The following is a 71,907-nucleotide window of genomic DNA, read 5'->3' as shown; positions in this document are numbered from 1 at the left end:
GTCGCGGATCCGAGGTAACGTAATCGGTAACCGAGGCTAGAGAGGTAAGAAAATAGCGATAGAAATTGGGATTGAGATAGAGAGAAGAGAAATAGAAGTAGAGAGATAGACAGATGAGGATCGAGAGGTGAGGGTTAGGGAAAAGAGTTGGGATAGAGATAAGGGATAGAGAAGAAGAAGGGTTTGGAGAAGAACCTTTGGGGGAGAAATAGACTATTTCATTTTCATTGATGATTCTGTTTGCCATACAATCTCGTACTTATACTTCTCAGGATTAATACTGGAATGGAAATTACATAATCTCTTAGGACTAAACAGCAAAGTGACCAAAAATGAGATGCTGATTGGTTGGGCTGCCATTCGGGGTTGTTGGGCCACCTCTCTGGGCCTTCCGGTCCGGTAGTGCTAGTAAGTGGGTAAACGGGTGCCGGACTCCTCCTTCTCCGCATCATCCGCGACCCTGCGGGTTTTGGGCTCGCCTTTTTCCTCCGCTCCGAAGGCTTGAGGCTCCGACCCGCCTGCTGTCTTCTTCGCCCCAAAAACCAAGGTCTGTCGGACTTCTCCTCCAACCTCGGTCCTTCTTCTGCTCTCTCTCCGCTCCGAGGACACCCAAGCTCCTTCGCCCCGCCAAGGCTCCGCCCGGGCCACCCTTCGCCAGCCTGTTCAAGCTCGCCGGTCTGCTCCATCAAGCGCGCTTTTCCTCACTTGCTGCGGCCATTATTTCTGCTCTTACTATTGTAAAGTTAGACATTTTTACTTCCTTCCCCTGCTAGCTATTAGACTACTTAATACTTCAGGTCATTACAGCCGGAGCCGTTCCCGTTCCCCCTCAGCCGCTCCTCCACCTCTTCGGCCCTTCCGTCACACCTCACCTCTAAACCCTAACCCTAACCCTAGCCTTAAACCCGACCACGTCCTCTTCCTCCTCCTCTGTCACCCCTTTTCTCCTCCTGTCCTCGTTCGATCCCAGCCCTGTCCCTAACCCTAACCCTAAACCCTAACCCTAAACCCTAGACCCCCCTCCTTCTCCTCTGGTTGCTTGGGAGCGGAATGGAGGTGCCGAAGGATCAGATGAGCACCCTTCTCGACAACGGCCTCTTCGACTCCGCTCAAATGCTGGTATCCCTCTCCTTCTTCTTAACCTCGCAATCATCAAAAATGCGTTTCAATTATTTCTTTATAACTTAAAAGAAGAAGCCACCTCCTGTGATGATAATGCCTCGAGTGTAGTCTAGAGTCTCAGATTAAAAGAGAAAGTAAAGGAGAGAAAGGAAGAGAAATAGAAAAGAATTGGGCCATTTTATGAAAGGTCTTTTTTTTTTAAAAAAAAAATTTCCTCTTTTTTTTTTTTTTTTCCTTTTCCTTTTTCTTTCTCTTCTCTAATTTGATTCAAATTAGAGAAACTGATTTGCTTTCCTTACTTTCTATTTTTTCACTCCTTTTATTTTTTTTCCGAAAAAACAAATGACTTTCATAAGTTTAAGGCTTTGTTTGGGATTGCAGGGATATTATGTTACGTGCGGCGAGAAAGTACGATGGAAAAATATTTTATTTGTTTTCCTATGTTATATTTCGTTTTGTATATCGTAATGAGTCAGCTATAATATATTTTCTGCGGTCCTATTGGAAAACCCAAAAGTATATCCTTATATGTTTTTGCGCCAACTTTATTATGCCTATTGACGTTAGATGGACCTCAATACCAAACCCCTAAGTTGTTTCAAAGCGGTGTTTTAATATTTTAACCTCGAGCTACTTGATAGGCCCAAGACATAGCCGTAAATTAAATAAGACTAGGAGTCTGCAAGGACTTGAACTCAGGATCTTCTGCTTTGATACTATGAGGAGGCAATGAATTGCATCCTGTGGGATGCTAGACATTGTCTCTGCATCTCAACTTTGACATTTTAAGATTGTTTTGTGGCTAGTAGGGCAATGATTCAGTGGCTCGAATCGTATATGTTTTGCTTTAGTGGCTTGTGTAGTGATATGAACTCTTTATTTTCCTTATGATATTTTTAGATTTTGATAATTCTTGGAAGCATCATTGCTCGTATTTTTTTTTAGGGGCAATTGCTTATATACCCCCGAAAAGTTCCCGATTTTCCGATTTACCCCTCTTAGAAGGCTAATATTGAAAATACCCTCTTTACGTTCCAACCTATTTCTAATATACTCCTAGAGTTAAAATCTGTTAATTAACTCTCTTAACTCTGTAAAATTACTATTTTGCCCTTTCAAATATACCCTTCCACCATCACTGTCTTTCTTATTTGCTCTTAGAGTCAGGGGCACAAAAAGTATTTTCACTTTTGATCTTTTCCAATTACCCCTCTACCGTCACCAACATTTCTTATTTGCCCTTAAGTTAAGGGCAAAATTGGCATTTTAATTTTTTTTTAACTGTGGTAGATGTTTAACTCACGTTTAACCCAAGTTAACTTAATAGGAGATAACTGTGGGGGTATTTTGCAATAACGGTGGAACATATGAGGGGTATTTTAGAAAGAAAAAAAAGGGGTAAATCGGATATTTTCAAACGTATGAGGGGTATATAGGCAATTATCCCTTTTTTTTAACTCCCTATATATTAGATTGTTGCATCCAAAACCCATGAATTTTAGTTTTTAAAACTATATTAAACACTAACCGGAACATGTTACCAATTTAGATGCTCTAGCATCAAGAATTGGAGTCTAGATCCTCTTGACTGTAGCTCCACTTGTGTGTGTGTGTGTGTGTGTGTGTGTGTGTGTGTGCGCGTGTTTTTGGGGGTTGGCGGGTTTGGGTGGGTGGGTGTGGGTGTGTGTTTGTATTTTAAATATTTTAGGTTACACAAATGTGACTGTAGATTTCTGTGTGGCATACTGGCATGTGTGCATATGTATGCGTGTTCACACATGTGTGTGAAGTTTTGCATGTATGTTTAAATATTGATTGTTGCACACGTGCGATTATATGTAATTCCAGTTATGACCGAGCGAGCGAAGTTATTCTTAGTGTTGGCTTGACATTCGTTTTGAGCCTCTTTGCAATGCTCATGCTCAGCTCCTTTGAAATTTCATATGAGCTGATAGCTTGACCTACATTAAGGAAAAAGTGATCCAAGGTCAAGCTGCTCATGCTGGCTTGATTGAATTGCCGGTTCTGTGGCAAAGTATTTTATTTGAATGTTTTTTGCTACAGAGAATATTGAAGTACCTATGAAACCACTTACATAGTTGGTAAACCTTGTTCTGCATAGTGCTTTATATCATTTAGCGTGTTGTCTGTTATTCTTGTAGTTATTCTTGATTTTTTTTATTCCTCAACCTCCTATTTTCAAGACCCATAGCTTTAGTTGATTCGCTACTACTTTCACACTTGACCAACCACCTAACCTCATCACACTCTTTATTCTGGTTGAATGCACCAAACTGGCTTTATTAGTTTCTCTTGCAAAAACTTTAAGAGTGAAATAAAAATCAAGACGTTCTCCATGGAGGAAATACAATCATTTTCTTAGGCATTATATGACACAACTAGTAGCTCATTTTATACTCATGCTGACTGTGACAACCTATCAATTTACTTTTTTTCATTAATATTAAATATGCTTGTGAAAACTATTCTCAATGAGAAATGATGATTGAACTTTGACAGGGTTGCTTTCTTGTATCTTCAGCTGGTGCAAATATTGAAGCAAGTCCTTCTCTTAAAGCTGAGTATCTGGTAAGTTTCAATGGTCAGATGACAAATTTTTAGCATATGTGGGCTAAATTATTAAGTTTCCTGATCCCTTTTAGTTTCACTTTTTCTCAGCATTGACTGTTTGTAAATAAGATGACTATAAACTCTTGTCTAATTATTTGACAGTTCGCTACATCGAAAATATGCTACAATATTGTTGAATACCTTCTTTCCTTGTAGATATGATTTGAATTTTCGTTATTCTTTTTCCAATTCTCCTTGAACTTAAATGGCAATTGATAGGGCCCTCTATATTATTTTCTTATTGAATCAATCTCTAAATTTGAGCTACAGATGCTGTCAAATGACGATTGAGATTGACCTCTCTCTCTCTAAAACAGAGGGAATTTTCCGAACTATTGTTACTATCTATCTTCTCTTCTATAGTTGTGTAGATAGATTTTGTGCACAGATCAGGTGAAGCTTAACACACCTTTTCTGCTTTATGCCCAAATACCTTTTTTTTAATACTAAATGGCTTATATGTAGATTTTGTTTGGTCTACTTAGCCATAGGTGTCTAACGGAAGATAGTTTCATTTAGTTGTAGTTTCATTAGTTGACTTTATAATATGTATGTCCAGTGCCCTCTACAAAACTAATTTTTTTTTGATACGTTCTTACTTCATACTCATGATAATCTAATGGTTGATTGTAGGAAAAATGCAATAGGTATCTACTCGTATAGATTTCTTTTCCTTTCACTTTTGTACATCGTCAGTAATGGACAAGATTTCTTTTGTTGTCTAAATTGGAATAAACAACTTTGGTCTATAGAGGTTGCTCTTTTCTTTATCATATTCTGTAATGACAATTTATTGTGTAGGGTACAAAGTTGATAGTTTGTAGATAAAGAAAAAAAAAATGCAAGTAACAGAGAGATGATATTAATTGGTCAGTAAGCTAAGGTTTAAAGAAGCCAACTGAAGAAAAATTAGATTATCTTGTTGCTTTATAAAATACTATAGAACATTTTACATATACTCATGCGTGACAGGTACTGAACCTGTATTATTTGGGAAATTTCAACTTTATATTTGTTATGTGTTATGATGGCAAATTTGTCGTTAACAGGTTTTTTATGGATATATATGGTGATGATTATGTTTTCAATTAGAGTATAAGCATATCAAATTCTATCATAAAGATGCGACTAATTTCATTTTACATAATAGTCACATTATAGTTTCTTACTCATAATAGTCACATTTTTCTTCTTTCTGCCCCTTATCTATTTCAAAATTCTGTGGCAGGTGCTTCAAGGTGATGCTTTATTTGGAGAAAAGGAATTTCGTAGGGCACTGGTAAATACTAATATCTTGCAGTAACATTGATGAAGATTCTTCTTTTTCTTTGCTTTATGACTTATGATAAATATAGATCGATTGCCTATGTAACAGGCAACCAGCAGACTATCTCTGCCTTTTAGAATGCTGTACAAAAAGCAACCATATGCAGTTACTATAATTTTATAATCTTATATAGTTATTAATGGAGATAGCAAGCCGATAAAGTAGACCAATGTGACATTCCAATAGTCCCACATCGGATAATGTGGGAGAGCATGAGGGGTTTATATGTCACGGGCACGCTAGAACTAATAACTAGCTTTAAGCATTTTGGGGTGGTGGCTTAGGCTTAACGAGTTGTTAGTGTTAATGAGCCGGGTCATTACAATTGGTATGAAAGCTGGTTCACCGGCCGGAAGTGTGGGGTGGGCTTCACATCGCCTGGTGATCTTGGGCTATGTGTGTGATTGGGTTGACGAAAATGTCAAAGCCTAAATTGCGGGGTGTGTGTGACATCCCAATATTCCCACATCGGATTATGTGGGAAAGCATAAGGAGCTTATATGTGATGAGCACAGTAGAACTAATAACTGGGCTTAAATATTTTTGGCTGGTAATTTGGGCCCATCCAGTTATTAGTGCTAGTGGGTTGGGTCGTTACAACCAATCTAAACTTCATATTTGAATTCCACATTTCCACTCCATACTATTTCTTGTCTTATTACTTTGCTTATGTTTCATATTTCTTATAATCTGATCATGTTGTTCATGTCTCATATGTTTTGTGAGACACTAATAATCCTCCAGTGGATAGAGTAGGTGCTGTGTGTTAGGAATGTAAGGATTAGCCCTCTAGTATGAGCAACTTGGGCTTAAACATTTTGAGCTGCTAGTTTAGGCCCAACAAGTTGCTAATATTAGCGGCCTAATCAAACTGTTGCATATGATACCGAAGCTGCTCCGTTGCGTACTAGCATGTGGGCCCAACTGATTGTGCATTGAAAGTGTTACCTTAGGTCTGGCGAGAGGGCACCATAGACAATGGCAACAGTTTAGTGGGCTATTTTATTTGGGTGATTGGGCCTAGCGAGGACATCATAGCCTACTATAGGGAGTTTATCAGTCCTGGTAGTCCTACATTGGATAGAGAAAGAACTGAGTTACATTAGGATTTGTACCCTAGTATGAGTAACCTAAGCATTTTGGGCTAATGGTTCAAGGCTAGCAAGATGCTAGTGCCAGCAGCCTTGTCCTGCCGTTGCATGTTTGACTTCACTAAACATGCGGGACTAGAGCTCTCCAACTTGCCCTTTTATGCAAGCATTTGAATATTATTTTCTTCATATATCTGTTGCCTCACCTACATTAGCTAGCTCTAGTAGTCATCTTTATGGGTATTTTTCAAGTAGCTAAGCACGAAATCTGTATGCTTTTCTTCAAACACTCCCTGATGTTAGTTGATCTCATCTTCTATTTTGTATTGATGTTATATATTCTAATATGTGTAGAATATTATTTTGCTCATTGTGGAACTCTCTTTTCCTTGCTTTTGCTGACAGAATATGTACAAACAAGCATTGCAACATTGCAAAAGCATCCCGAGACAAGCAACAAGTAATTCTAGAAACTCATTATCCACATCAAGTCGATCTTCGTCCCCGAACTCGTTGAGTGTTTCGACCATTAACGACAATGAGGTATGTTACCTTTTATGAAAAAGTATTCCATCGAATGGTTCAAATTACTTTGCTTGAAATTTCTTCTAAATTATTTTTACCTTTTTATTTGCAAAGATGGAAGAGTGAGGATGTTTACTATTTCTGTTTGTTTTTATATGGCAGGTGAAATTCAAGATTACTCTTTGCCATTGCTCACTAAATGAGCACCGAGCTGCCCTTGTAGAGGTTTTGCTTGAATTCTTTTTTATCATATACTCTTAAATTGCACATTCTCAAATTGTAGTACGCAGCTGCGCACTGTTTTACTCGTACGAAGGTTCAAACCAGAAGTATCTATATTTAATAATTATTTATAGGTAAAATTTATGGGTCTATCAACTTAATTACTGTACTTTTCTAAACATTTTAATCCTTGAACTCTTATATATAGGAAGTGCATTCCTGGTTACTAGAAATGAAAAGAAATCTGACAACATACAACCTTTCCCTATAAAATGATCTTTCAATCCTGCTTTAGGTACGTTAACTAAGGAAATCATTTTTCAGAAGAGATGAAGAGATCAATTTATAGAAATCCGTGATTTTCTTCCGGCGAAGAATGGAGTTGAAATATTGAGGGTTCAGGGATCAAAGCATTTAAGTGAAATTCATGGACTGAGTAGAAAGATGAGGATATCACAATCCTTACATTATATGTTGGTGGGCTTTTTGCTTAGTAGTTAATAAGGCTCTAACAGCACGGTAGAGATTCATCTTGTTCACGCTGTAAGTATGTGATTCTTTGACTGCAACACTCATGATAAAATCACTCACTCTTTTTTCTTGTTAGACCATTTTCTTGCAACATAAATAAATGTTCTAGTCAGATTGTGAGTAACAATAAGAGTTCTACTGGCTGAGTTACTTTATTAACTTTTTAAACATGGAAACAAACATGCTGTACATATTTTTTGCAGATGGAAGGAATTCCGCTGAAAGCAAGAACTCTACGAATGAATCTGACATTGGGGAAGCTTTATCGTGTATCTAGAAACAACCGTGCTTCCATCGCTTGTTATAAAGATTGTTTAAGGTGAGATAAATCAAATGCTTAGACATACTACCGAGTCTTCCTATCTATAGAGAATTATATGACTTCTCATTCCTTTTGTAACTGCAACTGGTGAAATCATCTGTTCTTATACACACACACACATATACATATATGTATACGTACATGTGCACACGCGCACGCGGTATGTGTGTGTATTTTGTGTTGGCATCAATTTGGGCTGGTTGAGTGATTTAGCTTTGAACGATTTTCAATATGATTGTACTTTCAGCTTCATTTGTCCTTTTTCAAATTGGAAAATGTTAACTAAGTAAATAGAACAAGAATGATACAGACATATACTTTGTCTTTAGTTCAAGTCTTAGTTCTTTAGTTGCATTTAAAACCACAAACTAAATGCTTTATAATGAATTATTCAGGAAAACTGTACTTTTTGTGAATTAGGTTGCTTAGTTAGCTATGCTCATTTTATTTATAGGCTAGCTGGTTAGAAAATGACATACAGAACATCAAAAGAAGGTATTGCTGATCATTTTGTGAATAAGTTAGCTAGCCAATTTGAAGATAAGCCTAGAGAGCATAATTAAGGCGACTAATCTCATATGTGTGTGATTTCAAAATCTGTTGGTTTAGTTTGTGATAAAGCAGAGAAAAGTGCTGAAATTCTGTAAGTTTGTGCTTGCCGAAGAAAATGTGCACCCCGGTGCATCATAAATTAGAACATTAATTGTGAAAGTAAACAAGCATGATCTCATCATAAAGTGCATGAAATTGGGATTACATTTACGTGCGTTATGCATAATCCTAGAAGTTGCAACATTGGATGTTGAAGTTAGTCCTTATAAGTAGTTTTTGGTAAATCCTTCGTAGTGTTATTCATTTGAACTCCTCATGAGTTAAGAAATTTTTCTTTAGTGCATTTAATGATGACTCTTTGTTTGTGAACAGTTTAAAGGAACTCTTTCCATATACCATACTACCCCTAGCCAAGAAACTCTTTGTTTGACTTTATTTATGAACTCCTCAGTAATGATGGTTTCCGTGGCTTTGATCTTCTTTCTTCTCTCTCTCTCTATTTTCCCTCCGTCACTCCATTTTTCCTCGGCTCCACAGCAACCGTTGCAACTTTGTTGATAGGAAAGAACAAAGCTAATAACAGGCTTAAGTACTATGGAGTGCTATTATTTATTTTTATTTTTTTACCTTCTTCTTATGCTTCTATCAGGCACTGCCCTTATATTTTGGAGGCTGTTACAGCTTTGGCTGAATTAGGCGTTTCTTCGAAGGAAATTTTATTGCTATTTTCCCAGGTGAGTGTAAATTTAATATGCTTCCTCACCAATCTTAAGAAGTTGCTTTCTATGTAACCTTGCATGTGTACCAAAACTAGTTTTACTCCTTTAGTTGGACATTTCTGCAATTACAATGAGTTTTATCTTAGTTTACTTGTTTCAATTGTTTGTTTTGCCTGAATTATTTTTTTAATATGATGCCTTGAGACTTTAGCTGAAGATGACTATAACATTGAACTCATTCCTGGTCGTGTTTCCTTGGCTTTATCTATTTCTGCTGAATCTACCTTGATTTAGTGCCTGTTTGGGACAGCTGGAGCTTCTACAAAAGGTGCTTCTTGAGCTGTTCGAAGCAGTAATGACTTTGTTAAAATCATTAAGCAATTTCCCACAGTAGCTGAAGGTTCAAAATGGAACTTTTGTTTCCAGGGCCAAGAAGCTCATTTTACCTTTCGCCAGACCGTATGCTCTAGATTTCTTGTGCTAAAATCCCTACTAATACTTCTAAGTAAAGAAGCTATTTTGAAAGCTAAACTGAATATTCACTCATGCAATTCTGCTTATTGGTGCAAAATAATCTTTCATAGTGGTTTCAAGTTTTATACGTCTACCATCATACGCTAATTTTAACACATTGTTGAGTAGGGATGCAAACTGTATGAATCTAGGTGCCAACCAAAACTCCGCGCCTAACTACTGCCTTGAATTCATGATGGGTAATGAAAAAGAATACCATTATCTGCCCCACCTTAAAACCTGCCTTCTATCGGTGCCTTGACTCTGCCCTACCATCTAGTTCTCCTTTTTCCAAGTTATAGCACTACCAACATTTTGTAAACTTTGAATAACTAATTTCCATGTAATAGTGAATGATATCATCTACAAATATAAAATGTATATATTGTTTACAATATCAACCGCAAAAGTGAAAAGTATCGACTACAATAAATTTGAAACTTTAGAATACATACACATCCATAAAAAAAAAGCAAATTATCTCAAGAATTATAACAACAACATTGAAAAAATGGACTAGACCATTCAATGAAAAAAAGGAAATTGGTCAAATTATGAAAAATTTACTAGAATTACAAAAACAACCGTAAACAGTGCTCTAAGAAGCATCAATTTACAATAGCCAAATCCATCGAAGCCATCACAAGAACATTACATAATCTTAATCCATCACATTTGCGGTAACAAGATTGCAAAGTCTAAGTAGCAGATAACTGGTTCATTAACAAATACGAGTTTGCAAGTCGATAGAATTCTTGGTAATAGGAAAAAGAAAACTCCATGCTTTTGCAAGTTTCAATGAGATGAAAGCACATCATCTTGCTGCACTTTCCCAATGCACAAACCAAAAAAAAAACATTAAGAAACTTGTCCTATTTGAAGTGGATGGTTACAAAAAAAAGGCAAATCAAGTAAAATTGTATAGCACAATATACCAAAATTTGAAGATGCTAAAAAACAATTGATTTACCTTGCAATTCAGCCCACAACCAATTTCTTGCACACACTAAAGACTCGAAAGAAAGGATTGTAGTGCTAATGGCACAGCCATGCCATTGTGCAAGCGGCACGATACGTCAACGATATGGGGCGTACGGTCTGGCAATATCGACACTCCCTCATGTTCTAGTGGCACATCACTGCCACATTCATGCATTGGCACTGAAATGAGTTAGATTTACTCACCTCACGTCTACTTTGACTTTGGTACTCTTGAAGCAAACTATGGGGTAACTCATGAATTCTTTGCACTTCATCACCTACATTTTTAGAAGTTCTTGTATTTAATGCACGCACAACTCTATAATTAGATGAATCCCTGACAATATATGTTGAATTTTGCTAACATTTGCTCTTGCTAGATACTTGGAAACGGAGAGTCGGTCTACTCATGCAAATTTGATTGGATACTATAAATGTGAGGAAAATAGTGATACGTAGTCCCTGAAAAAGTGATGTGACACTATAAAAGGCCTCCAATTTACACCAAATTTTTTTTGGCTTTATTCCAATCTTCCTTTGTCAATATGCAATTGTAGTTACAATCACATTGCTTTAATCAAGGGAAGACCTCTTATATATTAAAACTATCTCTAACATGACATAAGTAGAATTTCATCTAGTTTTACAATCAAGAGCCAACTTTTTACCACCTAGAAATCCTTCTTTCTTTGTTAGCTCCTTAAATAATTTTATGTTTTTCGGCATTGTTGTTCAAAAATCTACACTTTCTCGAATTTTATCGATGCCATCATCAATAGTCACTAATCCATCTTTGATGATGTGATTAAGAACACGAGCACAACACCTCATATGAAAGAATTTTCGTTGCAGCACTAAAAGACTAGAAAGCAAAGAGTCTATGAAGTCCCGACGTGGAAGCTAATCGGACACGCTACAGATCTGCTGCACGGGCAAAGTCTCCCAATTATATGCAAGGCATCATATTACAAGCAATTTGTATATCAAATTTTTTATTTGCATTATACAAAGAAAACCTTATCTAGTAGGTCTCGCTAGTTCAACCGCAACTTAATTGCATAAAGTAGCACAAATATTCTTATTTATATCAAGATGAATAACAATGAATTACAACAAATCAAGAGGCACTACACCTTTACTAACAATACAAAATTTGTAACTTGGAAATGTAAAGAACTAGGCACATTCTATGCGTCTAGTGTTGTAATACAACAAACATTCTCATTATTGTGCAATCTTCTTGGTCTGCCATTAATACCAGCCTTAAGCTTGCTATTTGGCCATGCGGGTCCATATAACCATTTAACTTCTGTGGAAAGCACTATACTTAGGGTTGCGGTTCTTGTCTAACTATATTGAGGGTTGCAAGCTTTGTGCGTAAGAACACACCACTCAGGCTGAAGTAGTCAGGGTTGTGAACCTTGATAAGGCTCCAATACCACAAGCTTTGATCGGATGCACATGTTCAAGATTTTTTCTGCGCAACAATCATTGTTTTCAACTATTTCTCAAATAGAACAATAAATGTGTAATAAGGAGCTAACAATAACTTTAGCATAACAAAATACATATTAACAACTAGCATGCTAATTTTAGGAAACAAGAACAACATGCGGTAGAAATAAATAGCACTTAAGATCACAACCTAACAATGTATGCATGTTTTTAGGAAAAATGAATAAGAAACATAGTGCCAAAATAAAAGTATCAGAATAAGAAACTAGAGTATGGATTAGGTGTCACGCCCGGGTATCAGCGGAAGCATACCCGATACATGCACAAACCCGCTATATACCTGCAGTATACAAGGCGTCTACTAAAACCATGCTAGAAAATAACAATTAACAGAAGAGTCTAACATAGTATCAGAGCATGTAACATACAACAAGTACTAACAGCTAGAGAATAAACTATACAAACTCAACTAAGGTCAAAACGAAGTAAAACATAAAACTGTAAAGTACAACTCTCCAACATCAAATAACTACATCACAAGGTCACCCAAAACAACTATAGCTACAAATGGTAGTCTCTCTATACACGGGTACACGTCACCCTCGTCGGCAACTCAAAGAAACAGCGAGGGGATCACTTAGCGGGACTCCAAGCGATGTCTAGCTAGACGCGACTCTCTTGCCACGATCCCTAGCCTCTCCCGCAGTGGATGGCTCTGAAATAAAACAACAACAAGAGGGCGTGAGAACTATTAAACAATAGTTCCTAGTGGGTAAGTTGCTAACCTCTGCGAATTACACCACTAGGTTCATGATGTATAAAAGAAAGCATGTATATCTATTACATGGTAGAAATAACAATGCTAATAACAACTAGTAAACACTAAAATCACTAGATTTTTATGACACCATTATAATATGCAAGTAAAAGCTATACTACATAAGTAAGCTTGCTATGTAGTCTCATGAATGCACACTATTGAGTAGTGCTTATTAACAACACAATTTATTATTTTGTTCAATTCATAAGGATCTACACAAGGTAGTCCAACTTGCGCTACGCCTAATGGCCCCGTGGTAGTATACACTCCCCACGGCAATCCACTTCGGCACCCAATCCCGCACGGGCGAGCAATCTGTCGTGTAGGCCAACTCCGGAGTGCCGGCTTGTGGGGAGTGACCCTTACAAGCATGTGCAAATGAACACAATGGCAAGCAAGCGTGATCCATAGTACAAGGTCCTCAATCGTCATGTCTCAAACATGGAATGCCCTCTACCGACCTATAGGTCGGTATCTAAATATAATAACCAATGCTAGTTATCAACTAAAGCATAACTAATAACATGGAGTACATGTTAGTTTTATCCATAGAATGGCAAATTTAACTTGTTTACCCAAGTATAATAATCACATTCTAATGCAGATTTCATATGTTCTATACATATGTGACAATGAATAGGATAAAGAACCACATGTCATTCTTGCTAATTTAAGCATAGTACATCTACTCGTAACTTGTCTGCGCAAGTATAGGTGTTATCATGCAAGAACTTTAACATTTATAGCTCACTCTACTTAATAGAGTATAATCAGCCATATGATATATATATACTGCTAGTACATTCAACAACTCATTTATGACACCGTTAGCGACACATATACATCATTTTAGTTTTATGCTAAAAGATAAGAACATAGAGGGAATTCACCCATTTCGGTGAGGTCAGACCCACCAATCAGTCGACGAGTCTTAACGATCACGTTAGCGAAGGTTTCGCTGATTTCCACGCGCCCTAGTAAGCATTTTAAAGTTAGCAAAGAACTCAATCCAATACCCCACATCATTACTCAAATAAACATCTCAATTAGGTCGAATTATACCTAATATGAAATCCAATCTCGAACTCCACTTGAAATCAGGTTAGAATACATCATTTCTAACCTCTCAAAGATTACAAACTTCAACTTAAAGTAATCAAACTCCCTGCAGTGAACCTGCTGCTAGTAAGCATAAAAACTGCATTAAAGCTACTACTAGAACATCCAATTTCGGCAAGATTCTCACCTAGGTTCAGACTGGAGTTAAACCTCCACTCCCACGTAGGTTGGTGCACCCCAAATTAGCTCTTAATCGCCATTATATTCAGTTCAAAGTGACAATCCAAGCTGCTGTAAACAAATTCCAGAAACAGCATCATTTCATCACCAAAAACCTAGTATAGCATCAACATAAGGCAATTAACTAGCTAATTACCTTCTCCAAGTTTCGATCCAACTTCCCCTGGATTAAAGATTGAAGAATCACAGCAAACAACTACCCTAAAACTGCTGAAACCTCCCCCCCAAACCTGCTGGCAGCAAAGGGACCAAAACTAGCTCAAATGTACTACTAGTATCAAACTAGAGAGAGAAATGATGTCAAACACCTTCACAAGATGCAACTCAGTTGTTTACTGAGTTTAGGCTGCAAGAACACTTCCTAATCTATCCCTCCAACAGCATACAACAGCCTCCAAACCTTCCAAAACAGCTAGTTATAAGAGAGGGAAAGAAAATGAGCCTAAATCACCATTTCCTACTTCTCTCAAGCTCCAAACCCTGGAGAGAGAAAAGAAAGGCTTCAAACCTGGTGTGCTAAGCCCCCACACCCCTTAACCAGCTGCAGGAGTCGTGCTGGGGTGATAGAGATAACGATTGAATGCCAAAAGATCAAAAGAGCCTTGCTGCCATGCAGCAGTTTGTATTGGGTACCGGTACCCAATCTGGTACCGGTACTCAATGCAGAATTCGAATTTCAGCATTTTGCAATGCACTTTCGATCTTCCGGCTGTTCGATCACTCTTTTAACTTATCAAAAACCTCACTACAACTCTTTAAAAGATGTGGGTTAGCTCCACTTACCAATCCTACTCTCGAACTTCGCAATTTGCCAAGTTCAGAGTACTACATTAGGCTCAAAAGATAATAATTAGACATGATGAGAGATCAAATTAGCTTTTTGACTTTAACATTCAAATATAAGTTGTGTTGTTGCTTAGCTTAGCTGCCAGTTATCTATGAATAGGAAGTTTTACGAGAATCTGTACAACCGAGTTTCTTCGGATTACATTACTCTCCACGGTAAATATAAGTGCTTAAAAAGCGACTACGGCCTCTTGAAAGGCTACTATAATAGTCTGCTTACTGAGAAAGAGCGCTTCGTTTCTTAGCGGAAGGAGATGGCTGGCAATTTAGAAAAATGTTTTTCGTTGCTCAAACAACCCGAAACTGGTGCTGATTGTCCGAGTAATAGTGAGGGCCTTTCTGACGAAGACCCTGCGGCACCATCAGGGTATTATGGGAAATGATGAAAAGCTTTGAACTAGACTCCCTTTTTTGGTCTTTGCTTTTGTTCTTTACCCCCTTTCTGTGTTCTTTTGGTCATTTTTTTTAAAAGGCCCCTACTTGTATGGATTTAGGTATGTCTATGCTGTTTCTTTCGATTTTTTTGGGGGTCTTTCTCCTTTACCAGTTTTTGCATTGTATCTTGGGGAGAGCTTTTTGTTGCAAATCGGGAGAGTTTATGTGTAGGTTTGCACTTGCCCTGGCTGGTGGGGTGCCAGCGGGTGTTTTTGGTTGTGCTTAATATTAAATACATTTATAACTTATGGTTTTTTATCCTAGTTTTTTGGGTTGTTGGTATTTATAAACTTATGAATTGGGAACCAAAAATGCCTCTATGCATCCCACGGCAAAGTGGGTCCCACCCGTCAGCCTCCTTTCTTGCCCACCTACATAGGAAAAAAGGCGGGGCTCATGCCTTTTTGCATGTGGTCCATGGGGTGGGCTTCACCTCATGGACCGCTTGAGATGGAGAGAGAGCAGTGGACCTCTCTCTCTCCCTCTTTGATATATATATATATATAGAGAGAGAGAGAGAGAGAGTCCGGCTACTATGCTATTAATAGCACGAAGCACTTGGTGCTACCAAGTTTTCCGTCGTTAGATCATACCAGTGTTTGAAAAGTCGCGCCTGAGGCGCGCGCCTCAGCGCCTAGGCGCGAGGCGCGGGCCTCCGCGCCTCAGCAATAGCGAGGCGAGGCGCTATTGCTGAGGCGCGCGCCTAGGCCCTGAGGCGGGCGCCTCGGCATATTTAATATTTTTTGGATTTTGGATTAAAGTTTTCGGGTTATTGGGTTTCGGATATAAATTTTATGTTTTAGCCCGATAAGATTAGTAAAAGAATCTAAAAGAAACCTAAAAAAACCCTAATGAAATCCATCTACCGCCCTCTCCTCCTACCACTCTCTCCTTTTACCGCCCTCTTCTCCTTCTTGAGGCCAAATGAAAATATTGGCACCACAATCACTTTTAAGTTGAAAGTCGAAATATATTTTTTTTTAACTTGAGAACTTATATGCATGTGTTTTCTTTACTTTTTTATAGTTATTTTAGTTTTGTATAGTTATTTGGAGTTTTTTTAATGTAGAATATCAAATTAAATTATTGTGCGCCTCGCCTTCTTGAGGCGCGGGCCTCGCAGTGCGCCTCGCGCCTAGGCTCCAGGAGAGTCTTGCGCCTTTTTGCGCCTCGCGCCTTTTCAAACACTGGATCATACTATTCAACCAACCACCCACTCAACTCTAGAGGGCCACATCATCCTAACCGCATTTCTCTTAATCCAATGGCCAAAAATTTGGTAGCACCAATGACTTGGTGCTATTAATAGTATATTAGCCTAGTTCTATATATATATATATATATATATATATATATTTTATTATATATTATATTACATATGTATTATATAATATATTTTAAATATATTTTGTTTATAAATATAAATTATAATAACTAAATATATTATGATAATTATTATATATTAATAATATATATAATAATTCTCTTATTTTGGGGGTTGTGGGGCTCACATACACTTTTTTAAGAATTAATTACACATTGGTTCTCAACCTTTCCACTATTTTTATTTTGATCCCTAATCTTTTTTTTTTTTTTTTACAATTAAATTTTCAAATCTCTTGATCGAATAACTATTAACATTATTCGAAATCATGCAAATGTCTTCTTTATCCTAGTTTTACATTTTCACTTCAAACGCCTTTCATAGTGGTCATGCAAATGTCTTCTTTTTTTTTTTTTTCCTTATTGTCTATGGCTGTTTATTAATCTTCAGACTCCAGTAAAGAGTGGGAGGCTCCTCAGTGATAACTTGGATACGCAGCGTTGGTTGAATGTAAGTGCATTCTCTTGTAAGTTCTTAGGCTCAAATAGCAGAACTTGCCTTCCTTAGATATAGAAACCTACGTTTGACACCCTCGGTATTTTGATTCTCAGCATTTAACCTTTTTTTGCCCAATTTTCATTAAAAATTTGTTAGTTATTCCTAAATATAAGCTTTTGCATGATAAAAGCAGTATAACGGGTATTTCATATCATCTTTCAAGACATTCTACCGCAACCATCCACCGCCCTCCGGATGCCTTCCAACCTATGTCATAGTTTCAGTCTGACCGTATAACACACTTTAAAGAAAATAGCTTTATTAAGAAAAGGCTGCAACCCACTTTGTCTGGATTGAAAATGGGATGGACGCTATTGTGGGTAGGTGGTGCACGGCTGATGTGGTGCAACGAGTGCAGGTAATGATTGACAGCTTTCTCACAACCTGGATACATACCAGCTTTAGTGCTAGTTTCTTTTGCATGGTAATGTGAAGAAAGGACCACTAGTAGCAGCAATTTCAATTGACATAGTCACTGTGTTCTTGATGGTACTTTCAATTCTGAATGGAGCAGAAGTATTTGATAGATTATGGCCTCCCAATTCGGACTTGCTCCAGTCTGGGCTTGTTATGGACTCCGGTTTGTTGGATAGAATTTAGAATCTTCAACTTTGATACACTATCCTTACTACCAGTTTTGCTTGTAGAGATGATTTTACTTTACATACTCTCAGCCACCTCAATGTATATTTTGTTGCAGAGATATGTTGAGGCTCAGTGTTGCATTGCTTCGAATGATTATAAAGGTACACAATTGAGTTTTACCATGCAAAAGGTTTGACATTTTGTGGGAACAATTTACCAAATGGTGCAAGGCTTTGTTAGCATTTTAGTATATTCTGGAAACACTCTGCAAATTGGAAATTCAGACTGTTGTTACATAGTCGTTAGTTTCTATAGCAAGTATACAAACCTATTTCGTGACAGATGAATATATCTTTTGAAAATAATACTAATCATACTTTTAAGGTTGTTCGAAAAATATTACTTTGAAGGAAATGGAAGAATCGATGTGGAACTAACTTTTAGAGGCTATTTTATTTAATCTTTTAAAGGTTTAAGATAAGAAACATTAGAAATTTCTATGGGGGATTTGCAATGGTGATTTTTTTTTTTGGTGGGTCAAATTGCTTATTGAATTGTGATGAATTTTGGTATAATTAACATTTGCCATATTAATTTCCTTTGGAAACATTGTCTAGCACTGTAAGTAGGGTATGTCTATAGAATGCTAATATTTATTTCGAGAAAGTTGTTTAAAGCAATTGTTTTACAAGCTTTTCACTTTATATAATGAATCTTATAGTTTTGACAGCACTTTGGTCTATATTTTGTAGGTGGCCTTGACATATTTTCAGAACTATTGCAACGCTTTCCTAATAATGTGCACATCTTACTAGAAACTGCGAAGGTTGGAGTTGACTCTCTAGGCATATCATTTATGCATTTTGCTTTGAGTTTTTAATTTGGCATGCCTTGAAATAAGTAAGCTTGTTTACCCAACTTGCTATAATAGTTTGCTGGCATAGGCCGTGGCCAAATGAATTAGATTAAGATAAAGGACATTTTAGTGATTTCATGTGGGAAAAATGGCAAAGCTATGCAAGTTTTAGTGCTATACGACAGAAGTGCCAGTACCTGTTACGTACTAAACATCATTTATTTATGATGTGGGAGTTATAGTGTTATGTAAACACTCTCAAAGTGCGCTATTGAACAATTACATAAACCAGTTGAGACCCAAACACATGGATGCAGAGTTCTGATTCCTATCATATTCAAGCATTTTTTTCCCACTTTTATAGATTGCTTCATGTCACTATAAAGGTGCTTTGGTCAAATTAATCCCTCTTTCATTTATCTCTTGCGTCTCAAGATTATTCATGTGTGTGTCTTTTGCTTTTTCTGAGCTTATTGGCTAAATTCTAAGTTTCTGTACAACCTAAGATAAAGTAGCTATTCAACTGGGGCTAATATCTGTAGCCTATCTGTTCCTTGTATATGAGATGCCAAAGTGATTTGAATATACCAGTATGTTATTCTTTCTCCAGGATTATTTATGTTGGTTAATTTCATCATCAGTCTACAGATATATGAAATTTCTTTCTTTTGTTGATAGACTCGTCACATTACCTTTGCTGACCATGGTTCTGTTATATATATATATATATATAGGTTGAAGCCATTATCGGAAGAAATGATGAGGCAATCATGAATTTTGAGAAGGTACACAGGAATATAATATAACATAATTATAATATAATATGATATAATAAAATGTAATATGATATAATATAATATAATAAATGTAAAGGTAGAGACAAAGTTGTCCACATGCTAGCTTAATGCTTATTCGTTGCAGGTTCGATTTGTTGATCCATATGTCCTAACCTACATGGATGAGTATGCAATGCTTCTAAAATCAAAATCCGACCCCTCAAAGCTAAACAAATTGGTGCATGATATGCTGCATATTGATTCTGGAAGACCAGAAATATTTGTCGCCCTCTCTGCATTATGGGAAAGAAAAGATGAACGGAGAGCTTTGTCATTTGCTGAGAAGGTTCGTATAACTTGTAAATACCGTCTAATAGTTTTATAGCTTTTTCAATTCATCTCATGCACTACTTTTCTTTTTAGCAGAGCCTCCGAACTGATGATAGACACATAGCAGGCTATATTATGAAGGTAAGTGGCTTGATCCTATATTCCTATCATTTGACTTCAGATGGCTAATTGATTACCTACTTGATGAAAGGAAACCAACTATCATAGTAGGGGCTTTTATGTATGTATTCCTGCACAACCATCTATTTACACGCATAACAATGTAAAATCAGAATTTTCATATATGGCCTTAGAAGTGCAGTTTCTTATTAATATACCTTTATCTTGATTTAGTTCTCCCTCTGCCAGTTTTTCAAAGAGGGCATTTTGTAAGTACAAGGCTATATAAGTAAGAAATTATGTTTTTGCAGGAGATGTGAAAATTCATATTTTGCAGGGATATTTATGAAAAAAAAACTGCAGTATTTCTTTGTATTTTATTTTCAACGTCTTCCTATATTTAATTATTTGTTAGTGATTTGCTTGACCAGGGTAATCTCTGTATGTCATTAAACCGGCCAGACACTGCTGTGACAGCTTTCAGGGGCGCTCAGGAGCTACGGGCCGATCTTCGTTCATACCAAGGTCTAACTGCAGTATTACCATCTTGGGTTGATGTATCCATAGACTTACTTGGAAATAAATAGCTTATCCCAATATATTTTTCAGGCTTAGTACGTGCATATCTGGCACTTTCTAAATCCAAAGAAGCATTGTTTACTGCTCGAGAAGCAATGAAGGTTATGCACCAGTCAGCAAAAGCTCTCAAATTAGTTGGTGACGTGCACGCTAGTAATTCTAGTGGGAGAGAGAAGGTGAAGTTTCTATTCATCAGCTCTACAGTATATTACTGTTTCATGCGATAGTGTGCCGTCTAAACAATTTATTTCTCTTAGTTTTTTGATCCATGATCGATTAGAGTCCTCTCTAAGTATCTTAGGGACTGTTTGGTTGCACATAGTTACAACTGCACTGGAACTATAACTGCGTGCAGATCCAAATCCAGTGTTTGGGTTGGTGCATTTGAATTCAACTTGTGTAGTTGGAACTATCAAGGAGGCTTAACTGCAATAGTTGGAAATACGCCCAAATTGGCTGCAATTCCAACTGTGGCAATTGGAGAGAGTAGTTTTAAACAAACACCAAGCTTACCTCCTTAATAACCTTCTAAAGATAAACTATATATATTTTTTCCACAGTGGGTAATCTCCCCACTCTAAATATAAAGTGATAAAATTTTGTAAATGCAATTCTCAACCACATGCAACCAAAAAAATTATGTATAGTTGCAACACCTTTCTACTATATCCAACCGAATGAAATACATGTAATTGTAATTGTTGCATTTCAACTGCATGCATCTTCAACTACACTGTATTTACAATTACGTCCAACCAAACAACCCCTTAGAAGAAAAATGTCTACTCAACTAGAAGGGTATAAAATGTAATGCTGCAACTGATCTTTTTTTGCTATATCTTTAGTAAAATATGGGATTAGGTGATTTAATATGCGCTGTCCACCACAAATTAGTGGCTATAAAGTGCTCAATTAACTGTTACATTATCAATTATGTATGGACGCCACACCCTATCAGCACAAGGACTCGCAAATTTGCCATCTGAAGAAGATCCTCGGGAAACATATGTTTGTCTTCTGCATTGTATTGGGCTATATCTGCTCTACTTGTTACTTAAATCCTGCTCTAGTCTTGTTCTCTTTGATTGTACACTTTTCTTCCCTCTATCATCTTAAGTTGAGATGATTTATTCTCTCTAAAATGGAGCTAACCATGTGCACAGCTCCAGTATCTAATGGAAGAAACTGTAGGAGTTTGAATATTCAAAACGAACACAATTATTTTGAGAACCTATTTAAGTTTACTGATTATTTCCACTGAACAAATTTCTGTTGAGGTGTTAAGTAAGCTGGGGAGGCATATCATCCTAACTATGAAATGATGAATAATTATGTGAATGAGGGTTGATAAAGTTGGTTAATGCCTTGCCATCTATATGGATGTTTAGGCCTCAGCTGAACATGCCGCTGGATGACTTCTCTGTTCTTCTTTTTTTTTTTTTTTTTTTTTGTTGTTGTTTAGCTTGCATGCTTATCTTTTCAAAAGTTACTGACTACTTTTGTGCTGCATCTGCAAACTTTTGCGTCAGCTGGCTGTCAGCCAGTCCATCTACTATATGATTTGAGTTTAAAAAAAACGAAAAAACACAAGCATAACCAAAAGACATCTTAATTTACTTTTATTTCTTAATTATGTTGCAATTATGATTTTGTTTTTGCAAATTGTTTTTCGCCAGTGAATTTCTCAATGAACAATCTTTTATTTGCTCACATCATTTTTGTACTACGTTAGGCGAGGAAGTTTTATGAATCAGCCCTTCGTCTCGAACCTGGGTTTCTCGGAGCTGCATTAGCCTTGGCCGATTTACACGTCGTTGAAGGAAGAAACAAGGAGGCTGTGTCACTGCTCGAAAGATATCTAAGAGACTGGGCAGATGATTCTCTACACGTTAAGTTGGCTCAAGTGTTTGCTGCAACGAATATGCTCTCAGATGCTCTTTCTCATTACCAAGCTGCATTAAGGTACATCTCATTCTACCTTTATTTAAACATTATCCACTAATAATAGCAAGTTCTTCTAAATTTCATCAACTGTTATAGTTCTAACAACTCAAATTTTAAAATGCCAGATTTTAATTCTTATAAGAATGGATATTAGGGATTCTTTTATCAGTTTACATCAAGAAGCTAATGATAGTTTTACCTGGACTTTTGGTGTCTTGCATGTAATTTTGTTCGATCATATTTTCATGTTGAGTAAATCTAATAAACTTTGGACAATCATTTGAATCTAGATCTTAGCTATCATATATCATATCAGGGCAGGATTATTATCTTGCAATGGGTTAAAAGGCTGTCTTATGGTGTACTTAAGTGGTATATAAAATGGAATGGAGTTAGAAATAGAAAAATTGTGCTGAAATCTAAGTATATGTAGTTCTTTAATAGAATGTGTTGTCTGCAGCGCGCGCTATCTCATGCAGATAGCAGCTGGCACCTGGCATGGTGCCATGCCGACAAAGACTGGCCAATGCTAGGCATGTGCCGCCCAGTATCACTGGGTGCCACCAGTATTCCGCCCGGTGTTTGCCCGGTGCCAATTCTTGCTGAACCGTGCCAATTCAACATGGATTTTGGTGCCAAATTTTTGGTCTTTTGGGGTTCAAAAGACTTTTGGTGCTCAAAAGATGACCTAATGACACCATCAGGCAGCAAACTTATCTTTATCTCTTTTTTGACTCGGGACTCTTGGAGCTTTGAGATCTTGCAGAAGATATCAAGGAATTTAGAGATCCCCCTTCTTTCTTATTCCCTCAAGAAATCTTTTCATTCATTTCTTCTCATGCCCATCTGGTCGCAAACTACAGCGTTGAACAGACATGAAAGAATTAGAGCACTTTTGCACTTATTCAACGAAAATGCGGAACAGACTCTTATAATTGCTTTGAGAAGCTTGTTTATGACCATTGCAATTCAACTTTAGTTGAAATATATGCTTGCAAGACACAGAGAGACGAGAGGGAGTTCGACCCTGTTGACATTGGTTTTGTGCAAGAGGATGACGATTCAATTATGGGGTGGTTGCAGATGAAAATCAGCAGGACTCGCTACTTCATGAATCCAAGATCCTCCTCAGCCTTACAACTCCATTGCTGATGAAGCAGGGTCACCGATATAAAGCTTGGGTCGGTATAACCATGTAAATTCATTAGGAGATTAATCCTTATTTAGCCCTTAATTATCTAGATATTTCTAATCTAATTCAGACTTAAATAAAATCTTAGATTTTTTGATGGATAGAATTTTGCGTATTTTAATCAAACTAGGACTCCTAATCTAGTTGATCCCAGATTGAAGAGTTAATCCCACCTATAATTAAACCCTAAGGGTGCCAAATCTCTCAAATCCCTCTCTTTTATTCCTCATCTCTTTTTGTACCTTGAAGCTTAGTCATGGTGGAAGTGAGATCAGACAAGGACAAGTAGCCTTTGTTGCTGCAGTTGCCCTGTTGAATTATCTATAATCCTATATTTGGTAGTATACTTAATAACATTTTACGTTTTTGTATTTTCATGAGTCGTAACATGACTATATTCATATTGGATTGGATGAGACATACAACTTAATCAAGTCTAGTTGCATTATACACCTTACAACAACCGAAAGAGCTAGAATTACTTGAAAAAAAAAAAATCCAAAAAACCCATGCCAAACATGTGCCTGTGTGCTAGTGGCATGGCACTGGCATGGGGGTAATGCCAATATAGACATGCTTCATGCCGATGTGTCGTGCCTATATATATAGGCTAAGGCTACTATACTTTTATGAGTATAGACTCTTTTATACTCATAAGTTTTTATCTGTTGGATGAAGGGATGTACAGTTAGGATGATAGTGGTCTCCAGTTTGGATGATAATGGTCCCCGAGGGTTGAGTGGGTGGTTGGTTGAATAGTATAATCTAATGGGTGAAAATGGTCAAAAGAGTAGATCTAACAGCTGAAAGTTTATTAGTACAAAAGGGCCTATACTCATAAGAGTATAGTAGCCGGACTCTCTCTCTCCCTCTCTCTCTCTCTCTCTCTCTCTCTCTCTCTCTATATATATATATATATATATATATATCAGGAAAGCAGCGGCTGTAATTTATTTTCTGTGTTGCATCTCAGGATAAACCCACAGAATGAAGCAGCGAAGAAAGGTTTAGAGCGCTTGGAGAAACAAATGAAGGTTTATTTTTCCCCCAAAACTTGTTCGCTGGATAGAATATTTTAACCTTTCTACTTCAATCTTTCTGCCACTGTGATCCGCTGGACCCACCCTTGAACGCCAATCCTCTGACAAGAAATTGACTAAAAACTTTCTCTACTGCTTCCACAGGGAATGGATCCCGATGCTCCGGAAGAGGAAGAAGAAATTGAAGCCGAGGATGCTGAAGGTGATCAAGAGGACACTGAGCTGCTGTAATCTGCAAAATCTTTGAACCCTGTTATCCGCTCTATCATTCTTGAACCTGCCTCAGATAAAAATTGAAACCAGTTTTACAGAGAGGAGAACCAGGGGCGGCGACTAAAAACGAATATACTATAAAAACCACTCTCTCTCTCTCTCTCTCTCTCTCTCTGTGTGTTGCTCTTTAAAGAAGTTAGCACAGGCTTTATTTTGGCATGATGGTCAATTGCGGGGACATGATTTTTAATGTGTAGCAGAGTGTATTTTAGGCGATGTTAATCGACAGGAGCATCAATTTTATTGTGTATTCTGAAGCGGTTAGGATTTTCATCATTCATGCGAAGATTACGAATCTCCGGGAGAGAGGCTTATGATATTTCTTCAGTCCAGAATGCGGGCACGTGTTTACGCGTGGAATGCTTTTCACCCTCCTTCCTCCACTAAAATAGTGTGGCCAATGCAAGGTTCTTTAAAGATTTCTAAGCAGTTAATAGTGCTTTCGTGGTACCGGTGGGAGCCGAAAGAGGTTGTGTATGAAGTTATTTGGATTGTTGCTACATGTACCTCCGATGATAAGTCGACATGATTTGTAAATTGGAACTATGTTTCTAGTCTGTCTGTGATGGAAGATTAAATGATACGGTCGATGCTACTGCTGGCAGTACCAAATCCTGCCATGAGCCTAAGAAATATCTCTACTGCAGTTCATTGGTTTGTGTTATTTCCAATCAGTGTTTGTTATTTGTTTCTGCGTTTTCTTCTCTCTCTCCTCGTCTGTTTCCTTGACATCCAAGCACTCATAGGCTTATATTGCGAGCGAATTTGGGAGGGAAGGATGGATTTTTTTTAAGGATATTTTTGTTTTGTTATTTGATACTTTGCAAGTAAATTTGCTTTTTGTCGGAAACTTTTGGCAAGTCTACAAAAATTATAAATTACAAATGTAGGCGTATGAAACTTTCTTATATTTATAATATAAAATTTAAACCTATTTGTACCTAAATAATTTACTACTTTTAGAATGTCGTGAACAATTCACTGTATTCTAAAAGTAATAATTTACTACTGTAACATAAATAATTTATTACTGTATTCACTGCATTTATGTAAACAGTAATTCACTAGGACCGAATTTTGAAAGATATATAATAATATTGTAAGAAAGTTTCATACGGGGTAAACGATTCGCTCTCAAATATTTTTTTATATTTTGAATCAAACAGGGAAGGATTTACCGTTATTTAGAAAGTGGTGATTTGTCACTACTCTCTCTATTTTTTGCCAATACATACTGCATAACTTAGGCTTTATTTTATAAATAAATTTTTTTGAAAGATTTTTTATAATTATAATATTTTGTAAACCTACTTATAAAGAAAGAATGTTGCTAAATTTTAACGCTTCCAATTTCAATTTTCTTCCCAAATCTTTCATCGAAATCAATTTAGTTCCAGTAAAATAGGAAGCATACGGAGACTCAGAACACTAAATGCACCACAAATAATAAACACTAGTGAAAATCCCGCGCTTCGCTGCAGATAAATAGATGGATAAACATATAGTAGTGTATAGCTCTGAAGAGTCATAGAAGATATAGTAAAACATATATCTATATTGTTTGTCGTAAAACATATAGTAAGAATGCAGTATTAAGCGTAACTTTTACGGAAATACAATAAAATAAGGGCCTGTTTGGATGCACAGTAAAAAATCTCCACGGAATTTATAAACTGTGGTTTTGGTCTAGATAAAATAAAGAATCCTGCAACTCTAAAAAATTCCACGGATTCAATTTTTAAACTATTTGGACATGCATTGTACAATTTCACGGAATTTTTCTAAATTTTAAAATTAAAAGTTAAAATTTCAAATTTCAAATTTCAAAAAAAAATTTCAAATTTCAAATTTGATATGCGAAACTTGAAATTTTGAATTTTAAATTTAAAATTTTCAAATTTGAAATTTAAAAATTTAAAATTTAAATTTAAAAAATCAAAATTTAATTTTTAAAATTTTAAATTAAAAATTTTAAAATAAAAAATTTAAAATTTAAAGTTTAAAATTTAAAATTTAAAATATGAAATTTAAAATTTAAAATTTAAAATTTAAAATTTTAAATCTGTGTTGAAATTTAAAATTTTATGTTGAAATTTAAAAGTTAGAACTTGATGCATTCAAGAATGGTGGAATTTTTTTCCTTTGGTTAGAGTAGATTATACTTTTACTCCATTTTTTGTAGTATAGTTTAACTATACTCTAAAAATTACTTTACTTTTTTTCCTGCCAAACGCTTCATAGGATATTTTTCCTACCGCCGTAGCATAGTTTAACTATGCTACGTTTAACTATGCTACGTTTTCAGTAGTATCCAAACGGAGCCTAAGGGCGTGTTTGGTTCGCTTCTTTTTCACCTTGGAATCGGAATTGGAATGGGCGAATCCGTTTGTGGGTGTTTGGTACACGGGAGTCCCATTCCGATTCCGATTCCGATTCCCGAGTGGAATGGAAATCTCTCAATCGCCTCTTTTTTCAATCCGGCCTAGGAAGCCGGCCGAATTGGAAGTTGAACCCGGGCGGAATGAATATTTTTTAACTTTTTTAACTAAAATATGAGTTTAAATTTAGAAATTAAATATATAATTTTAAATTTTAATTTGAACTTGAATTAAAAATTAAAATTAAATCAAGTATTTCGAATCTAACTTATGAATTTGAATTTAAATTAAATTTTAATTTATATAAAATTTTATTCAAATTTTATTTAAAACTTAAATTAAATTTATGGATTCAAATTAAAATTTAAATTGTAATTTTAAGTTTGAATGTGAATAAATCAAAATTTAGTTTTATATTTTGAATTATCCACTCAACTTCAAAGTTTATTTTTTTTTAAAAAAAATAGATTTAAAATTTTGATATTATTTCAAAATTTTGATGTAAATTTTTAATTTTTAATTTTCAGTTTGTATTTAAATTAATATATTATAAAGATAAAGTTAATATATTAATTTGAGTACTTATTTTATATTTATCTGAACCAAACACCAACAATGGGAATGATTTATTTCGATTCTGATTCAGGTAATGAACCAAACAGAATTAGGTAATGAGTCATTCCGATTCCGATTTCAACTTATTTCGATTCCGATTCTGATTCCGATTCCGACTTCAAACCAAACACGCCCTAACAGTACAATAAAACATATAATATAAATGCAGTATTAATTTTTAAATCTTCATAGCTGGTCTTCATTTGTGGAAAGACCTTCATCGAAACTGCAAATCAAAATAAAGAACGCAATGAAAAGTAAGTTTAACATAATCTTAGCTATAAATAGTATATATTTGATGGAAGAAATGAAGTACATTCTAACTCACATAAGTCTTTTTTTTGGCAGGTTGAGTTTCCTTTATATCATCGGCAAATGGTGGAGAGCTGTAGGTAAAACCATATATCTTTGTTGGTTTAAAAAACACACAAACACACACACAAACACATATAATAATATAAATCAAACATGAAAATAAATATGAAAATATTACCTTAACGAAATGGTTGTACTTGGGGATGCTTCCTCAAATAATTCTTTGTGAATTTCTTTCTGAGTAGTAGGCGAATCAGCTTTTTCTTCACATTTGATTATTAAATTTTTAGCCGAAGAAGTATTCTCCTTTATGTCATATTGAATATTAAAAATTTTGACACCTTCAAAAGAAGGAACACTTGTTCTGAACCTCTGTACGTCAGGTACTATTTGAAAAATATGTTTATGCCCAATAATTGTTTTAATTGCAGGAGGAAGAGTAAATTTATCTGAACCAGCTGAAGTAGCAAGGTTTTGAGCCGAAATATGAATCAAATCTTGCGCCAATCTTCCGAAGATGGTAAAATTTGCAGAACCGGTATCATTTTTAACAATAGCATTTAATTTGTACCTTTCTAACAATATAATGAGAAGAAAAAAGAATGCATAGTAACTTCTTTTATTTAAAAATTTATGAAACAATCTGTAAGAAACAAAATAGTTACCATGATATAGGAGATTGATCATTCTTGTCACAATTGGAGCACAAAAAAGTACCATCAAATGTCTTGACAGCTGATTTGTAATTATAGCATGCTTTGTACCACAAACCAAAGGATGTATCGATTTCAGTAATTTTAGTTTTGCAGGTGTACTTCATATTCTGTTTGATAAAAAGTACGAAGGAATTATTGTTACATAATGAAAACAAAATAAATAGCTTTATAGGATAAACTTGTAAAATAAAATTCACCTGAGTGTTAGATATGTCGAGAGCGAACAATTGAGTAATAGTTTTTCTATTCACACACATTTCTTCTTACGGACTAATAATTTGCTGTTGGTAGACGGTAATTTGTTCAATCGAGACAGGCATGGGTTGTAATTTATGCAACATTTTTTTAGGTCCATAAGAGATACTAATTAAACTAACAGAATTAAAGTTTAAGATTTGGCATACAAATATATCCAAAAACTCTATAACCTCTGGAATTTGTAGGCCTATGTAAACCTTCGATGCCGAGCATGTTGACAAATGTATCTTCTCTAAATTTGCACAATAGATATTGAAAGTTAATAAATTTATATATTATTCCATAAATTTTTTTTTGTAATATTAAAATAAAGAGTGAACCTTTAAAAGAACGAACTATCATTCCAGTAAGAATTATTATAACATGAACATTCTGATCTTTCTTTGAAATGGAGCTATCATCAAAATTCAGAGCAAATTTATCCCATAATATAACACATAAACTATTCATCCTGAAAAGTAAAGATTTATTCAGTGTAAATACAATTAATGTAAACAAATCAAAAGGAAGTAGTTAAATTTAGGAATTGAGAGAGAAAAAACTCACTGCAAATCTTGTATTTCTAAATTTTTAATCAGAGTAAAAATCTTACCAATATATCAGTGCGAAATTTCACCAACGGCTGTAATTCGGCCAAAAATATCTGGAATCATAGAAACAAAGGAAATTATAATATGAAGTTTGTACGAAATGAAAATAAAATTTTAATTTATTCTTTGAATTAAATATGCTGTGTTATAACTAAATATTACCAGTGAAAACAGTGTCGTTGTATCTTTGATTCTCAACTTGAGGAAAGCTTGAGAAATTAAAACTATATAAAGGCATTGTGTCCATTTCTTTTTCAACCAGTGTTACAAATGTCCATTTATTTATATCTGAATCATAAGGACCCTCGACGGCTACATACTTTTTCTTGCTTGGAATAACATTGAACTTTTCTATAAGATATATTTTGCCCTCGGCAAGCCGCATTTGAATTCCTCCTTATCTTTTTTACGTATTGTTCCTTGCAAAGAATATCCCTAATTATCACATAATAATAAATATATTAATTTGAAAATAGATAGAAAATAACATAAAGAAGACAAATAACAAAAATATAAAGAACATGTGACATTACCTTTTCGTCCACCAGTAAATAATGTAAACCAAATATATCTCCTTTAAGAAAAGGAGCAGACAATTCCCAGAGTCGACACATTCAAACTTTAATCTTGCAATTTTGATGTTGCAATGATAATTCAAATAATAGTACGTACTCCATTGCAATTTTGTAGGTCTGTTTCATATATATATACATAAAAAAAAACATGGCGAGAAAAAGAATAAAAAAAAAGGGACAACTTAGTAAAGAAAAATTATTATATAAAATAGCTAAATATTTCGGAACACAAAAAACTCACAATAAACAACCAACCATTATAGATCATCAAATATTTCACGATAAACAACATTTCTTGTATGACCTTGAGGTTCTCCATCTTTATTATCTATGAAAATGTGCAACCCTTCTCTAGAAGTAACGCGGGAAATCGCCATATAAAGCTGTCCATGTGAAAATACAGGTTGGGATAAAAAAAAAGTCCGACTCTTTGCAACATCTAACCTTGTCTTTTATTGATGGTCATTGCATAACTCAATCGAATTGGGAACTGTCTTCGCTTTAATACAAATGGCCATTTTGAATCAGTTACGTCATTACTATGTGAAGGATGTAAACTTTTTAGCCAATATGATTACCAATAAAGATTTCTGCTCCAATAATTCGATGACTCAATTGGGTTACCACCAGTCGCGTACTATTGCAAAGACCGGAGCTTTGATTAATGTTGTGAAGCAACATAATAGGAGCCTCGACTTTTAATTTTATTTCGTAATTGGGTATTCCATTAAACTTTAAAGAATTCAAAAAGTCCACAGGATAAAGCATATCACTGTCTTGAACATTTCTTGATGAACTACATATAGAATCTGAACTTAAGTAAACACGTTCTTCAGTTGGCAGTAAGGTAAGTACATACGCATTGATCTCATCAACCATTTCATTCACTGGTGTAACAATAGCTTGATCTCGTAGGTAGGCAGGATTATTATAGTTCACTCCAAAACTATCATCAATTTCTGCAACAATATTTTGAATATCATTCATATTTTTGTCGATAAGCATATCGTCAGGAATTTTAATCCAAGTTGGTTCTTCTTCTCCGTCTAATTTAGTAGCTTGTATTGTGCCATTACCAATATCGAGTATCCATTTACTGAACTCTGATAGAGATGCATTTGATTTTTCATTTGAAGAACTTTGGAGTAAACGCATATTTGTAGTAAGGCGAATAATCTTGCACTTGCTCCATATATAAGATCTAGTAATTGATACATTAAGAATATCTTCTTTAGTTCCACCTACAACAAGTGGAAGTATTTGCCTAAAATCACCTCCTAAAAGAACAGTTTTGCTTCCAACAATTTTTTCGCCGGCATCTGAATCATCTATATTTTCAAAATATCTTTCAATGTTCTATCTTATGCCTCAAAACAATTTCTGTGATTCATGGACACTTCACCCCAAATGATCTAGCTAGCGTGGGAAATTAATTTTGCAAGTTGGGTGGACTTCTTTATTTCACAAACAGAATAGTCATCAATTTCAATAGGTATTTTAAATCTTGAGTGGGCCGTTCTACCTCCAGGCAATAGAAGCGAAGCTATTCCGGATGAAGCAACAGCCAACACTACTCTTCCTTCTGCACGTAATTTGCAAATAATAGTTTTCCAAAGGTAAGTTTTACCCGTTCCACCATGTCCATAAGCAAATATTACATCCCCTTTTTTTCATATATGAAAATCAATACAGCATTATAGATTTTCCTTTGTTCATCAGTCAATCCCCTAAACAAATGCAAATGCTCTTGTTCTAATTCCTCTAGATTGTAATCCATTTCCTCTCTAAGTAACCTATTATTCAATTGATCGACAACCAGTCTATTCGGAATAGGAAGCTTAAAATGTGCAAGGGAACTGCAATTCTTATTAAATAATATTTCGAGCTCAAATAAAACATGATTTTGGAGTTCAATTTGAGATATGCGAAGATTTTGAATCCCAAGAATATTTCACAACTTGTGTACGACATCATCAGCAAATGATTCCCAAAATTCTTCCCACAATTTAAATGGATCGGTTACCTCGCAGTACATCACTAAAGTGACAAAAGTTGCCTAACCTAACATGTGGAGCACCAAAGCGCTGCCTCACTCAGTGCTTCTCTCCATTCTCTATCATCTCCAAGTAAGCTAAGGGCTTGACATGCAGAGCGAATGTTTCAAGAATAACACCATGCACAGTTCTAATTTATGTATAATTTCTAGGACCTTTAACCACATTCAAAAGCATTCTCAAGAAATAAAGCTCTCCTACACTTGGATGGATGTAAACTATTCTTCCTATACGATTTCCTTGCTTGCATCTTGACCAAAATTTATCTTTTGGATGCCATACCCATTTGGTCGGAAACTCTGCATATGTAAGCTCGCGGGCATCATCATTACCTAAGTTGGTCTCCATCCATGACGTAAACATTGTCTTATCAATATTAGGACGCCTCAGAACATCTATCAACTATTGGCCACTATGATATGTAACATTATTCATCATAGGCAAATGTACGATCAATCTTTCAATAGATGGCTGTCTAAAGTGAATATCAAAATCAAATAACCTCCAAACAGCCTCATGCGCAGATAAATATCGACAATCCAGATATTGCTTAATTTCATCAACTTGTTTATACCGTTGTCCCTAGCCAGAGGCTTCATGATTAATATTATTTTCTATAACAACGGCGGATCGATCCGGACCTTTATTAACATATTTGAACAAATACTTTATAAGCCTCGACTTATTACATCATTCAACATTAATATGAGCTTGGTATTTATTAACTAATGTAAGGCTGTGAGGCACAACAAATCTATTATCAAGTTCAATCCCATTTTTAATAGCAACCCTATCATTTCTTCTTCTATATATAAGATAACCATCATCATTTATTATAGTCTCACTTTTGTAATCCTTGGGAAAATATTTTGAACATCGACCTTTCACCATACATGGTGCGTTTGGTTTTGCTAGCCCACATGGACCGTGCATCATAAATTTGACAACACTTGTGTAACTATCTAGATCAATAGTTTTATCAGGTATCTCTGCAGAGATAATTGATCTATCTAGAAACTAGTTAAGTATTTATGATCAACATGCAACCATACTAAGATATGTACATGTGGTAGACCTCGTTTTTGAAACTCCACTGTGTAAAGTTCTGCAAAAAATCAGGTTGCGAAAAAAGTTAATAACAACGGATTGAATTTTATGTTTTATAGGGAATGTTTAAATTAATAATGGTCACATACCAGCAGTTGTTTTGCCAAAAAAATCTTCTTTCTTGATATCATTCATGAGTGCTTCCAATTTCATCTTAAAATCCTTGCTAACAATATCTGGTCTATCTTCAGGTCGTTGTCCGGGAATAAATTGCAATGCATCGCGTATTTCTGGCCATTGTGCATTACATGTAAATGTTATGAATAAATCGGGAGGACCAGAATGCCTACATATGGCAATAGCATCCTGAGAATTTTGGATCATATACCGAGGGGCGAGGGCCAGCCGTGAAGCTTGACGGTAATATAATTCGCTTTCCAATAGCATTACCATCTACATCACCCTCAACAACAGCACCTCTAATACCTTTATATATTTCAGAACGCAAATTTGATTGGTTATTCCTAATATACTCGAGCCTTTCTTCCTCAACACATGTAAACTCGTCCACTATATATTACTGAAAAAGTTTTCCACCTTCAATTAGGGTTTTCCCTTTTAATATATTTTGTATCCTATAGGCATAAAATTCTCTTATAGTAACACATTGTCTTGAATTTGTTTTTCTACGCGAATTCTCATTACATTGAATTCTGAGCCTAAAGCCATCTTCACCATATAGAAACAGTATAGGATATTGCATTGCCATAAAAGATGGATGTAGATCGCTAATACGTCTTCTAAGACCATCAGTTTTGTGTTCAACTACGATATCACGATGTCGATCCGCACAACCAAGGTCACCAATTATTAGTCCAGCAATTTCAGCAGATGATGGAGGATTATATTGGCTTGAACATTCTCTTCGTGCACCAATCAATCTCAATCTAATAGGTAAATAATCACTTTCTTTAAAACGATCTCTCGCCATTCTAAATGCTTTTATAATTTCATTTGTATTATCAAACATCTTGATTAAATCTGACACAATATCCTTATTAATACTAAAAAGATTCCCACGTGCATCAAGTGCTCGCATCCTATTATCTATCTCATTCTCGGTGTCATAAATGTATAACTGAGCAAATTTAGGTCGATGTCCATCAGGGGGAAGAAGAGAACCCATCACATGATGATTTTGACCACTAATTCTAAAAACATATGGACGGCCAGGCTTGTTATTAATCTGGTAATCTACTTTTGCACCTATGGACGTGAAAGCAAACATAAAGTTGTACATTCTAATATTTTCACGGAATTTAGTAGCTTCCGGACGCCCTTGATAATTTAATAGATCATCCAAGATGTTTGGTGTCTGTTGTAGCAGCGGTAAACTAATCTGACCTTCTTGGCAACACAAAGAAAATCTTGGAATAGCCTGCTTTCGATGGTTATATATTCTTCGTTGTACCATAATAAAGCTGAACATGATTGGCACTCATATTGAGGCAAACCTAGGTACAGGTGGTCGACACTTTGTGTTTCTACTTGTAAATTGGAGCAACCCTCCCCTTCTCTACTTGTTTCACCATAGCGGGCAACCAAATTAAAACAATCTGCCTCATTAATGCTATCTATATTTTCCACACAATGCTTCTCAGTAGCATTTCTACGGCAGGTTAAGATAAGTTTTCTCCTTTTTCTATTCTCTCTATATTGGAGTCTAGGATTGCCAGGTTCATCATGAATAATGACACTTATATGTCTCGCAGGGCATTTTTGAGAAACACTTCTTTGTTGATTAAGTATAAGGCGTCTTCTTTTTCTATTTTCTCTATATATTTGTAATATGTTCATTCAATCCAGAGGGCAAAGTATAGAAAGAAAAAAAGAAGAAGAGATCTGAGTGTTAACTAAAGGCATCCTTAATGCTAAATAATTTTGAAATGATTTGTATCTAAGTATGCTGAAAACTATTATAGATAAAGAACTTAAATTCTTGCCTATAAAAATCCCCTAATCCTAATTTTAGAAAGTACATATTTGAATAAGATTTTATTTTAACAATATGAAAATCAATCCAAATAGCAAATACTTATCAGTATAAAGTAGGAAAAATGGGGAGAGTTATGAAGAAAAAAGTTTTCTAAAAGATCTAGTCCAAAAAAGGTAATATAAGGAAGAAAGTATGGATGAGTAACTTAATATTATAAACACTTTTAGTTAGACCCAGCAAGAAAGAAGGTTTATGTTGATGAAAGATATTAAGTATCTGCAATTAATTGCAAATAATGGCACACGGTCTGATACCTGCAATTACACTGAGAATATATGAAAAAAAAAAAATAGAATAGATATAGAAGTTTTTTTTTTAATAGTTATGGAATATAAAAAGGAAATAGAAAAATAGAAAATTCATGATTTAGATGGCTACAAACATGGTTGATGTCAGCTATTTAAAATAGAAGAAAGTATACATTAAACTGAAAATAAACATGCATTAAAATAGAGGGAAGTGTTTATTATTATTTTTTTTTTCCCATTTGATGTTCTATTCAGGCCCAACCATATACTATATTGGAGTTTTTTTGTTGTTATTCTTGGATGCCCTGTTCCAGCATGTAGTTCGAGTGAGGCTTCTTTGGCCAAATGAGGAAGAACTCATTTCTCACACTTTAAGGGAGCCCACCCATTTTCACGATAAATTACCCTAGCAAACTAATTGCACAAATAATAATAAAAAGAAGAGCACAATTGGTGCATTAATCACACATAAAGGGAAACCCAACTATTTTTCCATGATAAATTACTGCAAGAAATTTTTTAATTAAGAAGTCAACTAAAAAGAGTTTTTTTTTTTTTTTTTTTTAAGAGCCATATATAGTTTGGCAGAAGAGAGAGTATAAACTAAAATTGGAGTGAATTAGAAGCTACGTACATAACCTGCAAAACACTGACAACAAAGAAAAGTATATACTATTGACCAATATTATTGCAGCCTTTTTACTACGTAGTTTGTGGAAAGAAAAAAATCCCTCCCAGCATGTAGCTCGGCTGGGGCTTCACTAGGCAAATGAAGAAGAAAATGATCAAGAGTTGCCTTATTTCCCTTCCCACACTTTAAGAGAGCCAATAATAATACAAAAAAGAGCACAACTGGTGCATTCCTCACACTTGAAAGGAGAATCGGAAGTGCAACGACCCGATCCGCTAGCAACAATAACTCGTTGGGCCCAAACCACCAGCCCAAAATGCTTAAGCCCAGTTATTATTACTAGCGTGCGATGCCTCATATAAACTGATCGGAATCAGTATCCCACCCGATGTGGGACTATTAGGGGCGTTACAAACTCCCCCTGTTTAGACCCTGACGTCCTCGTCGGGTCCAAATCAGATCACGGACAGACAGATCAGGACCATTACCAGGCGATGTGAGATTCTAGAGGTGGCTCCTACGGGTTCAAGAGGTGGCTCCCACCAAACCCGTTGGTGTAGCACTTTGTCCCGCATAGCACTTAGTTCTCACACTTCCGGCTAGTATTCGGCTCTGATACCAATTACAACGACCCGACCCGCCAGCAATAATAACTCCTTGGGCCAAACCACCTGCCCAAAATGCTTTGGTATCAGAGCTTAGGTTTAAAGTTTTTGTAACTTTAAGGTATAGGATTGTGAGAGTTTACTAGGACGTGTGAGGATGGGTAAAAAGTAGGCGTGTGTTTGATCCTATTTGATTATTGTTTACAGTTTTCGTTAATGTTTTGCATTTACGTGTTTGTGATATCCTCTCTTGTTAAGATAGTGCGTCCGACCCGTCGTAGCAACACCAATAATGAGCAACCGAGGAACCCGCCTCCAGCCAGATCCGGAGATGCAGATCTAGACGTCACCTTAGCCTCACTTTTGAATACCACGTCCTTGGCAGCCGTTCCACCTATCCAGAATCTGCTTCAGTCAACCATAACGCCTCCAACGAACCCTTCGGCTTTTGTTCCACCTCTGCAACAGACTTTTAGTACGGGGATGCCTTCGACGGCCGCTCACACTACCTTTTCGTTTCCGCCGTCGACTGCACATCCTAGTTTTGTTCCGCTACCGCCGCAAACCACTATTCCCACCCACTCCACCACTTTACCTCAGAGCACCACGATGGATCCCCTGGTTGCCACCTTGATACAAGCTGTTGTCGGGCTAGTTCAGACTCAGCAACAGAGTTTACAGAATCCAGCTCCTAGTGCCGCAGAATCAAGTTCCAGAGTTCGAGAGAGGAGCATCAATGAATTTAAGAAGTCTGCTCCTCCACCTTTTTCGGGCGCTACAAATCCGGACGAAGCAGAAAATTGGATCAAAGAGATGGAGAAGGCATTTTCGGCCATGCAGTGCACCGATGAGGAGAAAGTCAGATTCGGGACGTTCATGCTTCAAGGCAGAGCAAATAATTAGTGGGAAAGCGAGTTGAGAACTCGCGGCAATGATTTAGCAGCCCTTTCATGGAAGGATTTTCGATCGTCATTTTATGCAAAGTACTTCCCAAGGAGCAAGCTTCGCCAGCTTGAAAGACAATTTCTAGATTTGAAGCAGGGTTCGATGTCTGTGGAGGAGTACGAGGCCGAGTTTGACCGACTATCCCACTTCGCCCCAAAACTAGTAAATGATGATGAGTCACGAGCTAAGAGATTTGAGGAAGGATTGAATGGACATATTCGCACTGGTCTCGCACCGCTACACCTTGAGGCATATGATGATGTCGTTTCCAGAGCGAAATCTTTGGATTCAGTATGGAGGCAGACTCGAGAGGAGCGAAAGACAAATCAGAAGAAGAGGAATAAAGATTCTTTCAGAGAAGGAGATCGAAATTCAAGAGAATCTGATAGATCTAATGACTCAGAGAGGTTGCGTAATACGCCAACTCGTGGTGGACAACCAAATCGAGATCAGAAGCTGAAATGTTCAGTTTGTGGTGGATGGCATAAGGATTCGGACTGCAGGCACGTCACTGGTGGTTGTTTTAGATGTGGAGATTTGAACCATCGGATAGCTCAGTGTCTTCTACTTAGTATTGATGCTAGTAATAGATCGAAGCCTCAAGAGAAATCTTCTGCTCCAGCCGGTCGTGATCATATCCCTCCTACCGATCAGTCCAGAGGTGGAAGACCTCGGACGCAAGGTCATGTTCAGGCTCTTTCCCAGCAGGATGTTCAGGCATCTAATGCTGTAGTCCCTGGTATTCTTTCCATGGCTTCTGTTTTTGGCTCGTGTTCTATTTGATTCTGGAACTACTTATTTCTTTACCTCTTTTGCTTTTGTTCGAAATCATTTGTTAACCTCCGAACCCTTTGTTTATATTTTGTGTCGGGCACCTTTCGGGGAGAAGCTTGTGATTAACCGCATTTGTAGAAGTATTGTTTGAGTAGACAATATCTTGAGTTATGCTAGTAGTTCAGTGGAGCAACCATTTTGAGCGAGAAGCTACTTAGGAGCTCGAGGAGCAGATGAAGATGATGCATCCTTAGTCCTTCGAGAGCTAAGATGTGATAAGTTTAGAGGACTAAACTTCTTTTTAGGAGGGGAGAATGTAACACCCCATACTTATGTTTCCTTTATTTTGACTCCTATTCTTTAAAATTTGGACATTTTCGTAAATATTAGTTCTTGAGGGACTCGGTGGCATTTTGTGTCAATTAATCCCTAATTCCTAATTATCCCTAACATCCGTTTAACCTATCCGCAACCTCCTTTTTCTCCCTCATTGCACCCGTACGGCTCCACTCTCCCGCACGTGTGCACGACGCCGTTGATCACCACCGTCGTCGCCGTTATCCGTGGCCGCCGCTGCCGCAACCCTTTTTGCTTGATCTCTATCAGCATTTTTTTTGGTTCGTCGCCGACGGTATCTCGTCGTCGTTGTCTCCGTCTTTGAAGAGGTTTTTTTTTTTTCGATTCTCTTTATCTTTTTCACTAAATCTTAATATCATCCAACCTCCTTATTCATAATTATGTGATTATTATTGAATACTCGTCTCTTGATGATTGAAACTGAAACCATTAGAATCTGATTCCATTATATCTAATCTTCGTCGTTTGAATCGTTTAACGTCATTTCTTGTATCCTCTGTATGATCTTGTTGCATAAAACTTCACATATTATACACATTTATTGGAATGTCCGCTATGTGTTCGGCAAAATGCCTAAGAGAAAGCATGTGTCGTTTTGTTTCGAAATCTTTATCCCATTCGATTGTAAATCGTAAAATTCGTTTTATATATGTGATAAACCCTCTGTTTGAGCATTAAAATCCTCTGATACCAATTGCAACGACCCGATCCGCTAGCAACAATAACTCGTTGGGCCCAAACCACCAGCCCAAAATGCTTAAGCCCAGTTATTATTACTAGCGTGCGATGCCTCATATAAACTGATCGGAATCAGTATCCCACCCAATGTGGGACTATTTGGGGGCGTTACAGGAAGTCAACTAAAAAGAGGTAAAAAAATTGAGCCATAGTTTGGGAGAAGAGAGAGAAACGAAAATATAGAAGAAACTACACTGAGAATTTGGAGTGAAATAGAGGTTACATAAACTGCAAAACACTAAATACAAAGCAAAGTACATATATTATTTCATGCCAAACCAAAATGCCATGCGCAAAATATATAACTTTGCCGAAAACGAAAGCATGGACTAGTTAAGATGCCTGAGCAACTAAGCAATCTGATTGGACATGGCCTCAAAGGGATCCGCCTCGGCAGTAGGCAGTTCAGCAGTAATACGGTTCACTACGGCATAGCACTCCCCAATGACATTACGGAGCTTGATTCGCTCATTCACATATTCATTTTTTTGAGCCACTATACTTATGTAACATTCCTTCAAAAAGTTATAATCCCTAGAAAGATTACTATACTGTGCAGATAAAACGGCATAATTGGTTGTTTGATGGTCATATAAATTTTTGTACAAGAGATAGTCATGGTAATTAATATCTCTGAATTGCAAGTCGCATTCATCTTTAAGCCTCTTAAGAGCAACGCCAGTAGAAGTAGGGAACTGGGAGCTCGAACAACGAACAATTTGGACAACAGTTTCGCTGCGTGGAATTTGCAGATCCACATATCCCACATATTTGCCTTCAGTATCTGTGGTCACTACAACCTAGGGCACTCCTAGTCCAAGTTGTTTGTAAACCTCACCAAGCATCCTAACATAAGAAAAGTGGACAATTGCCATTGCTCTGACTGCAAGAAAAGGAGGTCAATCCCTTTTCTTTTTCTTTTTTTTTTGTAAAGTGCTATAAAGAAGGAAGTTAGAAAACCAAAGTAAGAAAAAAACTCGGGAAAACGCTAGTTTTTTTTTTTTGTAAAGTGTTGCAGAAAAGCAAGTCAGTAGATAAAAAAAAATGGCTTAGAAAACACACAACCAGCCACCAACGCCAGGACAAAAAAAGCAAAGTTCATGCATACCGAAAAAAGAAAAAAGAAAAAAGAAAAAGACAGTAAGATCAAGTGGAGAAAAGTAAATTCCAATCAAAAATACTAAGGACCAACACATAAATAAACTAAGAAGAAAATATTGTAAAAAATAATAATAATAATGAGGCTCAGGTTCATAGGCAAGCATCTGTCATCTCTTATTTTTCATCATAAGCTTAACAGTAGGTGGTTGCCTTTAATCAGGCCTTCCAACCTACAACGTGAAGCAATTATGGAAGAAACATTAGGAGGTGGTTGCCTTTAAACAGGCCTTCCAACCTAGAATGTCCAATTTATTTCAGTAAAATAGTACTGATCACTACCATCCCACTTCAAGATAGTCATACGAATTGTTCACTTTACGTATTGACCGTTCACCATTAACTGGAAAAAAAAAATGGGGGAAGAGAAATTGAAGTGAAGAAGAAGAAGGAAAAGAAAGAAGCAAGACACAGCGCGAGTAAAAAAAATAAAAAATAATAATAATAACAGGCCCCCAAACTAAAATGCCCAATTTAATTAAGTAAAATAACAATCAGCACGGCCGCACCCCCGCGTAGGGCTACCAATTGCACCCTTTACATTTAAGGAAAGTTGAATCAGGGAAGGAAAGGAAAGAATTAAAAGTAAAAGCAAGTAAGCAAAGAAGCCGAGCACGCAAACATATGTTCATAATTATTTGTTTGATTGCTAGATGCTCGATCAAACACAGTTTAGTTGCAATAAATTCAGCATAAAGAGGCAACCAACAAATCAGGCACACTAAAAAACTCAAAAGAAATTGGGAAAAGATAACAAAGAATGTAAAATAAATAAATAAATAAATAAATAGCCAAGTAATCCCAACAAAAACATAATTACAATACTTAGAATCTATATTTAAAATAGGTAGGTGTTAAGTATGGAAAGGAATCAATTTAAAACATTTTCATCATCGGGTGAAGAGGCAGGCAGTTTCATAGCCCAAAGGGAGTTCAGAGTCCTTTTTTTTTTTTTTTTTTGTAACACTTGTCATCATCACCTCTAGAAAACGAAATTAGATGAAGAAGTAAAGAAAGCCAGAAAAGAAGCAGAAAAAAAATAATAGAAACACTGAGATAGAACGACAGGAAAAACCCAATATAGTAGCGTCAGGCAATAGGCAGCAGTAGATGAGTTTACATGAAATGGTTGCCTTTGAATAGAACACCCAAGCAACCTTTCCAAATCAATATTTTTTTTTTAGTAAATAGCAGATAGGTTCACAGCCTTGCAGGAAACAGGCGGTCCAACCTTTCAATGCAGAGAGTGCAGTATTGATCTTTTTGGAAAAAGTACATGCTATTTATAAACTCAAGCACACATAATAAGCACATAGATTTGTCCAGTAGGCTTTAGTGAATAGTTTTTTTAAATATAAAAGTAGACATGAATGATGAGAGAATTCACTGTGATATCAGCCGAAATCTTACAATATCTTTACAATTTTTTTTTAGGGCAGGGCTTTTGGGAATAGGGGTCAAACAATAGCCCTAGGCGTCTTTTTTTTGTGCCCCTTTCAAAAGTAGGGGCCAAATAGATCTAGGGTTAGGGGCAAGCCACACTGTTACATACCATCGCAGCCGTAGAAGGCCTAATAGAAGGAACAAAATCGGCTAGGGCAAAAACACAGCAGGAAATTGAAAGGCGAGAGGGAAGAGACGTGTTACTTGTAGAGGCTAGAGGTATAGAGATAGAGGTCACCTGTAGACTCCACAATAGGTATAGCTGTAGATCCCATGCCAGCAAGGAGTTCTGTCGAGGATCGAAGAGCGAGAGGGAGGGAGGAAGAGCGAGGAAGAGAGAGGGAGGGGCTATCGGTTGAGTGGGAGAGAGGAGAGCTGGTAGAGAGAGAGACGAGAGAGGGAGCGAGAGAGACAGTGCGATAGAGAGAGGGGCGATCGGTTCAGGAGATAAGTTTGGAGAAAGAGAGTGGGAGAGATGAGAGATGGTAAAGAGAGAAGGATGAGAGAGGGAGCCAGAGAGAGTGAGAGAGAGAGGAGAGAGGGGGGTTCGGTTCAGGAAAATGAGTTAGGGGAGAGAGAGTGGAAGAGAAGAGGAGAGAAAGTCCCAAACCATCCCTAAACACCACGTGTAACAAGGCATCATCCTAACGCCACGTGGATCGGATGTTCCCTCCAATTAAATAGTGTTAGAGAGTCCAGGAAATATATTATTATTATTATTATTATTATCTAAATGAAAGAATTGAAAACAAATTGCAATTTGTCAAAAGAAGAAAAAAAATGCAAGTACTGCCCACCCGTATACAAAATAATAGCCAAAAAATTAATATGCTGGCAAGCTTAAAAAACTTCATTTAAACTTCTAAGCTGTGCTTTCTAATTTACATCTAGAGGACCAAAAGATTACATAATCACATAGCAACCCTTATTCCTCCACTTTGTTCGGGGTACAAACAAGAGTAGAGTTAAATATTCTATGGATGATCTATCAAAAAAATCCGTAATCATATCATCACACTTCTAAACATAAATAATAACAGCATTTGTCGTCATCCGAGCCTCCATAACTAGTTCTTATTCTTGTTTGGATATTCCCTCGCACCAAATATGGTAGATCCGATTCGCACGATCGTACTGCCCATTTCAATCTGCAAAGAACCGTTTCGGAAAACCAGTTAATTATTCATCGACATATTACGATGCGAAAGCCTTCGATGTAATGCTTCTGAGATGCAGGATGTATCACCAGCAAATTCCATGACTAGTCGTCATTTTGGCACGGGCTAGTCAAAGAGTATTTCAGTTATTTTGAAAAGGAAGGATGGCGAAGAAAATTTGTAATAGGTTTTGTACTACGTGGCAATATGCAATTTGGCAGGTTATACAACTAAATGCGGCAAGAGGCTAATAAGGGTTTACTACTACGTTTAGTCCTTTCTCACCGCTTGCTCAAAGTCAGAGGACATGCCCATAGATAGCTCGCATTGCTCTTCCGGTATTCCGAGCTCCTTGCACACCTCATCCCGGCAGTTAACTAGAGTCTGATCTTCCCAAGGAAAAAGAAAAAATAAAGAAAAATAAAGAAAAATAAAGTTTTGAGTTAAAAACAAGAAATAAAATTGAGTCTGGTTAATTTTTGCGAAGTCCAATAGATATCATGATTTTCCTTGGCCTGTAAGAAATGAATCCTTAGTATTACCCCCTTGAATTAAAACATTCATTACATTGCTTTCTTCCTCAATTTTCTGATAAATGACATCTAAAGTGCAGGTTGTTTTATAGTTTCAGGGGGGAGTGTGAAAATCACGATATTTATAACTTACATGCAAATTTCCTGCATTTTAGCCCGAAAGTTTTAGTGATGCAATAATGTAATTGATAGCTAATTCAAGAAACATTACCTTGAAATTTTCAGGGGTTGACGTGTAGTCGAGCATTCCTATTGTCATTAGGCCAGAAAATACAAGGTTAGGACAACCCATCTTCACATGCTTTGCAAGTTCTACACAACCCGAAGGATCTACACCGGATTTTGCTGCAAAGGGATGGCAATATCCAGTTTTATATCATAGTATCTCCAAAATAATGCACAAAATGCATCGAACCAAAAAGAGAATTCAATATTTGCTAAGCATTTCTCTGGTAACACCAATCAGTTGGATTTAATGGTTCAAATTGGTTGAAATAAATTAAATTATAAGGTCACTTATTGGCAGAATGGCAGCGGCAACGGCATGGAGAAGCATAAAAGGCCAGAAAGATGGACTCGGGATGTATAATGCAAAACTGACAAGAAACAACAACCAAAAATCAGGTACAACAAGTGGTTTATGAAACATACATTCTTCTCCACTGGTATTTACTTGCACCAAAACCTTCAGAGGTTTCCTTCCCAAGCTAGCTACAGCGCGATCAAGATGATTAGCAATCTGGAAAAGATAAATTATTTCATCAGGACTAGCAACCTTGAACTTTTTAATTGCAATGCTAATTATCAGTTCCATCAAGCTGCAAAAGAAGTTCACAATGAAACAGCTATGCAATACCCTAGATGCTAACGTTCTTTACGAATCTCACATTCTATGCAATACCCTAGATTCTGAAATCAGAATCTCTTAATAAATTGCCCTCCTAGTAAGAAAAGCATAGTAGCATGGCATCTATCATATTTCTTTAATCTTGCTTAGTAGTCATCTTACAACTGGTTAGAGAATAAGAAGCGGATTACATATACAAATGCACTTTTCTTGTAAGAAGATATGTCTTAATATGCATGAGTACCATAGTGTGTGCATGGGATAGAAAACCATTTTCTAAAACTTTTTGAGGACGTTTGTGCAAAATTAACCTAATTATACCACCTCGTGTTTTCTCTGGTTAGATAGTAATATAGTATCTGCTTACAATGTGAGATAAGGTCAAAATAAAGGTTTTGGCATATTTTTGATGCACGCTTATACCAGATAACAAACACCTCCTTTAGTGAAGATATTTATCTAAAGCGTCACCTCACGCTTCTAGTGTAAGCAGTGGAATATAGGACTACATGTCAAGGGATGGGAAGCCAAAATTCCTGTCTTTTTTAATCGCTTTTTTTCTCCTTTAAAAAGGAAAAAAAAAAAGGTCAGCAGAGATAAAAAGTTTTAAGAAAGATTTTGTGGGGAGCTGTAGAAAAAAAGGCTCATCTTTTCTCCACCTTCGTTGAACTAGGAGTCTCATAAGTAATTATCTGATTGGTGAATCTTTACTTGTGTTAGCCCTTAAAATGAAATCGAAGGTTGGGAGGAAATATTTACAAGACAAGGACTATATTGTACATCTATACCCATGAAGCTGAAACTCGTAATTGAGATGCATTAATTTAAACACCCTATCCAAGTTACAGTCATATACTTTCATTCGTTGGAATTGTGATATATTCACTTTTACCGTTTTACAGCATACGCATGTGAGAGTGGATTGTCTAAGTTCTCTCGTAATAACTTTCAACAATCACTCAATCATTGTTTGTTCAATCAAATTTATGTTCACTTCGCAAGTTTCTAAATTAGATTGGTTTATCATGGTTATCTATTGATTTTCCTAATGTTGTTTAGAACATTATCCATTAATCTATGAGCTTCTATATCAGTTATAGCAGACAGAATATTGACATATCTTTTGATGGATATAGCCAATTCTATAGTTGGCAAGTAAACTATCTAATTTAATACCCTAAATTAAGAAAGAAGTATGAGTAGCATTATTGGAAAGACAGCTTCAATTTATGCTATCATACATTCCTATTATTTATCCAATTGTGCTCCAATTCTTTCTACTTGAAGAACCGTCAATGCTATCTTTTCTCATATGATGAATAATGATATTGCAAGTCTCACAAGCTGGTTTATTTATGAGGTTTTAGTTGCTACCAAATAGAAATGCCATTTATTATGCAACTTGAAAAGATTTTGGTACCTCTTCTACATATTAAGAAGATATATTATGCATGATAAACTATATGCAATTTAGTGCCAATCTATGAGCATCCTAAGCACAAGTGGGAATATGACCCTCAAAATTAGAAAGGATATGACTTGTTAAACATAACAGGGCTTCTGTTGGTAACCACTCAGCATTGATGTGCTTCGTTACTTTTTGTGCATCTATATTCACAGTCAATATTTTACTATTCATGTCTTATGGTGTAATCATAGCTCTGATGTTGTTGTTGATCGTGTGCCATCTATAATTGGTCAAGCATACAGAAAGTGTTGTAAATCTTAAGATTATAAATGTGCGCTGAATCTATATCCTAGTGCTATCAGCAAATTGATGGATTCACCTATGCCTTACTTTCGTCTGTATAGTATATAATTGTTTACTTAGTGATGTTACTTAGTACGTTAAACTCTAAACATCTAAGTTGGCAAGATATTTTGGGCCTACTATTTTGGATAAGAGTTGCTAACTCATATAAATAGAACAATCTAGTTAACCTGGTGGTACTTGCATATAGTACGTAATAGTGTTGCAATTACCAAGATAGCTTGTATTCTGATATAAATCTCGCACGATTCCTCAGCTTTCTCTTTCTCTCTTGTTTTTTTTTTTTTTTTCCCTCCTCTCTCTCTATCTTTTTTTTCCTCCCCTCCCTTTAGCTTTGGTTTATTCTCTCTCCCAACATACTCCTGTTTTTCTCTCTCTGCTCCCGCTATCTTCTCCCTTTACCTATCATTTTTTCCTTTTTTTTCTTGCCTCTCTTTCTCTCTCCTCTTTTCCCATCCTCCCTTTCTTTCCATTTTCCGGTCTCCATTCCTCTCTCCTATTTTCCAATCTTCTTTTTAATTCACTCTCTCCTTCCCATTTTTGCTTTCTTTTTTCCTCTGCTACATACCATGACAATACCAAGTGGGTTGAAGCATCAATAGGTTAGCAGTTTCCTTTTATTCATTACACAACTAAATATCAAGATGTTTCAAAATGGTAATATTTATTCTATCAAATGTTAATAGGCAAATTAACCCTATAGGAACTAACACTCTGAGTACAAAAAGACGATAGTCATGAGACTAAATCCATACCTTCTCATCATCTACACTTTCAACCATGTCAAGATTTGGTACTCCAGCTGTACAAAATTATTTGACAAAAATCAGAAGTTGAAATGATTTCAAAAAGTAAATAGAAGTTTTTTATCCTAAAAGCAGCAGTAAAAAAGTCGATCACCTAAGAGCTCTAGAATAAGAAGTACAAAGATCATTATTGAAATTTTAGAATACCACTTATGTAAAACAGAACAAATTTTACATACAACGTCTGTCAACTTGTCTGATACAGCACAGATAATTGCATTAATGATATCTCTATGGACAGTTAAATTAATAAATTCAATTAATTTTCCTATTAATAATGCTCCTTTATATTGTACACATTTAGACCGCTATGATATTAACTAAAACTTGTGAAGGCACTAGCTAAGCCTACTGGAATGTTGCTTTTTTCTTCCTTAATGATGTCAAATATATTAGAGGGTAAAAACCTTCATTAAGGATTTTAAGTGTCGTGGCACAGGATTGTGCCGAGCACTTGCCAGCACCATGCAACACAATGCGCGTCGTGTCGTGTCAGGCCGATGTGTGAAGTTCACAAAAGCAACAGTGTACAAACACACCAGCATGAAATACATATTTTCTTTGGCACCAATATATTTTAGTTACTTATTATATTAACAATCTTTTGCACTTTATTGATGGAAATACTTTCTAATTTCAAAGAAAGAGGGTTTTGAGCCAAACCATCCGTACCAGGGTTGTATCAAACTGATACCTTGTCGGCACAATATGGCACAATGGGCATGGGCTCTGCCGACGGCATTTAAATTCTTGACATCCTAACCATAGCAAGAACGAAGAGAAACAAGGCAAAACGTGAAACCCATGATTGAATGGCAGTACACATGTATATCAATGTTATAAGCAAGGATTGCATGTGCTGCCCATTCCGCGCCGTGCCATGTCGATGCCATGTCGCCACGTGGCACAAGGCTATGCCAAATGGTACTACAGAAAACATGTCTTTTTTTTAACATTTTTTTGGATTCTTGATGAGATTTTTGAAAATAAAAAGGTTATATAATGGTCTTTGCACTGAAACCATATAGATCTTTTGAATCTACCAACTATTGGAGCACTTCCACACTCCTACCGCATAATTAGACCAAGTTGTAGTGAGAAAACGCAAAAAGGAAGATTGTTCCCAATTCTTTTATCGTTTTTGATCTAGTGATGGTAGTGTCTAACTATGAATTTTTTTAATTATGACTTCAATTCTGTCTTTTATGATGTAGTTTCCTCCTATACTTTTGTAATATGTTAAAATGGCATTCTTTGAGTTAATAAGATGTCCACGATTCTATTCTTGATAAACTTTGTGAATTCTATTCTCGATAAACTTCGTGAAATATTAACACTTGGACTATTTTAAAAATATTAGAGACATTAAACTACTCTTAAGGAACTATTTTTTTCATGGAAAACTAATAAAATACCATGCCAATTTATGCCAGTGTGCCGGTTGTGTGCCATTGGCATGAAGGGCCATGCCAACTTTGGCAGGGAACGTGTCGCTGTGCTGGGTCATACTGTACCGGTGGCTTAGCGATACAACAATCCTTGGGTATAAGGCATCAAGATACAGTGCAAAATTAATAAATAACTATTGAAGTTGTGTAACATAACAAGATTGTAAATAGCGGATAGCATGTGCATAGCGTTTGGAGGGTCTTACAGCGGAAAGCGGATAGCGGGTGCCATAACGGGCGCTATGAACCTATAGCGAGTTTCATAAAAACAAACATAATATATTTATGTTCCTTATAAAAAAAATACATATAATTTTGAAGAAAAGACAAAATTTTGAACAAAAGACAACTAATCATTCCTTTTTTTTAGTATTGCTCATTATCTATTAACATTAACTTTAAAATATTACGATTTAGCAAACCAAAAGGACATAAAACTCAAAAATCTATAATCCATTAACAATCTAAACAATTTGTGAAAAAATGTCAAAAAGCATATGTTAGGTAAATAATTAAATCTTATTCATCAGGAAGACATTCTTCTTCTCGTTCACTAGAGGTATTATGGTCATCCACTTGAAAACCCAACCCGATTAGATGTTTTAATCCGTTTGCACTTTTTTAAGTATTGGGCTTATAGCGCCCGCTTTCCGACCGCTTTAGAGCGGCCTGTCAGGGACTTAAAAAAATTCTACGCAGCCTGGTCCCTTGCCCCAACTCCGCAAAACGAATTGAACCGGGTTGCCAAGGAGACCCGAATCCAACCCGTTGTGGGAGAATCAAGGGTTGCAAAACTACTGCATTATGCCCCATTATCCCTTAGAAAAGATTGCCAAGAGTTGTGGGAGAGACTTTTGGGCTTAACTTTTATGAGGGCTCATTATGTGGGAGAGTTAGTGGGTGAGTGAGTTATGGTGGCTAGGTTCATTGTATTTCTAGGCCTATAAGTAGTAGGTGTGGCTAAGGCCAAAGAACACCAGAGAGTGTGTATGTGTGTGTTGTAATCCTCTTTTCTAAGTAATTGAGAGTACTTAATTTTTTTGGGTTAACCTCTATCTCTCTCTTTTCTTCCCTTACATACTTAGTCGTAGGACGCGAAGGTCCAGGCTAGTAACAGGGACAAAGTCTTGTCCATCTTTGCGGAGAAAGGTAGGCGCCACACGGACTTTGCGAACAAAAATGTAAAGGCCGTGGCAGTTGGTATCAGAGCCGGTTCGAGAAGGAACCATGTCGTCATCCGATGCTGCCATCATCGATGCTGGGGGCGACCCTTCAAGGCAGCCCTCCAAGTAAGGCAAGAGCAGAGAACCGCGAGCAATCATGAGGGATTCCGCACCGTTGGAGGACCACCTTGTGCTGTTGGAAGACAATGTCAAAAATAGGTAAAAGGTATACCAAAATGGCTGATTCCTTTCAACTCCTTTAATGACAAAGTCCGCAGCATGGAGGAAAGCGTCAGTACTGCCATGGTGACCTTTCCAAGCGTACTCGAAAAGCTTCAGGGCAACATAACTCGTTGTGACAAGGAATGAAAGAAGCTGATTAAGGAACTCGTTACTCTAGTTAACGAGGTCGAGGACCTCAAGACAAGGGTGGCGATCTTTGAAAAAGCGGTGGCGCGTGGGCATGAATTGCAAAGAGAGTCTGCTTCGAAGGTACGTGTCCCTGAGCCTCAAAATTTCGGAGGTACTCGCGACAAAAAGCAGATCGACAACTTTCTATCGCACATGGAGCACTACTTCAAGGCGTTGCGGTTGGACGATGAGGACATCCATGTACCTTGCTGATAATGCGATGCTGTGATGGCGTCGGCGTCTACAGAGGCCAAGAAGGGCCAATGCAACCTGAAGATGTAGAAGGGCTTTGTGCGCGAGCTCAAGGCATGGTTCTACCCCGAGCACGTCGAATACCTTGCGAGAAGGCAACTACGACGGCTCATACACACCGGGAAGCTCAAGGAATATGTCAAGGAATACTCCAATTTGATGTTGTCCATCACCAACATGGCGAAGGAAAATCGCTTGTTCTTCTTCCTTGACGGACTCCATCCTTGGGCAAACAAGGAGCTTGTGGGGCACAATGTCAAGGACGTGGCCTCTGCAATCGCCTTGGTGGAGAAACTGCCCGAGTACGAGAGGGTTGATCCATCTCGCAACATGGCACCCAAAACAAGCAAGGCTAAAGGTGGGGGAGACTGCCGTGACCAAAAGGAGCGTAGGGGCTGCGAGAGGGGTCATGCACCACCGCCGAAGAATTGATGTACTACGTCTGCGGCGAGAATCATTAGGTGAGGGACTGCCCACAGAAAAAGTTGGTGAATACTATCCGAACCAAGCAGGGCGGGGGCCATGCGGAACTGACGAAGATAGGCACGCTCAAGCTCGTCAACTCGGTTCAGGGGCTAGCAAACAGCAGCAAGCCCCTTAACAAGGAACTCTTGTACATCGACGTGACCCTCAATGGTAGGGCCACACGAGCGCTGGTGGATACGGGAGCCACTCACAACTTCATCGTCGAGGTGGAGGCTAAGCGAATAGGCCTTCCCTTTGAGAAGGATGTAAGCAGATCAAGGTCGTCAATTCTAAGACATGACCTGTTGCGGGCGTGGCTATTGCGGTGGGACCTTGGAGAGGCACTGCAAACTTCACCGCCGCACCCATCGACGATTTTAAAGTCATACTAGGTATGGACTTTTTGGCTTCGTCGAAGGCGGTCCCGATGCCACACCTTGAAGCCTTAAGCATCATGGAGGAGGCGGCCCCATGCATAGTCCTAACCAGCCAGGAGAACACGGTAAGCACCCAGACCCTCTTTGCCTTGCAGTTGCAAAGGGGTGTGAACCGCGGCGAGATGACTTACCTTGCGGCCATCCACGAGGTGAGCGACAAAGGCCTCGAGGAAGAGGGCCTTTCGATGGAGATTAAGGCGGTCTTGGCAGAATTCCAGGATGTCATGCCAGAGGAGCTGCCTAGGCAACTTCGACCTAGACTGGATCATGCTATCAAGCTCGAGCGAGGAGCCAAACTGCCAGTGAAAGCACCATATAGAATGGCCCCACCAGAGCTCAAGGAGCTGTAGAAACAGTTGAAGGAGCTCCTCGATGCGGGCTTCATTCGATAGTCGAAAGCACCCTATGGAGCACCAATTTTGTTCCAACGGAAGAGCGACGGGAGCCTGCGGCTCTGTATCGATTACAAGGCACTTAACAAGGTACGGTTAAAAACAAGTACCAAATCTCTTTGGTTGCAGATCTTTTCCATCGGTTGGGCGGAGCGAAGTATTTCACCAAACTCGACCTTCGCTCTGGGTACTATCAAGTGCGGATTGCGGAAAGAGACGAGGAAAAGACCACGTGCGTGACGAGGTACGGGGCCTATGAGATCCTTGTCATGCCGTTCGGCCTGACAAACACGCCAGCAACCTTCTGCACACTCATGAACAAACCGTTCCATCCTTACCTCGATCGCTTTGTGGTGGTGTACCTCGACGACATCGTGGTATACAGCAACACCTTCAAGGAGCACATCGAGCACTTGTGAACCGTCTTCCAAGTGTTAAGAGAGAACTAGATGTTCGTCAAGAAGAAAAAGTGCATGTTCGCGAAGGAAGAGGTGCACTTCCTTGGCCACTGGATAGGCCAGAGCCTAATTCACATGGACCAATGGAAGGTTCGAGCCATCTGCAAATGTGAGACCCCAGCAACGGTGTCCGAGTTGCGGTCTTTTCTTGGACTCGTCAACTACTACCGCCACTTCATTGCGGGCTACTTTGCGAGAGCAGCCCCGCTAACGGATCTGCTGAAGAAAAACCACTCATGGGTTTGGAATTTTCAATGCGCGGAGGCATTCGAGGACCTCGAGCAAGCGAGGACGAAAAATCCAATACTATGACTACCCGACTGCAGTCGCACCTTCGAGGTACACATTGCTGCTTCTGACTTTGCCATTGGCGGTGTCCTCGTGTAGGATGGACACCCTATCGCCTACAAAAACCGCAAGCTCAACGACACCAAGCCGCGCTACACCGTCTAGGAGAAGGAAATGACTACTGTGGTGCATTGCTTGCGAACCTAGCGACACTATTTGTCATGCCCCGCCCCGAAACTACTACCGATTTGGCACGATTCGGGCACGGCGAGCGGACCGCCGAACGGACAGCACCTCCCCTGTCCGCCCAAGGCTCAATCACGGGAATATGTACAAGAATTTACCCAGAAAATTAAATTCTAAACATACACATCCATAAGGGCACAACCAGTGCCAACAATACAAAGAGCAAGCAAATCCACAAGATACACATGTGAAATAAAGAGAGTACTTTACTAACTATTACGATAGTTCCATCATTTTCATTTACATTATTTTCTTTAAATGAATACATTTTCCATTTCAAATACATAGCTCTCCCAAATCTTCACCTACAATGAATCTCTCTCAATACATAGGTGAACTAATGCAAAAAGGAAAGCTACTATACTACCACGGTCTCACTGGTCGGGCGCGATGCCCTTGCCGCGGTCCTCTCTCGGCAACCCTGTACCTACCACTGGAAATAGAGTGGGGTGAGAACTATCTTCCATAGTTCCCAGTGGGCTCGGCCGCCGACTCTGCCGATCTCCCCACTAGGTCCAAGTAGGCACAAGCAACAACAGATAGATAGATAGATATGTATCTGAAAGCTGTAAATGCAATAGTAGGAAAACTATGCTACTATGCCCATAATCATGAATATGAATGCATGCATCATATAATAAAGGTTTACTACCATGCTAACAAATTCGATCTATGTTCGAATAGTAATGTTCAATGACATTTTTAAACCTTTAACTTTTCATTTACCCAATCTGTGGCGAGACCCTAGGGCTCGCCCATAACTCACCTTACAATCCCAAAGTGGGGAAGGAGCTCCATGTGCACCCAAGCCCGGGACCGTCTGCGGACCTCCATGTGGTCCGGACCTCCAAGTGGTCCTAGTCGCGCGACACTCCGAAGTACTCGACGACAATCCCCTCCATGTGGGGATTGGATGGCTATACCATCCCAGACGCAGACTGTGAGCTAGATCTATCCTCTCCAAGTGAGGATACAGTATCACTAGGGTCAACAACTCAATCGAATCCTCTCCAAGTGAGAAAGCACTATAACTAGGGTCCGCAACCCAATCAAATCCTCTCCAAGTGAGGATGCTCTACAACTAGAGTCAACATTTCTCGCGGGATCATTTGTTCCCGACATTCATGCAATGCTATTTAGCTTGTCTAAATTCATTGTTCACAAGGCATTTTCTAAGGGATCCACCTATCTCTAGGTTCTCAAACCTCTAGTGTCATATACACTACATTAATGTCACTCGTCATCGTTCAATGTTTGGATGCCACTCGTTTGTTTTTTAACATTAACAATACTTTCTATATCATCAACACCCCCATCGGGTACATCTCTTTTCTTTCGCATCATAGGATCCACGTTCCGACCCAATCCTCACCTATCTAAGTTACCAAGCGTTCCAAGTACACTAGGCTATCAATTAGAAAGCATAAGGAATGGAACTACTATGCAATCCTACAATGCAACATGAAGAGATGAGAGTAAATGCAAGCTAAGACGTAGAAAGGAGTCCGAAAGCTTCGGGATGGCAACCCCCACCTTTAATCGATGTAGAGGCTTTGGATATTCTTCTCGGCAAGCTTTACAAAAAGGCTTTAGCCTTCCTCACCCAAATCAACACTGTCCCGGCCCTATTTTGCCGAGAACTTCACGTCGGTTCGCCGAATGCCAAAATCTACTTCGCCCCACGTTTTGTGACCTAACAATAGGGTTTCCAAGGCTTCAAATGAGATCAATCTCATTCTTTCACAAAAACCCCATTTTGGTGCCCTAGGTTTGCACCTAAAGCAAACCATCCAATAAATCCCTAGATTTTTGGGATTGATTTATTTAGAAGCATGCTTGGGGTCCATTTGACCCATTCCAAAGCATAAAAACCCAAAACTCCAAAGTTCAGAAGCTAGGGTTCAAGAGCGTACCTCTTGTGCTACACCAAAGAGAAGAGGAGAGAGAGATGGTGTCCAAGGCCTTCCTTTTGATCTCCTTCTTCTTCTCTTTCTTGTTCTTCCTCTTCTTTTCCTTCCTCTCCTTCTTGTTCTTCTCCTTCTCCTTTCTTTTCTAGAGAGAGAGCAAGAGAGAGAGAGAGAGAGTGAAATGAGATGAGTGTGAGGGAGAGAGAGGGCTCAGCCCACTCTAATAAAGGCCATTTTGCATTTAGACCCCTCAACTTTTCATCCATTGCACAGCCCTTACTGGGCAGTTTTCGCGCGGAGGGACCGGTCTCCCCGACTTGGGACCGGTCCCCGAGAGCTTCCCTCAGGCGCATACGTTCGGGAACCGGTCTCTCCCCGAGAGACCGGTCCTCGGGAGACCGGTCCTCACCTGAGAGACCGGTCCCCGAGAGCTCGATTTTCAGGACTTAGCCAATTTTTGGCATTTCTCGCTGAGACCACGTTCGGGAACCGGTCTCTCCCTGCCAAGGACCGGTTGTATCAAGCAACCCCGCTACACCCAGCCGAGGGAACCGGTCTCTCACCTCCAAAGACCGGTCCCCGAGAGCAACTTCAGCCCAAAAATGCAGTTTGCCCCATTTGCTCTCGCGGACTCAACTCCAAAGCACTTTTTGTGTTTTGAACATTCTTAACTCCCACAAAGGGTATCCTCTCGACAGTCAGTCGATCCTGGATGAAGTACAATCCTCGAATTTCAAGAATTCACTTCCTTACACTATTTGCTTGGGAACAAGTTTGTGGTGTGCACTGACAATGTCGTCACAAGCTACTTCCAATCAAAAAAGAAGCTGTTGCCTAAGCAGGCAAGATGGCAGGATTTCTTAGCGGAGTTCGACATAGATATGCAGCCTGGAAAGGAAAATAGTGTAGCTGATGCTCTAAGCCGCAAGGCTAAACTTGCAGCCGTGTGGCAGCTTCACGGGACGCTCTGCGATCAATTTCGTTCAAGAACCAATGAGAACCCTATCGCTCAAAATTTAGTGCAACTTGTTAAGGAGGGCAAAATGCCTTGACAGTGTATGTGCTCAAGTGGGGTAACCTTCACCAAGAGCTCATAAAGGAGTGTCATGACTCCAAGTGGGCGGGCGACCCAAGTCAAAAGAGGCCCTGGCTTTGCTCAAGGCCGCCTACTTCTGGCCGCGGATGCACGAAGACGTGGAAGCCTGCATGCAAACCTGCTTGGTGTGTCAACAGGACAAAGTTGAGCACCAGCGACCTGGCGGCTGGCGGACTCCTCCAGCCTTTGCCTATGCCTAGCCATCCGTGGGAGAGCCTCTCTATTTGCTTCATCTCCGCGTTGCCAAAGGTGGGGGAGCTGGGGTCCATTCTGGTAGTGGTTGATCGTTTTTCCAAGTACGGGACCTTGATCGCTGCACTGACCAATTACACGGCTAAAGAAGCGGCACGCCTCTTTGTCAATCACATTGTCAAGCTTTGGGGGATCCCTACGAGCATCGTGAGCAGCCGCGACCCCAGGTTTACTGGCAAGTTTTGGACCGAGGTGTTCAAAATCTTGGAGTTTGAGTTGCTCTTCTCTACCAATTTTCACTCGCAGACGGACAGACAAACGAAGCGGGTGAACGCTCTGTTGGAGTACTTGCGGCACTATGTTAGTGCCAGCCAAAAAAATTGGATGCATCACCTGGATGTCGCCCAGTTTTCTTACAACTTGCAGTGCAGCGAGTCTACAGGCTGCAGCCTTTTCGAGCTAGCAATCGGGCAACAGCCGCTCGCCCCACATACGGCTGCTACAGGAAAGCAGTTCCGCAGTCCTGTTGTTCTTCAATTTACCTCTAACCTACAGAAAAAAAAGGTGAAATTGCGAGGGCAAACTTGGAGAAAGTGGCTTGACGGATGAAGAAATGGGCTGATGAAAATGGGCAACCTCGGGAGTTCGCCGAAGAAGACCGCGTGATGGTCAAGTTTCAGCCACAACAGTTCAAGGTACTGCGGAAGGTGCACAAGGGATTGCTACGCAAGTATGAAGGCCCATTTACCGTCGTCAAGTGTGTGGGCAAGGGTGCCTACAAACTGCAGCTGCCGATGAACCTCAAGACCGACCCCATCTTTCACGTTAGCAGGCCGAAGCTATACCACGAAGTCGCGGAAGATCCGAGCCGTGGTGTGTTGGAGCGAGCACCTGCGACCTTGGTCACATTGTTCGACAAACAAGCGGAGTCCATCCTGGACACTCGACTCATTAGGCGACGTGGAGTTCCGCCGAGTCCTGAGTACTTGGTGAAGTGGAAGAATCTCCCCTACCGAGGCTAGTTAGGAGAAGGCAGATACACTTTGGCAATACTAAGCACTCATCGACGAGTTCCAGAAGCAACGCACGACGAGGACGCTTGCGCATTAGGTGGGGGAGAGTGTCAGGGGCTTAGAAAATTCTACACAGCCCGGTCCCTGGCCCAACTCCGCAAGCTGAAGCAGGTTTAATCGGGTTGTCAAGGAGACGCAAATCCAACCAGTTGTACGAGAGTAATGGGTTGCAAAACTGCTGCCATTATGCCTATTATCCCTTAGAAAAAACTGCCATGAGTCATGGAAGAGATTCTTGGGCTTAACTTTTATGAGGGCTCATTATGTGGGTTAATGAGAGAGTTAATGGGTGAGTTATGGTGGCTAGGTTCATTGTATCTCTAGGCTTATAAGTAGTGGGTGTGGCTAAAGCCAAAATACACAAGTGTGTGTATGTGTGTGTTGTAGATCTTTTTTCTAAGTAATTGAGAGTACTTAGTTTTTTTTGGGTTAACCTCTATCTCTCTTTTCTTCCCTTTGCATACTTAGTTGTAGGACGTGAAAGTCTGTGCTAGCAACAGGAACAAAGGCTTGTCTATCTTTGCAGAGAAAGGTGGGCGCCGCACGAGCTTTGCGAACAAAAACACTAAGCCGTGACAAGCTGCTATGAACCCGATCCGCTAAATTCTGCCTTAGAGATTATGGCGTAATAGTATGTCACGGTCTTAGCATTTTTGTTCACAAGCCCGCGTGGCGCCCCCTTTCCTACTCGAAGATGGACAAGCCTTTGTCCCTGTTGCTAGCCCGGACCTTTGCATCCAACAACTAAGTATGCAAAGGAAAAAAAAGAGAGAAATAAAGGTTAACCCAAAAAAACTAAGTCTCTCAATTATTTAGAAAAGAGGATTACAACACACACATACACACTCCCTCTTGTGTTCTTTGGCCTTAGCCACACCCACTACGTAATAGGCCTAGAGATACAATGAACCTAGCCACCATAACTCACCCACTAACTCATACATAATGACCCCTCATAAAATCTAAGCCTAAGAGTCTCTCCCACAACTCTTGGCAGTTTTTTCTACGAGATAATAGGGCATAATGGCAGCAGATTTACAACCCTTGATTCTCCCACAACGGGCTTGATTCAGGTCTCCTCGACAACCAGATTCAACCTGTTTCAGCTTGCGGAGTTGGATCAGGGGCCGAACTGCACAGAATTTGTCCCTGACACTCTCCTCCACCTTATGTGCAAGCGTCCTCGTTGCGCACTGCTTCTAAAACTCGTCAATGAGCGCTTGGTATTGCCAAAGTGTATCTGCTTTCTCCCAACTAGCCTCGCCGTAGGGGAGATTTTTTAACTTCTCCAAGTACTCAGGACTTGGCGGAACTCCATGTCACCAAATGAGTTGAGTGTCCAGGTTGGACTTAGCTTGTCTTTCGAACGAAGTGACCATGGTCGCAGGTGCTCACTGCGACACACCGCGGCTCGAATCCTCCGTGTCTTTGTGGTACAACTTTAGTCTGCTGACATGAAATAAGGGGTGGATCTTAAGGTTCGCGGGTAGCTGCAGTTTGTAAGGCCCCTTTGCCCACATACTTGACAAGGTAAATGGGCCTTCATTCTTGCACAGCAGTCCTTTCTGCACCTTTCGCAAGGCCTTAAACTACTGCGATAGAAACTTGACCGGCACGCGGTCTCTCTCGGCAAACTCCCAAGGTTGCCGCTTTTCGACAACCCACTTCTTCATCCGTTGAGCCACTTTTTCCAAGTTTGCCCTCGCAATTTCACCTTTTTCCTGCAAGTTAGAGGTAAATTGAAGAGCAACAAGACTGCGGAACTACTCTCCCACAGTAGCCGCATGTAGGGTGAGCGACTGTCGCCCAATCGCCAACTCGAAGGGGCTGCAGTCTGTAGACTCACTGCGCCACAAGTTGTAGGAAAACTAGGTGACATCCAGGTGATGCACCTAAATCTTCTGGTTGGCACTCATATAGTGTCACAAGTATTCCTCCAATAGAGCATTCACCCGCTCCGTTTGCCCGTCCGTCTACGGGTGAAAACTAGTGAAGAAGAGCAACTCGGACCCCAAGATTTTGAACACCTCAATCCAAAACTTGCCAGTGAACCTAGGGTCACAATCACTCACGATGCTCACAGGGATCTCCCAAAGTTTGACGATGTGGCTGACAAAGAGGCGTACAGCTTCTTCAACCGTGCAATCAGTCGATACAGCGATGAAGGTCCCATATTTGAAAAAACGATCAACCACCACCAGAATGGACCCAAGCTCCCCCACCTTTGGCAAGATAGAGATGAAGTCCATAGAGAGACTCTCCCATAGACGGCTAGGCACAGGCAAAGGCTCAAGGAGTCCGCCAGGTCGCTGGTGCTTAACTTTGTCCTGTTGACACAACAAGCAGGTTCCCTGTGGCCAAAAGTAGGCGGCCTCGAGCAACGCCAAGGTCCGCTTCTGACCTGGGTGGTCCACCCACTTAGAGTCATGGCACTCCTTGATGGGCTTGCGGTGAAGGTTGCCCCACCTGGGCACGTACACCCGCACGTACACCCGTCGCCCCTTGGTAAGGAGCAGCCCGTCGCTCAGCCAAAACCTTCGCGTTTTGCCCTCCTTGACAAGCTGCACCAAATTTTGAGCGATAGAGTTCTCATTGGGTCCCAAACGAAGTCGATCGCGAAGCGTCCCGTGAAGCTGCCACACAGCTGCCAGTTCAACCTTGCGGCTGAGAGCATTAGCCACGCACACAGTTTTCCTTCTTGGGCTTGTATTGCATCTCCATGTCAAACTCCGCTAACAAATCTTGCCACCTTGCTTGCTTAGGCGACAGCTTTCTTTGCGATTGGAAGTAACTCGTGGCAACATTATCGGTGCGCACCACAAACTTGCTCCCAAGCAAATAGTGCTGCCAAGTTCGCAAGCAATGCACCACAACGGTCATTTCCTTCTAGTGGATGGTGTAAAGCCGCTTGGTGTTGTTGAGCTTGCGGCTTTCGTAGGCAACGGGGTGTCCATCCTGCACGAGGACACCGCCAATAGCAAAGTCAGAGGCATCAGTGTGTATCTCAAAGTTGCGACTGCAATCGGGAAGCCGCAACATTGGATTCTCCATCACCGCTCACTTAAGGTCCTCGAATGCCTCCGCATATTGAGAGGTCCAAACCTACAAATAGTTTTTCTTGAGGAGATCCGTCAACTGGGCTGCTCTCGCGGAAGTAGCCCGCAATGAAGCGGCGGTAGAAGTTGACGAGCACAAGGAAATACCACAACTCGAATACCATCGTTGGGGTCTCCTATTCACAGATGACTTGCACCTTTCGCTAGTTCATGCAAATCAAACCCTAGCCTATCTGGTGAACAAAGAAGTACACCTCTTCCTTTGCGAATATGCACTTCTCCTTATTGACAAACAGCTGATTCTCCCGTAGCACTTGGAAGATGGTTCGCAAGTGCTCGATGTGCTCCTCTAAGGTGTTGTTGTATACCACGATGTCATCGAGATACACCACCACAAAGCGATCGAGGTAAGGATGGAACAACTTGTTCATGAGTGTGCAGAAGGTCGCTTGCGCGTTCGTCAAGCCGAACGACATGACAAGGAACTCATAGGCCCCATACCTCATCATGCACATGGTCTTTTCCTTGTCTCTTTCCACAATCCGCCCTTGATAGTACCCAGAGCGAAGGTCGAGTTTGATGAAGTATTTCGCTCTGCCTAATTGGTCAGAGATCTACAACCAAAAGGGTGGTATTTGTTTTTAACCATTACCTTGTTGAGCGCCCCGTAATCAATAAAAAACCGCAGGCTTCCGTCGCTCTTCTGTTGGAACAAAACTATTACTCCATAAGGCGCTTTCGATGGTCGAATAAAGCCTGCATCCAGGAGCTCTTTCAACTGCTTCTGTAGCTTCTCGAGGTCTGGCAGGGCCATTCTATATAGCGCTTTCGCTGGTGGTTTGGCTCCTAGCTCGAGCTCGATGGCATGATCCACCTCCTGCCTGGGTGGAAATTACTTAGGCAACTCCTTTAACATGACATCATGGAATTTTGCCAAGACTGCCTCAATCTCGGTAGAAAGGCCCTTCTCCTAGAAAACCTCCTCGCTCACCTCGCGAATGACCGCAAAGTAAGTCATCTCGCCACTGTTCACACCCTTTCGCAACTGCAAGGCAGAGAAGGTCTGGGTGCTTACCGCTTTCTCCTGGCTGGCTAGGACCATACACGGGGTCGCCTCCTCCATGATGCTCAAGACCCTAAGGTGTGGCACCGGAATAGCCTTCGACGAAGCCAAATAGTCCATACCTAGTATGACTTGAAGGTCGTCGATAGGTGCGGCGGTGAAGTTTGCAGTGCCTCCCCAAGGTCCCACCACATTGCCCACGCTGTTGGCCACACCCGCAACAAGTTGTGCCTCAGAATTGACGGCCTTGATCCTGATTGCAAGGTTTTAAGTGCCCGTCGGCACGGGTCGTATCTACCATGCCGTACCGTGCCAACAAGATACTTGCACGATACAGACCCCGTGCCGATGGCACAGCTCAAAACTCTCTACTTTTTAAATTAGTAAGTAATTTCCTCAATAAAGTTCAAAAGAAGTGATAAAAAGACATAATAAATAGTTAGAATATGTTGTTGGTAAAGAAAATAAATATTTCATGCCATTATGTGTCGGCACACAAGAATTTTTTTTACCGGCACGCATCGGCACGGCTCGGCACGCACCGTGCCATACCGTGCCGGCATGTTTCCGGCACGACCCCGTGCCACGGCACTTAAATCCTTGCCTGCTTGCATCCTTCTCAAGGAGGAGGCCTATCCACTTGGCCTCCACCTCGGCAATGAAGTTGTGAGTGGCTCCCGTGTCCACCAGTGCTCATGTAGCCCTGCTATTAAGGGTCACATCGATGTACAAGAGTTCCTTGTTGAGGGGTTTACTGCTGCTTGCCAGTCCCTCAACCGCATTGACGAGCCTGAGCATGCCCATCTTCGTCGGTTCTGCATTGCCCTCACCCTGCTCGATGTGGACAGTATTCACCAACTTTTCTTTGAGCAGCCCCTCGCCCAATGGTTCTCGCCGTAGACGTAGCACGTCAATTTATTCGGCAGCGACGCAAGACCCCTCTTGCGACCCCTACGCTCCTTCTGGTCACGGCGGTCTCCCCCACCCTTAGCCTTGCTCGCTTTGGGTGTCTTGTTGCGAGTTGGATCCGCCCTCTCGTACTCAAGCAGTTTCTCCGCCAAGAAGATTGCGGAGGCCATGCCCTTGCATCGCGCCCCACAAGCTCTTTGTTGGCCCAAGCTAGAGTCCGTCAAGGAAGAAAAACAAGCGATCTTCCTCGGCCATGTTGGTGATGGACAGCATCAACTTGGAGCATTCCTTGGCATACTCCTTGAGCGTCCCGGTGTGTTTGAGCCGTCGTAGTTACCTTCTCACAAGGTATTCGACCTGCTCGAGGTAGAACTGCGCCTTGAGCTCATGCACAAAGTCCTCTCAGGTCTTCATATTGCATTAGCCCTTCTCGGCCTCTACAGAAAGCTGACGCCACCACAGCATCGTGTCATCAGCAAGGTACATGGACGAGGCCTGAACTTTTTCCTCCTCATCGTCCAACCGTACCGCTTTGAAGTAGCGCTCCATGTGCCACAGAAAGTTGTCGATCTCCTTTTCGTTGCGGATACCCCTAAATTTTGAGGCTCAGGGACACGTACCTTCGGAGCAGACTCTCTTTGCGGTTCACGCCCACGCGCCACTGCTTTTTCAAGGATCGCCATCCTTGTCTTGAAGTCCTCGACCTTGTCAACTCGAGCAACGAGTTCCTCAATCAGCTTCTTTCGCTCTTCGTCACAACGAGTTGTGTTGCCTTGAAGCTTTTTGAGGTCGCTTCAAAAGGTTGCCATGGTAGTAGCGAAGCTTTCCTCCATGCTACGAACTTCGTCATTAAAAGAGTTGAAGGAATCAGCCATTTTGGCGTATCTTTCACCCATTTTCGACATTATGTCCTGCAACAGTGCAAGACGGTCCTCCAACGATGTGGAATCCTTCGTGATTGCCCGCAGTTCTCTGCTCTTGCCTCGCTCAGAGGGCTGCCTCGGAGGGTCAACCCCAGCATCGATGACGGCAGCATCGAATGACGACATGGTTCCTTCTCGAACTGGCTCTGATACCAACTGTCACGACCTAGCGTTTTTGTTCGCAAAGCCTGTGCGGCGCCCGCCTTCCTACTCAAAGATGGGCAAGCCTTTGTCCCTGTTGCTAGCCCGGACCTTCGCGTCCTACGACTAAGAATGCAAAGGAAAGAAAAGAAAGAGATAGAGGTTAACCCAAAAAACCTAAGCACTCTCAATTACTTAGAAAAGAGGAATACAACACACACATACACACTCCCTTTTATGTTCTTCAACCTTAGCCACACCCACTACTTACAGGCCTAGAGATACAACGAATCTAGCCACTATAACTCACCCACTAACTCACACATGTTCATAAAAGCTAAGCCCAAGAGTCTCTCCCACAACTCTTGGCAGTTTCTTCTAAAGGATAATGGGGCATAATGGCAGTAGTTTTGCAACCCTTGATTCTCCCACAACGTGCTGGATTCGGATCTCCTTGACAACCCGGTTCAGCCCATTTCAGCATGCGAAGTTGGGCCAAGGACCAGGCTGCACAGAATTTTTTTAAGCCCCTAACAAGTAGCACATAAAATCCGCTATAGCGGCCGCTATGACGGGCATAGAGGCCGCTATTTAAAACACTACTAAAATTGAAGATATTATTCAAGGAAAATGCACAAAGCCAATCATAGAAATGAATCCCAAAAGCTGAACGCAAACAAAAGAAATTGACCTTCTGATTACGAGTTCATCATGACTCAAGTTGCATTAAGGAAAACTTGCAAAATCACACTTTCAAGCAATGGCCATTATTAATGCCAAAGATGATTAGATTCAAACCCGAAAGTTAAGCCTATTAACCACAAGAGTTAGAAGGTAGAAAATACCCAAAAGCGATTTCACTTTGTTGCTTTGCAGGTGTCCGATAAAATGCCACTCAATATCTGCAGGAAGCTGAAATAAGAAGAATGTATCAGTAGCAATCCCGTGGAGAATAAAAATGAGATTATCTTCCAAATCTAATAAATGCAAAGATAGGGGCATTTAGGCCAAAGAAATAGTTGAGCTGATAACTAATCTAATCTCTACTTTCACTAATCCCATCGAGATTTTCTAAAAAGTTCATAAGTAGCCCTCTTATTATTGGAAGCTACCTAGCAACACTTAGATCCAGCTCTACACAAACCATTTTTGTTTCATCCTAAGGCATGAATATTCCCAATTTGTGACCGACCTATAAAATAAAAAGATTATCAAGTTCAGTCAATCTCTGTTTTCAAAAAGCTGAAGTTTGCTAGGGCAATTCAAAGAGGACTCATAGTACAAGATTTCATTACTAAAGCTATCTTATATACTTATCAAGAAAATAAAATGGATTGTAATATAGTTACATCTTTGATAGAAAAGGTGCCTAAGGATGCGACACAAACTCGATCTTGTCGTAGACTGCCCTCCTAGAGAGGGCTGGCCAACTAACTCATGGATCATGGCATCCCCAAATTCCTGAGGTAGTGGTAAAGCTCCCAAAGGCATGTTTTGAAATTCCAAAAAAAAAAAATCCTACCAAAGCCATATTCAATCAACTAGCATCACTTATTTCTTTGCTGTGATAGTCAAAATAAAAGATGTTCCTTTTTTCCATTTTTCCTTCTTCTACAAGGTAATGAAAAAGTGTACTCTTGAATACAAGGACCAACAAAGAAGATTATGGCAACTAGAAAATTAGACAAGTTTCTATTTTAATTGGAGCGATCCAATTGAGTTGATGGTAGTCAAATCCTTAAAAGAAAGAGTGAGGTCCATAAAATGATGACCATGAGAAAAATCAAATCAATGCTCATTTGACCTGGCTTCTAGAACAACTTCTTTCCTCCAAGAAGCACCAACTAGGAATTTGCAAACAAAAGTCTCAAGCCCTTGCTATTATGGATAGTTGAAATGAGCTTCTAGCCCCTAAAAGCAGCTTTAGTTTGAAGATTCTGTTCCTATTGTAGCAAGAAATTAAAAAAAAAAATTTCCTTTCTGTGTGTACTTTTGGATTTCTAAATTTTAATGAAAAATAAGCTAGAGCTTCTTCAAACAGCTCTTCTCAAAGAGCAATTCTAGAATGTTTGGCCACGCTATAGCTTCTGTAGAACTTATGTGTTTTGAAGAAGTTCAGAATTTGAGCTTCTAATTTTGGCATAGAAACATTTATTCTTCCCATTCCAGCAAAAGCTGCAACATTTTTGCTCACCAAAATGCCTCACTGCTGCTTCTCAAACTATACAAGCTGTTTTAGAAGCCAGGTCAAACAAACATTTATTTAGTTGGGAAAGCTCCTGTAAGCTTCCTTTCAGAAAGTCAATCTACTAAACATTTACGGTGCAGATATGGCTTAATTTCTCATGAATAATTAGTTTCTTATGAACAAATATATCACATAGATATCATGGCATGTCAAACTTTTATGCTAAGGCCACTACATGGTCTTATTTTCTGGTTCATCTGTGAAATCCAATACTTTTTCCAAGCATTAGTGCTAAACTGGCACTCACATACTGCTTAGAAATGTAGGCAGAATCTATGAATTAGCTTAACTGTTCCTCAACAATTTCTGCTCACATTTCTTCATCTTAAGCCAAAAAAAAAGGCCAACATAACCCCCAGAGTTGTAAATAGATAATCTCAAGTAATGCAGTTTAGCATATCATCAATTCCAGAGGATTCTTTATATGTAAGTAGGCCATCCAAATCTTAATATATTAATTAGTTTCAGATGACGCAATATTTTGCCACACGAAGAAACACTAGAGACTACTATCTAGCATATCGTTTCTACCTTTCAATGCTCTATAACAAGAATGCTACTTGTAGAACTCTGTCGTTACATCTATTAAACAGTCATAGTGCACAAGTAACATTTACATTAAATTTCAGCAATTGTCCATTTGTCCTCACTTTTACTTTAGTTTTGTTTGGTTCCAAAAATTTCAGATGCTACAATTTAGCACCTTTCCATTGCATATTGTTGCTATCATACTATTTCCGTTGAATTTGTTTCATTAAATTGAATAGAAATACCCGCATGATATTCCCTAACTGCCACGTGAATGACTTTTGGACCTTTCAATTCTCAAATTGCAATTATGCAGGCATCTGCACCCAATCTAACAGCCCTGCAGGCACTACTCTGAAATTCCACATGTATAAGAGGCCATAGGTCTTATTCATAATAGTCTTAAGCCTAAATACTAAAACCCTCAATTTTGTTTCATTCTATGGAACTAATCCACTTTTTTATTCTATGAAATTCTACATGTACAAGGGGCTGTAGGTCTTATTCATAATATTCTAAAACCTAAATACTAAAACCCCATTTACTAATCCCTGATTTCAGATATTTTATTCACAATGAAATAACCTAAAAAAGGAAAAAAATTTCAAGGAATCTTGTACTTAAAATCAATTAGGAAACTAAAATAACAAAAAGATTAGGCATAATAGAATTATTAATCAAAAAAACCTCACAACATTGCACTCAAAACAACCTAAGAAAAGATGGGAAATTGCCCAAGTCAACAAGAAGGCTTTCTCTTACCAGTTATTGTTATACAAGTTGAGTTCAAATTGCGGCAAATTTGTCATCAATTAGTCAATCATAATTTATAGGGGGGAAATCTATAATAAATATTAACTACTTTTTAAACCTACAATTGGGTCGAACTCCAATACATTCTATTAGACAATCAAAGAATTTCGCCCAAAAATTCGATTAGCTTCTCAAAAATCAATGAAATAAACATGTGATGATCGACCTAGTCATTCCAAGTAAAATCTTTACATTCCTTTTGAAAATACTAGGCGGCAACAAGATATGACCACTTTCGCTAGCAACTTGGCTCCGCATCAATTCTAATCAAATATTATCCAACTAATGCCACATTCTTAGGAACTATGCTTCGATAAACCATGCAGATGTCTGAGATCCCCCTTCTGAGATTAAGGGAATAAATTGTAGGGTACTTACAATCCTTGAATTACTTGTGCGAATCTAACTAATGAAGTCTAATCTACTAACAATCAATCTCATTATGAAAAAACAAATTAAAGATACGACAAAGATTGCATAAGGCTTCATTTGGGGTTGCGGGCGGAGTGCATTGTGCATGGTGAAATAGAACAATGGGAAAAATATTCCACTTGTTTTCCTTAAGGGCTTGTTTGGTTCACCTAATTTAGACTCTGGAATCGGAATGGAATTTACTGATTCCAATAGCTGTTGTTTGCTTTAGAGGAATCAGATTCCGATTATGCCATGCCACTCTGGAATAGAAATAAGCCCAATCCATTTATAATAGTCCAATCCGACTTTGAAACCTGGATTGGTCCATACCAGCGTAAACAACTCAAAGCCTTCTCTCATAAACGCCTCCTCCTCCTCTCCCTTAACCAAAACCCTCTCTCAAAAGTCTAGGCATTCCAATTGTCCATTCCGATTTCTATTCCAATAATGAACGAAATATTTTTGGATGATTCGTCTATTATTCTATTTTCCATTCCAATGCAATCCAATTCCATTTCCCATTCTCATTCCGATCATGAGCCAAGCTTGCCCTAAGCGATTTGCACGCGGTGGTGATGGCATATGTTCGGTCAAAATATTGTTTCAGGAAGTCCGCTGAAAAATGAAGAAGCATATCTCTACGTACTTTCCCTTTCGACCTAATCTTATTACAATTCAAAAGATTGCATTTGTACTAAAAATTCCCCTTCCCATTTTTCTGATAGGGAACGGGGACAACGTAAAAATTCTTCCTAACCCTATTTTTTCTTTTCGCATTAGTAGTAGTAAAAATTCCTATCAACTTATGATCCCAGCAAACCAAATAAATGGAAAAAGAAAAAAAAGAAAAAGAAAAAGAAGAGTATGATTTGTTAGCACGATGCATTACACCGTCGCGGTGATTTACCTTAATGCACGAACACGGGCAAAAATAATACATCATTTTCTGGGTATCTGATCACACTCCTCATCTCATCTATCAATTTGTTTGGATAATTCCTTTCAACCCTATTTTTCAATACTAATTTAAAGATCGCAACGAAAAAATAAATTAGAAAAAAGAAAAATTTAGCTCTCGAAATCGAAGGAGAGAAGAGAAAAAAGAAAAGAAGATTATTAGCAAAGAAAACGATTTAGATTTAGATGCAGAGGAAAAGAGAGAAAATCGACCAATTTCTTTCTCCGCTTTCCAAACTCGAAAAGGAGAGAGGAATAGGGGGTAGGTAGTTTAAAAATAAATAAAAAAGAGAGAGAGAGAGAGAGAGAGAGAGAGAATGAAAACCTGAGGGGCCTTTTCGAGGAGTTCTTGGACGTAGTTCTCGCCGAAGCAGCGGTGGCCGGCGTCGTAGACGTGGCGGACGACGGCGGGCGGCTTCGTCTTGCTGACGGCCACCACCTTCACCCGCTCCGGATGCCGCCCGCACCGCTCCGCCGCCTGCCGCACCCGCGCCACCACCGCCCGCAGCGCCGCCGCCGCCCCCGCCCCCCCTTCCAGCGCCGCCGCCGCCGGAGCCGACATCCTTCTCCTTACTACTACTATTATTATTATTATTGAATTATTATTAAATTAGATGATGAAGGATGATGATGATGGCTTTTTTCTTTTTGACCTTCTTTCCGCCCGGAGTTCCACTCCTCTCTAGTCTCTTCCGGCTATCTTTCTTTTATTTATTTTATAGGGATAATTACCTATATAACCCTCCAACTTCTAAAAATACCTTATACGGTTTTTTTTTTTATTTGAGATTTTATGTCGCTCGTATCTTGATTGGTAAAGAACAATCTTGCTGTTCGTACCCATTATAGATTAAATTCGAATTAAATTTTGAGTCATTTTGATCACTAATAAGCAAATGATATCGAAAAATTGTAAAATTTATTTTCTCCATAGTTCAAATATGCTAGATCAAGCCTAATGGAGCTGATCATCGATTCGGAAGTTCCATCATCGAAAATGGCTTAATAGCACAGAGGCCTCCGTACTCCTAATAACACACAAGACCTACTATAATATATGTGTGTGTATGTATATATGGAATTAGACTACTACACTGTCAATAGTACCAAACCCTTGGTGCTATTAGTTTTTCAGCCCTTGGATGAAGTGATGTGTGGACAGTATAATAGTGGTCCTCGATTTAGGATGACAGTGGTCTCCTAGGGTTGAGTGGTTGGTTAGTTGAATAATATGATCTAACGGGTGGAAATGGTCAAACGAGTAGATCTAATGGCAGAAAACTCGATAGCACCAAGCATTTGGTACTATTGAAAGTATAGTAGTCGGACTCGTATATATGAATATATCGTGGGGCTACTATGCGTTTAAAAGTATTGACTTTTAACTTTTGAACCCCTGGATCTTTAGGGTTTACTAGTTGGTGGTGATAATAATATAAATCAAGAGGCCCAAAAGTTGAAAGTTGGTGCTTCCAAAAGTATGAAAGTTCAACTTTATATAATAAAATAGGACTACTATGCTTTGGAGGTACCAACTTTTAACTTTTGGACTCTTAGATCCCTAGGGTTTATTATATAGAGTTGAACTTTCGTACTTTTGGAAGCACCAACTTTCAACTTTTGGACCCTTGGATCCCTAGGGTTTATTAGTTGTAGTGATAATAATATGAATCCAAGGTTCCGACAATTGAAAGTTTGTGCTTTTAGCTCAAACACACCCCCCTTCTCTCCCCATCCTCATCCCCATCCCCAACACACACACACATAGAGAGAGAGGTAGGAGTATCCAGCCCTTTTTGCTATAGGGTTTCTATTCGTCGGATCTCATCAAGATCCACGCAGTAAGGCTGCGTTTGGAAATAGAATAATAATTTGAGGGACAAGTTTTTTATCCCTGGATTATCTCCAAATTTTAGGATAAAGAAAAATAAAAGTCATCTTCTATTTGGTTGGAAATTAGCTTATTCCCCAGAATAAGCTAAATAATATTTGTGTAATTTTTAGAGAGAAGAAAAGAATAGTGATAAAAGAATATAAAAATAATTAAAAATACCAAGATTGCCCTTATATATATCTCCCATAATTTATAATATATTTAAATTACTTATATAATAAAATTAGTGATGAACATGAACTATACTTATCATATATACAGTAATAAAAAAATTTGCATGAATAACTATTAAATAATTTAATTCACATAAGTGAAATATATATTAGTAAATACACCCGTTAACAATAAGATAACTGCCACCAATTATACATGCCAATATAGTTGTAGCAATTTAGGCACGTCAATATAGAGAGCAACATTATCACGCCAACACCAATCGGAAATAGCTATAAAAATGAAACAATTCATTGCTATCTTGTTCCAAAATTAATGACCTAAAATAAAATTTGACAGAATATCACATTTATGGAGTCCAATAGTCATATGTTGGTATTCAAATTGGATAGTTAAATACAAACGATAATGTATAGAAGAAAAATGTTTACAACATAGAGGAAACATGTTTAAAACACAATACACTATATCAAATTAATAGTCAAAGTCACACATTGATTTTGTTAGGCATTCTGTATTGGCAACTTTGAGTTGGAGTCTTGAAAGGTTCAGTTCGTGTTGTCAACGGTTGAAGAATTCGAGATTCCGAGAAGAACTCAAAAACATCTTACAAAGTTGAATCACGATGCTCAGGTATGAATTAGATGTTTTCCATGGTGATTCATCTGGATTTATGATATTAGAATCATATAAGTAATGATTAGTAGATTAGAAGTGATTTTTGGAACTTTTGAATTATTTATAACAATATTTTATACTCAAAACTGGGCTGAAAAATCTGATGTTTTATACTGAGTACCGATACCCAAAATTGAGTTCCTCAAAATTCGAGAGCAACAATTCTGTAAATTGAATTGTGTACCGGTACCATATTTTAGTATCGGTACTGCATCGGCCGAGTGCCGGTACTCAGCATTAGGAAACTCCTGTTGCTTCATGGTGTGCCGGTACCCACATTCAAATACTGGTATTCAGTGTATAAGTTTCCTAATATGACTTTAATCCGACTCTAATTGATTTTAAAGTCTATAAATACAATTGTAGGGTTCTCTATGATGAAGAAGCACTAAGAATTCATGAGAGAGTAACTCTAGAGGCTAGGTTTTTTGTTTTAAACCATTTTCCACCAAATAACCTCTTTAGGTCAATTCGAGATATTGGAATTCAATATGTATATGTCGAATTGATCTAAGTTTTGCTTAGAGACTTTTCTCTGGTTCTTCAACGACACTCTAAGCAGAGGATCACCATAGAAACATGAATTTACTCTTCATGAGCAGCATCGTGGATTCGGCGTGATCAAGGCGATTCGTAGATTCGAATCGTGAGTGCTCGAGGATTCAAGTGACGTCCGTGGATTTGGACGTGGGGCGT

The 71,907-nt window shown here is 38.8% G+C and overlaps 4 protein-coding genes across 7 annotated transcripts; 2 read left to right on the top strand and 2 right to left on the bottom strand.

The window, feature by feature from the left end:
* Positions 546–25,785, top strand: LOC109727934 (anaphase-promoting complex subunit 7). Of its 4 annotated transcripts, none has more exons than XR_002220874.1 (19): positions 546–1,119; positions 3,643–3,711; positions 4,982–5,032; positions 6,577–6,714; positions 6,859–6,921; positions 7,653–7,768; positions 8,973–9,057; positions 17,166–17,225; positions 17,974–18,019; positions 18,611–18,684; positions 19,449–19,499; positions 19,636–19,836; positions 19,917–19,961; positions 20,372–20,465; positions 20,550–20,695; positions 22,252–22,481; positions 23,547–23,644; positions 24,629–24,689; positions 24,840–24,905. XR_002220874.1 is itself a non-coding variant. In XM_020258162.1 (19 exons), exons 2-19 carry the CDS (start codon positions 1,051–1,053, stop codon positions 24,924–24,926), a joined length of 1,686 nt encoding a protein of 561 aa, XP_020113751.1. In that variant the 5' UTR covers positions 548–806; positions 968–1,050; the 3' UTR covers positions 24,927–25,785. The 4 variants fall into 4 exon arrangements, 3 of the variants coding, with proteins under 3 accessions (XP_020113751.1, XP_020113752.1, XP_020113753.1); XM_020258162.1 differs by lacking the exon at positions 23,547–23,644 and having other exon boundaries at positions 548–806; positions 968–1,119; positions 24,840–25,785; XM_020258164.1 differs by lacking the exon at positions 23,547–23,644 and having other exon boundaries at positions 549–1,119; positions 3,665–3,711; positions 24,840–25,785.
* On the bottom strand, positions 28,057–30,099 carry LOC109727912. Its single transcript, XM_020258125.1, has 6 exons — positions 30,003–30,099; positions 29,843–29,893; positions 28,942–29,032; positions 28,455–28,851; positions 28,290–28,347; positions 28,057–28,187 (listed from the first exon to the last, which is right to left on the bottom strand). The coding sequence occupies exons 3-6, from the start codon at positions 28,994–28,996 to the stop codon at positions 28,179–28,181; spliced, it is 519 nt and encodes a 172-aa protein (XP_020113714.1). The 5' UTR covers positions 28,997–29,032; positions 29,843–29,893; positions 30,003–30,099; the 3' UTR covers positions 28,057–28,178.
* LOC109728396 lies at positions 37,666–38,784 on the top strand. The gene is made up of 2 exons (XM_020258786.1): positions 37,666–37,914; positions 38,014–38,784. The coding sequence occupies exons 1-2, from the start codon at positions 37,666–37,668 to the stop codon at positions 38,782–38,784; spliced, it is 1,020 nt and encodes a 339-aa protein (XP_020114375.1).
* Positions 43,274–69,042, bottom strand: LOC109728403 (proline synthase co-transcribed bacterial homolog protein-like). The gene is made up of 7 exons (XM_020258796.1): positions 68,791–69,042; positions 64,351–64,417; positions 47,535–47,581; positions 44,813–44,900; positions 44,373–44,506; positions 43,914–44,012; positions 43,274–43,619 (listed from the first exon to the last, which is right to left on the bottom strand). Exons 1-7 carry the CDS (start codon positions 69,025–69,027, stop codon positions 43,539–43,541), a joined length of 753 nt encoding a protein of 250 aa, XP_020114385.1. The 5' UTR covers positions 69,028–69,042; the 3' UTR covers positions 43,274–43,538.

The sequence above is a fragment of the Ananas comosus genome, linkage group 23, assembly GCF_001540865.1.
Source record: "Ananas comosus cultivar F153 linkage group 23, ASM154086v1, whole genome shotgun sequence".
NCBI lineage: Eukaryota > Viridiplantae > Streptophyta > Magnoliopsida > Poales > Bromeliaceae > Ananas > Ananas comosus.
This window is presented reverse-complemented; position numbering and strand designations above follow the sequence as displayed.

What these genes read in the sequence shown, in the direction of transcription:
- LOC109727934 (XM_020258162.1), top strand. Translation starts at nt 1,051, where the DNA reads ATGGAGGTGCCGAAGGATCAGATGAGCACCCTTCTCGACAACGGCCTC. An exon ending in TTTTATTGCTATTTTCCCAG is followed by an intron (nt 9,058 to 17,165) that starts GTGAGTGTAAAT and finishes ATTAATCTTCAG; the next exon opens with ACTCCAGTAAAGAGTGGGAG. An exon ending in TGCTTCGAATGATTATAAAG is followed by an intron (nt 18,020 to 18,610) that starts GTACACAATTGA and finishes TATATTTTGTAG; the next exon opens with GTGGCCTTGACATATTTTCA.
- LOC109727912 (XM_020258125.1), bottom strand. Translation starts at nt 28,996, where the DNA reads ATGGTACTTTTTTGTGCTCCAATTGTGACAAGAATGATCAATCTCCTA. An exon ending in GATCAATCTCCTATATCATG is followed by an intron (nt 28,852 to 28,941) that starts GTAACTATTTTG and finishes TTATATTGTTAG; the next exon opens with AAAGGTACAAATTAAATGCT. An exon ending in AGTACAACCATTTCGTTAAG is followed by an intron (nt 28,348 to 28,454) that starts GTAATATTTTCA and finishes TTTTACCTACAG; the next exon opens with CTCTCCACCATTTGCCGATG.
- LOC109728396 (XM_020258786.1), top strand. Translation starts at nt 37,666, where the DNA reads ATGGATCCCCTGGTTGCCACCTTGATACAAGCTGTTGTCGGGCTAGTT. An exon ending in AGTGCACCGATGAGGAGAAA is followed by an intron (nt 37,915 to 38,013) that starts GTCAGATTCGGG and finishes CTTTCATGGAAG; the next exon opens with GATTTTCGATCGTCATTTTA.
- LOC109728403 (XM_020258796.1), bottom strand. Translation starts at nt 69,027, where the DNA reads ATGTCGGCTCCGGCGGCGGCGGCGCTGGAAGGGGGGGCGGGGGCGGCG. An exon ending in AAATACCAGTGGAGAAGAAT is followed by an intron (nt 44,507 to 44,812) that starts GTATGTTTCATA and finishes ATCCCTTTGCAG; the next exon opens with CAAAATCCGGTGTAGATCCT. An exon ending in CCTCTGACTTTGAGCAAGCG is followed by an intron (nt 43,620 to 43,913) that starts GTGAGAAAGGAC and finishes GGTTCTTTGCAG; the next exon opens with ATTGAAATGGGCAGTACGAT.